At 51.3% G+C, this 60,633-nt stretch overlaps 2 protein-coding genes across 2 annotated transcripts; both read left to right on the top strand.

Annotated features, from left to right (window-relative positions):
• Positions 1 to 6,292: 6,292 nt before the first annotated feature.
• On the top strand, positions 6,293 to 44,702 carry LOC103529812 (striatin-interacting protein 2). Its single transcript, XM_030463213.1, has 21 exons — positions 6,293 to 6,460; positions 8,509 to 8,578; positions 9,534 to 9,608; positions 9,690 to 9,824; positions 10,013 to 10,133; positions 10,426 to 10,494; positions 10,596 to 10,702; positions 10,820 to 10,947; positions 11,799 to 11,993; positions 14,228 to 14,451; positions 15,668 to 15,733; positions 16,375 to 16,438; positions 17,850 to 17,921; positions 18,200 to 18,274; positions 19,731 to 19,828; positions 20,356 to 20,482; positions 25,789 to 25,889; positions 29,354 to 29,420; positions 37,183 to 37,287; positions 39,112 to 39,316; positions 44,180 to 44,702. Exons 1-21 carry the CDS (start codon positions 6,293 to 6,295, stop codon positions 44,428 to 44,430), a joined length of 2,523 nt encoding a protein of 840 aa, XP_030319073.1. The 3' UTR covers positions 44,431 to 44,702.
• An 8,373-nt stretch (positions 44,703 to 53,075) lies between these two features.
• SMKR1 (small lysine rich protein 1) lies at positions 53,076 to 58,065 on the top strand (the record flags this gene model as incomplete). The annotated part of the gene is given in 4 exon segments (XM_030463079.1): positions 53,076 to 53,137; positions 53,692 to 53,749; positions 57,867 to 57,999; positions 58,002 to 58,065. Coding segments are annotated over 3 exon segments (200 nt in total), but the record flags the coding sequence as incomplete, so codon positions are not given.
• Between the last annotated feature and the right edge of the window lie 2,568 nt (positions 58,066 to 60,633).

The following is a 60,633-nucleotide window of genomic DNA, read 5'->3' as shown; positions in this document are numbered from 1 at the left end:
CCGCTCCCTCCGTCGCGGCTCCGCGGTGTTTTTCCCGCCGCTCGCGTTAAGAGCGCCAACCTCCCGCGGTTCGAGCCAAGTCGTGTTCCCGGTGGGGCTCCAGAGCCGGTGGAAGAGCCCGGCAACCTCCCCGACCAACACTGCTCGCGTGTCGGGGAGCTCTTCCGAAGCCGAGCAGAGCTCGTCGGCCATCCCTGCCCGGGAGACCCCTTCGTCCGCGCAAGGTCTTTCCTCCAGCGGCGTTTCCTCCTCGGAAACCTGCCAGAGTCCCGGTTTCGAGTGCTAGTCGTGCGATAAAGAGCTGGCAATCCCTTCCGAGGGGGTGAGGCGTGCCGGGGTAATCCCCAGGGGGGAATCCGCGCAGGGGGAAGGGCTCAGCACCGCGAAAACCCCTCCTGGATCCTCGCGTCTCGACGCGCCGGAGCCAGAGGAGAACGAATTCGTCGTCGTTGCTTCTTTGAGCTCGGAAGGTCCCTCCTGAAGGCCGCGGACAGCGTGGGGTGCGCCCCGAGGTGACTTTCCTTGTGCCATCGGAGTCGCTTTTACGGTTCCCGCGGAGACCCGGGTGAAATGAAGCCGCCCGACCCCGGGAGAACGGAATCCTCGAGGGGCCCCGTGGCTGCCGCGTTGGTGCCCCGGTCCCTCAGCAGCTCCAGATTCTCGCTTTGCCCTCCCGGACTTCTTCGCCGCCGCCGTCGGAAAACTCTCCTGGGGCGGCTGCTTCGGGCGCAAGAAAGGGGGAAAAAGAAACACACCAAAACACCTGGAATCGCGGTCTCGGCGGCCGAGTCCTTCCCGGGGTCTGAAGTCCTCGCTGACCGCAAGGGACTGGGCTTTGGAGCGAGCAGCGAGATTCCTGATTCCTCCTCCTTCCGATTCCTCGAAAACCTGGAAGGAAGACCTTGGGAAGGCCTTAGGGCTGTGAGGAAGTCTTCGGGAGAGCGTGCTGGGGCTTTGAGGAGACCTTAGGGCCTTGAAGGAAATCTGGCGGGGAGCCCTCGGGGTTTGAAGGAGACTTTGAGGAGGCCGTGGGGCTTCGAAGAGACTTTGGGGAGACCTCGGAGCTTTGGGGAGGCTTTGAGAAGATTCTGGGAGCCCTCGGGGCTTTGGGGAGGCTTTGTTGAGACCTCTTTGGGGAGATTTTTGAGGGCTTTCAGGAGATTTTGCGGACCTTCGGGGCTCTGGGGAGATTTTTTTGGAGGAGACCCCTTAGGGCTTTGAGTGGACTTCGTCGTGGACCGATCGGCAGCCGCAGACTCGAGATGATCTCTGGTCGCTCACGAATTTTCCCCCGGATCCTGAGGTGTTTTTGTTTTGGTTTTTTTTTTCTGGGGGGGGAAGAGTTCCCCGAGTTACCTGGAGCCTCCCGTTGGGGTCTCTCCCCAGCATCACCCAGCAAACCTCCGAGTTTCTGCCGGGCTCTGATCCTGCTCTGGGTCGAGGTGAAACCAGGCTCACGTTGAGCAAAGCAGCTTTTTTTTTTTCTTTTTTCTTTCTTTTTTCGTTTTTCTTTTTTTTTTTTCTCTTTCTTTTGGGAAAAAAAAACCCAGAGGAGTCCCCGGCCGCCGCCGCAGCAGCCGCTTCTGCCCCCGGGGGGATATTCCCGATTCCCTCCCCGTCCCCGCAGCCGCTTCCCCTCCGCTGTCCGTGGCTTGTGGAGCCGGCGCTGTCCTCCTCGTCCGTGGCTTCCCTCCTGCCGAATTTTAAGCCCCTTTTCCGCGTAGATAGGAGAAAAAAAAATAAAATTAATAATAAAAAAAAAAAGAATCAGAATCGAATCCCATCCGACTTTTTTTTTTTTCCCTCACCTCGATTTTTCAAGCTCTTCTCCGCCTCGTTCTGCTTTTCCCGGAAGCTTTTTGGCTCGCTTGGCTTTTTTTTTTTTTTTCCTTCTTTCCCCCCTCCCCTAATCGATCTGGAATCGTACTCTACGATCGTCTCTAAATTAAACGTGTAAAGGGTTGTTTTGGGGTGTTGTTTTTTTTTTTTTTCCTTACGTAACGCGTTTTTAAAGAATTAGGAAGAAAAAAAAAAATAAACTAAAAGCTTTAGGTAACAGCAGCAACATAAAGTCTAAGGAAACGAACCCGGTTCTGAACTTCAGAGCTCATGAGGCAAAAAAAAATCCGTCATCCGCCCGCGGCGAGGAAACAAACAAAGAAAAAAAACTTGGCAAAATAACGTTTTCGAAAGGACGTCCTAAATATTCGTGTCTGAGTGATTGTATTAGATCAGCAATAAAGACTCTGTGATCAAAACGCAACTAAAATGTCGGAAAACTCAGCTGCGGCTCTGGCAGGAGCAGGGGGGGGGGAAGTTTTGGGGAGGGGGGGAATTTTTAGGGCCGAAATGGGGAATTCGGGGGGTCGGGAGGGGAGTTTTGGGGCCGGGAGGGAGGGTGATTCCCTTAGGAGGGGGAGGTCGATGCCGCTTCCCTGCGTGGTCACCCCCAAAACCAATCGTGTGTCGTCGTTCCCCCCCACCTCATTTTGGGGGAGAGCGGATCGGGGAGGGGGTTTCCAGCCCCCCCAGGATTTAAGCGGCTGATTTCGGCTTTGGAGAGAGAATTCCAAGGGCTCCCGGGAGCGTGGTGCTGCAGCCATTTAGTGGCGGAGGGTCCCCGGGGAGGGTCATCAATCAGCTGAGCAGGGGCAGCCCCCAGCCTTGGCCCCGAGGGATTTCAGGGAGGGCGGGGAGCGCGGCGAGCAGGAGCGGGCAAACAGGAAAGGAAAGGGATACGGCACAGGAACGGGACACGGCACAGGAAAGGGACACGGCAGAACAGGGACGGGACACGGCAGGACAGGAACGGGACACGGCACAGGAACGGGACACGGCACAGGAACGGGACAGGGCAGGACAGGAACGGGACACGGCACAGGAACGGGACACGGCAGAACAGGGACGGGACACGGCAGGACAGGAACGGGACACGGCACAGGAACGGGACACGGCACAGGAACGGGACGAGACAGGACAGGAACGGGACACGGCACAGGAACGGGACACGGCAGAACAGGGACGGGACACGGCAGGACAGGAACGGGACACGGCACAGGAACGGGACACGGCACAGGAACGGGACAGGGCAGGACAGGAACGGGACACGGCACAGGAACGGGACACGGCACAGGAAAGGGACAGGGCAGGACAGGAACGGGACAGGGCAGGACAGGGACGGAACACGGCAGAACAGGGACGGGACACGGCACAGGAACGGGACACGGCACAGGAACGGGACACGGCAGAACAGGGACGGGACACGGCAGAACAGGGACGGGACACGGCACAGGAACGGGACACGGCACAGGAACGGGACACGGCAGAACAGGGACGGGACATTGCAGCCTCAGTGGGGATGGGAGAGTTCTTGGGGGAAAGGGGGGAGGAACCTGGGATCAATTTTCCTGTAGATTTGTACAGATTTAGTCATTTTTCCTATTTATCGTTCCTGTTTCATTAAAGCTGTGTAGTTTAGTTCCCAACCCATCAGTCTCTCTCCCTTATTCTCTCGCCTTTCTTTATCAGGGAGGAGAGAGAGAGGAATAGGGAGCCTCTGGCACTCGGTTTAATTGCCGGGCCAGTGTTAAACCCTGACACGTGGAGACGCCGGCTGTGTCCGCCGCCCTCAGGGAAGCCCTGAAGAGGAGGAACCCCGAGATGCCCATAGCTCTCCAGGCCTCGGGCTGCACAGCGGCTTCAAGCCCGCTGGCGGCACCGGAGGACAGACAGCGTGGCCTCCGGGGGCGATGCCACTTGCCGGGGGTGAAGGACTCGCCGCGCCCGGGGGCAGAGAGCCGGGAGTAGCGATGGGGAGAGACCGACAAGGAGTAGCGACAGCCTGCTAGGAGACTGGCTGCTGGAGTCCCACCCTTTCGACAGAAAGCCAGAAGGAGCCGGGGAAGCCCTGCCCCTCCTGCCAGCAGGCACTTGGAGTAAGCCAGGGGGATGGCATGGCATGGGGGGGAATGGAAACACGGCCGGGGGACGCCCCGAAAACTCAGCCCCCTCATCTTTCCCCGAGCTCCTTCCAACAGCAGCCCCGCAGGACCCCACACTCCTCGGTGACAGGGACCCTCCCCCCCCACAACTCCCCTGCTGGCAGCTCTTGGGTCTCTGCAGACCCCCACTCCAGATGGAGAAACCCCCACCGTGGCAGGACCCCACAAACCCCCACGGCAGGGGTACACCCCTAAAACTGAACCCCTCCCCCCCCTCATCTTTCATCGAGCTCTTTCCAACAACAGCCCCACAGGAACCCACAAACCTCTGCGACAGAGACCCCCAACTTCTGATGCAGGGACCCACCCAAATCTCGGGTCAGGGAACCCCAAATCCCTGGTCAGGAACCCCCCCACAATACCCAGGGTGTGGACCTCCTGCTCCTGGGGCTGGGACCCTCCCGACTCCCGAGGCGGAGACCCCCCCGCCCCGGGGGAAAGAGAAAAAGATGCTGACAGGATTAACTCCTGGAAGGAGAGGAGATCGGGCTGAGCTGGTTGTGTGAATTCACTTTATGATAGAGAATGAAAACTCGGAAGAGATGGTAAATGACTTTGTATTCAGAACCAGTAGAATGCAGGGTTACGTGGAGAAACAAGTGACCAAAGCAGCGGAGACGTGTCCAGACCCTAACGGGATTCACTTCTGTCTCGGAGGTCGGCAGAAGACGAAGTCTCGGCAGGGCCAAGGCGAGCTGGGCCCTGGGGGGAGTGCAAACACCTGCACGGGGAGGACTGCAGGAGGAGGCTGCCAGAACCTCCAGAGAAGGGGAACGTTCTGGCGAGGCTCCAATGATGCTCTAGAACGAGAGGATGAAGTCATCGAAAGCAAGAAAGGTCCAAAGCTCGACCCCGACTTCGTGACTTCATCTGAAGGCCCCCAAAGACCCCGAGACATAGCCCCAAAAAGACGACTCTGCCCAGACTCGGCCTCTTATTACATGTTGCTATCTTCTTATCTTAAGATTAAGATGCTATCTTATTATCTTAAGATTACATGTTGCTATCTTATGAAGAGGTACGTAAGGAGGACGTAACCTCCCCTTTTAAGGTCTAAATACCCTCACCCTTGCCCTTAACCCTTGGAACTCTTCGTCCAGCGTGAGCTGGGAGCTCCCCGGATCCGAACATAAAGACCTTTGCTGTTTAAAGACTCAAAACTCAGTCTCTAAACAGTTTTGCTTGGCCTCTTTGGGGCTTCACCAGGGCAGGGACCCCACCCCCCAACTCCCAGGGCGCTGGGGCCCCCCGCCCCAGGGGAAGCCCCCATCTCCCGGGGCAGGGAGCCCCCAGTCCCCGGGGCAGAGACACCTCTCACCCCACCTCCCCCCCGCTCGACTCCCGTGCCAGGACCCCCCAGAAGCCCTCCTTAGGTCCCCCCACTCCCGAGACAGCTTCCCCCAAACCCCACCTGCGGCGTCCCCTACCCCCGAGCTCCAGAAGCAGCCCTCGGGAAGGGGAGGTGATGGAGCTGGGGGGTGGGATGGGGGTGATCTCAGAGCCCCCCGCCCTTACCCCCGACTCTTCCCGCTGGCTCCTAAAGAGCTCCCGGCTCTTGGGCTGCGCCGGGGGCGGGGGCTGTGCCGGACGAGCCCTGCCCGGGACGGGGGTCGGAGTCGGGGACGGGGTCGGAGTCGGGGACGGGGTCGGAGTCGGAGTCGGAGTCGGGGTCGGGGTCGGGGTCGGGGTCGGGATCGGGGTCGGAGTCGGAGTCGGAGTCGGGGTCGGAGTCGGAGTCGGGGTCGGGGTCGGGGTCGGAGTCGGAGTCGGAGTCGGAGTCGGGGACGGGGTCGGGGTCGGAGTCGGGGACGGGGTCGGGGATGGGGACGGGGTCTCTCCCGCCGCCGCCGCCGCCTCCATGCGCCGCGTTCCCTCTGCCGCCCCGGACACGCCCCCTCCGCTCCCATTGGTCGGTTCGCCCGGTAGGCGGAGACTCAGGACTCACCCCCTCTCTGCTATTGGCTGGGGGGCGGGGCTAGAAAGGCACCGAGGAAAGGGGGAGGGTGGGGGTTCCGGCGATGCGGAAGGGGGGAGGGGGGGCTCGGGGGGACCCTGGGGTGGGGGCTGTGACGGGATTCGGGGTGCCCCGAGGGTGACGGGGGGGGGGGAACTTGGGGGACACACACACAGGTTTTGGGGTGACGCGGTATCTCGGGGCGGGGGGGGGAATCGGGGGTGTCCTGAGTCTCCGCCTACCGGGCGATCCAACCAATGGGAGGGGAGGGGGCGTGTCCGGGGCGGGGCACGTGTCCGCTTCCCCACGTGCCGGCGCTGCAGAGGGGACGCGGCGCATGGAGGAGGCGGCGGCGGGAGAGACCCCGACCCCCACCCTGACCCCCCCCATCCCGACCCCCCCCACCCCGACCCCCGTCCCGGGCAGGGCTCGTCCGGCACAGCCCCCGCCCCCGGCGCAGCCCAAGAGCCGGGAGTTCTTTAGGAGCCAGCGGAAAGAGTCGGAGGTAAGGGTGGGGGGCTCTGAGATCACCCCCATCCCACCCCCCAGCTCCACCACCTCCCCTTCCCGGGGGCTGCTTCTGGAGCTCGGGGGTAGGGGACACCGCAGATGGGGTTTGGGGGAAGCTGTCTCGGGAGTGGGGGGACCTAAGGAGGGCTTTTGGGGGGGCCCTGGCACGGGGTTGGGGGGTACTTTCTGCTGGAGTCGAGGGGGGGGTTCTCTGTCCCGGGAACTGGGGGCTCCCTGCCCCGGGAGATGGGGGCTTCCCCTGGGGTGGGGGGCTCCAGCCCCAGGAGTTGGGGGTCCCCGCACTGGGAGTTGGGGATGGGGTCCCTGCTGTGGGAGAAGGGGGGGTTCCTGCCCCGGGATTTGGGGGTCCCTACCCCGGAGGGGGGGGTCCCTGCCCCGGGATTTGGGGGTCCCTACCCTGGGGTGGGGGGGTCTCTGCCCCGGGATTTGGGGGTCCGTGCCCTGGGGTGGGGGATCTCCGCCTCGGGAGCTGGAAGGGTCCCTACCCCAGGAGCAGGAGGTCCACACCCTGGGTGTTGTGGGGGGTTCCCTGACCCGGGATTTGGGGTTCCCTGACCCGGGATTTGGGGGTGTCCCTGCCTCAGAAGTTGGGGGTCTCTGTCGCAGAGGTTTGTGGGTTCCTGTGGGGCTGTTGTTGGAAAGAGCTCGATGAAAGATGAGGGGGGAGGGGTTCAGTTTTAGGGGTGTACCCCTGCCATGGGGGTTTGTGGGGTCCTGCCACGGTGGGGGTTTCTCCATCTGGAGTGGGGGTCTGCAGAGACCCAAGAGCTGCCAGCAGGGGAGTTGTGTGTGTGGGGGGGGGGGTCCCCAACACCCACCTGGCTACTCCTTAACCTCCTCCCCTTCACCAGGGTCTGGGGGCCACTCCTCACCCCTCCTGCCCACTAAACTGCTGTCCCCAGCCCCCCTAAAGCCACCCAAGGACCCCCCCTCTCCCTCTGAACAGAGGGGGAGGTTGAGAGCTGCAGGTTGAGACGCTCCCTGAGGAGCTGACCCAAAAATGTCCCTCTTGACTGGGACACGGTGTGTGTTGTGTGTGTCCCCCCCACCTCCCCCAATCCCTGCCCGTGCATTTTGGGGTCTGCCCGTGAATTTGGGGTCTGCATTTCATTCCCAGCAGCTCAGCCTCACCAAGCAGCTTAGCAGAGCACGCGTTTCACCCAATTCCTCATCAGCTTTAGCACCCACCCCATCCCCCCACCCTCGGCTTGACTGCCAAAAAATTGGGTGAAAATAATCAGCATTTAGGACCAAGTCAGGCTCAGCCCCGGAGCTTCTCAGCATCCTTTGGGATCATCGGTATTAATCGTGACAACGCGCATCGGTTCCATCACCGGCTGCCGAGGGAAGGGATGCGGGGATTCCGCATGAGGAATTATGTTAATTGGAGCTGATTTCTCCATTCATCTGGTTTTTTTTTCCTCTTTCTTTCCCCCCCCCCCCCCTGCCCCGGGGCAGCTCGGTGCCGGCACTGGGTCAATCTGGCTGCGGTTCCCTGCTCCTATCCCTCTGAAAATCCTCCGGGGAAGTTTCATGCTCCAGTTCCTCATCCACAGGGGAGGAGGAGAAAGGGAAATCCGCAACCCTGAGGGCTCGGGAAAAGCAAAACCCGGCTCGGAAACCTGAATCCGAGATGCCCGGGGGGGGAGGTGGTGTTGGATTTGCCATCCTTTGCTTCAAACCAGCCCCCAAGACTTTTGTTTTTAAGCTTATGCAGGGCTCTGAAATCCATCAAATGTACCCTGGTACTTTGGGTCCTGCCTCTGCTTTCCCTGGGATTTGAGAAATGTCATTTTTATATTTTATTTTATTTTTTTTAGCACTCACCTTCCAAATTTCCACCCTATTTTAAGCAGACATCCCCTCTCCAGCCCCTTGTCAAGACCATCCATGCAGAAGCTGCTGCTGGAGGAGCTTTTCATGGATTCATGGATGGGCTGAGGGTGCTTGGCAGCTGTCCTGCCTCCCAAAATATCCCTGTCCCCCTCCTCCAGCCTCCTGACCCCATCCTGCTCCCTGCAGGGCTCCTTGGATTGTCCCAACCTGGAGTTCGAGTACGGAGACACCGACAACCACGGCTCCGAGTTAGCAGGTGAAGCTCTGCTGCTGTTCAGAGAGAGGGAGGGGAAAAAACAACACCAAAAAAAATTAAATTAGACCTCAGGAAATAATGGGGCCAATGGGAGGGGGGATGGATACCGGGTGGGATCATCCCTGGGGCTGTAGGGGTTTATTAATAGAGAGCTGCTTGCTCCCCAGGGAGGTGTGAGGACACAGGGGTGACCCCGTGCTCTGAATTATCTGGGGTGTGATGACAGCAGTGGGAGGACAAATGTCATGCCCAGTGGCACAGCCTGGGCTGGGCAGTGTCACCTTTTAGTGGGTGTCACCATGGGGCCAGGCCTGGGCCCCGGCCTCTGGCTGCTTCTGCCCCGTGGACTTTGTTGTCCCCAGAGGATCTCAACCAGCAAAGGGCTTATTTTTAGCTCTGCGTGGCTCAGCTGCAGGAGCTGGCTGGGCTAAAGCATGTTTTTTTCTTCAAGTGATCCTTCCTGCTCCCTCACAGGGCCCTTTCAGTGCTGCTCAGCACTGCAGGACCTATAGGAATTGTATAGGGACAAGGAGGGGTTAGGTAGGAGCAGGCATGTGGTGTCCCTCTGGGTCCAGCCCCTGTTTGCAGGTCCCTAAACATCTGAGCTCTTGGGTGTGAAGTCAGTGAGGGTCTTGCCTGGGTGCTCCTGCCATCCCTCCCTCTGCAAACTGGTTTAACTGGGACAAAAAATTACCAAAGGTCCTGAAAAAAAAACTCCTCCCACCTCTTAAATTACAAATAGAGCTCCAGCACCGTGGATGTGGGAGCACAGGGATGAAAATGATGGATTTGGTGGCCCTGGGTGGCTCCAAGATGCCCTTGGGACCTCAGGGAGAAGTTGAGGTCTCTGCCCCACGGCTCCTCGGTTGTGTAGGGGAATTTTGGGGTCCCACAGGGAATCTGGCAACGAGGAGGAGGGTGGAACTGGGTCCCTGCTGACCCCTTTCTCCATCAGAGCTGTACAGCTACACCGAGGAGCCCGAGCTCAGCACCAACAGGAGATGCTTCGAGGAGGATTTTCACACTCAAGGTACCAGCTCTGGGCTCAGCACCCCTGGGTCAGGGTGGGACCCCTTTGAGGGAAGCATCTGTCTGGTTTTCATCTCTCCAGTGCAGGGCAGGAGGTGGCTGGAGCTGGCTGGGGCTCAGCAGAAAGCCTACATCATGCACCTGCTGGATGGGCTGGAGGTGGTCAACAGGGACAGGAGGCTCAAAGTAGCACGGGCCATCCTCTACCTGGCACAGGGTAAGGGCCACATCAACCCTGCCCGGGTGTGGGCATGGATCTGGGCCTGGCTTCAGCATGGGGGGCTGGGGAGAAACCTTCTGGTGCTGTGCCATGGAGTGAAGCTCCTTCCTGGGATGCTCCAGGATGTCCAGTGGGGTTGAAAGGCGATTCCTCCCTAACCAGCACCTCCCTCTGGGTCTGCCCAGGTGTCTTTGGGGACTGTGATAATGAAGGTGATGTCCTGTACTGGTCTCGACACAACAGCTTCCTCCTCTATCAGCTGGGAACCTTCACAGCCTTCCTGGAGCTCCTCAACATGGAGATTGAGTGAGAGGACCTCCACTGCCCTCCCCTTTTCCTTGTCCTCTTCTTCATCTCATTCTTTCTCCTTGCCTTCACCTTTTCCCCCTGTCCTCCTCACCCTCCTTCATCCCTCTCCTCATCCTTTTCACCCTCTCCTTTCTCCTCCCTCCTCCTACAGAGGACCAGGGAGGTGTCACAGCCACAGCATCTCCCCCACTCTGGTTTTTCCACCACCTGCTGATGGAGGTTGGAGGGTGGGGGTGAGGAGCATCCCCTGCCTGCTCTCTGGTGCTGAGTTTGTCCCCTTTGTCCCCAGCAACAGCCAGGCCTGCAGCAGTGCCCTGAGGAAGCCAGCCATCTCCCTGGCTGACAGCACAGAGCTCAGGTAGAGCCTCAGCTCCCCCCTGGCATCTTGGGTGGAGGCTTTTGGGGACAGAGTGGCCTCTGGCTGGCAGTGTCACCTGCCTGCCCCACTGTCTGCTGCAGGGTGCTGCTCAGTGTCATGTACCTGCTGGTGGAGAACATCCGTGTGGAGAGGGAAGCGGATCCCTCCGAGTGGAAAACGAGTCGGGAGACCTTCAGGATGGAGCTGAGTGAGCCACAGAGTTCCTTGTGCTCTGATGAGGTCTTTTTGTTGTGCTGTAGTGGTGAGGAGACCTCAGGGATGGGGGATCTGCTCTGAACCTGCTCCTGGTCTTTCTCTCCTCCAGGTTTCCCTGTGCACACTGAAGAACCCTTTGCTCTTCTGCTCTTTACCATGGTGACCAAGTTCTGCAGTGGCCATGCTCCACACTTCCCCATGAAGAAGGTTCTGCTCCTGCTCTGGAAGGTGCTTCTGGTGGGTGCAAACCCTTCCTTTTTCCATAAACTGATCATTTGAGGAATAGTGCTGACACACTTGAAGGTTCTGCTCTTGCTCCAGTGGGTGCAAACCCTTCCTTTTTCCATAAACTGATATCTGGGGGACAGTGCTGACACACTTGAAGGTTCTGCTCCTGCTCTGGAAGGTGCTTCTGGTGGGTGCAAACCCTTTCTTTTCCCATAAACTGATCATTTGAGGAATAGTGCTGACACACTTGAAGGTTCTGCTCTTGCTCCAGTGGGTGCAAACCCTTCCTTTTCCCATAAACTGATATCTGGGGAACAGTGCTGACATAGTTGAAGGTTCTGCTCCTGCTCTGGAAGGTGCTTCTGGTGGATGCAAACCCTTCCTTTTCCCATAAACTGATATCTGGGGAACAGTGCTGACACACTTGAAGGTTCTGCTCTTGCTCTGGTGGGTGCAAACCCTTCCTTTTTCCATAAACTTCCCCATGAAGAAGGTTCTACTCCTGCTCTGGAAGGTGCTTCTGGTGGGTGCAAACCCTTCCTTTTTCCATAAACTGATATCTGGGGAATAATGCAGCCTGGATGCTCCTCCCAGGTCAATCCAACCATAATGAGGTCACTTAGGATGTCTCAGGAAGCTGAAAAAATCCAGTTTCTTCTAGCATGGGGATGGGATGGGTTGAGCCACGCAGAGGCCATGGGGTGGGGAGAAGCCTGGAGAGCAAACCAGTGCCGTGGTGTCTTCATCCTCAAATCTTCCAGTTTGATGGCCCCAAAAACTGCTGCTCCCCCCAGGGAGAGCCTCGTGGTCCCACCAGGATTTCTGCTTCTCTCTTCCTCCCCTCTCTCCTTGGTCCCTAGTTCACACTGGGTGGATTTGAAGCCCTGCAGATGATGAAGGTGAGGAAGAGGGAGGAGCTGGGGCTGCCCCCCCTGCCAGAGGACAGCATCCAGGTGATGAGCAGCATGAGAGCTGCTTCGCCTCCCGCCTGCTCCCTGGAGCTCCTGGAGCAGCAGCAGCAGCAGCAGAAGCAGCGCGGGCACCGAAGCCGCAGGGTGAGAGCTGGGACCTCCTGGGGCTGGGGCAGGGCCCAGGGAGCTTCTCCACCATCAGCTTGAGGAGCAGCCTCTGCTCAGGAGGGTTTCCCCATGTCCCCAAGTGCTCCTCTGTTCTCTGCTTTCATAGAATCATGGAATGGGTTGGGTCGGAAGGGACCTCAAAGCTCATCCAGTGCCAATCCCCTGCATGGGCAGGGACACCTCCCACCAGCCCAGGGTGCTCCAAGCCCCATCCAACCTGACCTGAGACACTGCCAGGGATGGGGCAGCCACAACTTCTCTGGGCAATCTGTTCCTGCTCCCTAGCATTTGGTTTCAGAGCCTGAGGAGCAGAGGATCAGCTCTTGCCATGATGGCAAACTGTCAGGTGGCAATGGCATCCTCACTGGGTAAATGTTTGTTGATGCTGTTCTTGTACAAAACTGTGCCTAGAGGGAATTCCCACTGTGGGTTTGATAAGGAAACAAAGCCATTCCTCAGGGATCAGACTCATTAATCATAGAATCCCAGAAGGGTTTGGGTTGGAAGGGACCTCAAAGCTCATCCAGTCCCAACCCCCTGCATGGGCAGGGACACCTCCCACCAGCCCAGGGTGCTCCAAGCCCCATCCAACCTTCAACACCTCCAGGGATGGGGCAGCCACAGCTTCTGGGGGCAACCTGGGCCAGAAATGAAAGAATTTCTTCCTAATGTCTAACCTAAATCTCCCCTCTTCAAACTTGAAACCGTTTTTCTTAAATTAAGTGGATTAAGTTGGAAATGGGTTTAAATTAAAGCTCATCCAGTCCCAACCCCTGCCATGCTCAGGGACCCCTCCCCCAGCCCAGGGGGCTCCAAACCCACCCAAGGTGTCCATGAAAGCTTCCAGGGATGAGGGAACCCTAATTAATGCTCCTTGAGTATGGAATCCTGGAAGGGTTTGGGTTGGAGGGGACCTTAAAGCTCCTCCAGTCCCAAGGGGACAATCCAGGGACCCCTTCCCCAGCCCAGGGGGCTCCAAGCCCCATCCAACCTTCAAGACCTCCAGGGATGGGGCAGCCACAGCATCTGGGGGCAACCTGGGCACCCAGGGGCTCAGCACCCTCACCCCAAAGAATTTCTCCCTCCCTCCCTCCCCAAGAAATAGAATCCTGGAATGGGTTGGCTTGGAAGAGAACTGAAAGCTCAGCTCATTCCAACCCCCCTGCCATGGGCAGGGACACCTCCCTCCCAGATTGCTCCAAGCCCCATCCAACCTGGCTTTGAACACTGCCAGGGATGGGGCAGAGACTCTTTTCCTGGGCAACCTGGTTCTAAAGCTCAGCACCCTCACCCCAAACTATTTCTCCCTCCCTCCCTCCCTGCCTGCCCAAGATCTCCTCTCCATCTCCCCTCTCCCAGCTCCAAACCCTTCCCCCTCGCAGGGTCCCATCCCTCCAGGCCCTTGTCCCAAGTCCCTCCCCAGCTTTCCTGGAGCCCCTTCAGGCACTGGAAGGTGCTCTAAGGTCTCCCCATTGCAGCCTTCTCTTCTCCAGCCTCAACACCCCCAACTCTCTCAGCCTGGCTCCAGAGCAGAGCTGCTCCAGCCCTCCCAGCAGCTCCAGGGCCTCCTCTGCACTGGCTCCAACAGCTCCGTGTCCTTCTGCTGCTGGGGACCCCAGAGCTGGACACAGCTTTACCCCAGGGGGGGCTCCCCAGAGCGGAGCAGAGGGGGACAATCCCCTCCCTGGCCCTGATCACACTGCTGGGGATGCAGCCCAGGACATGGGGGTTTCTGGGCTGTGAGCACACATTGCTGGCTCAGTTTTTCATCCCCCAGTTTCAGTTCCAGCAGCTCAGCCCCATGATGTGTTTGACCTGGAGGAAGCAGGAGCACATCCTGATCCCATGGCAGAGGCCAGATAAGCACCAAGGAGCAAAGTGCTCCCAGCAAGCTCCTCTTGTGGAGTTGCTGTGCTGAGGTCCAAGGGTGATGATGCTTTTTTTTTTTTTTTGGTGTGGTAGAGGTGCTGTATGGCAGCACCAAAAGTGAAGTTGGGAGATGGGTGACACCTCCTGGAACAGCAAGGTCAGAGGTACAGAGAGGGCTGTTCCTTGTCCTGGCTTTGGTGGCAAGAGCTGGGAAGGAAATCCTCACCTGAGGGACATCTGGAAGCTTGGTCCTTCCAGGATGGAGAGGTCTGGTGCCAGCAGCTGGGTGGGAAGTAAAACCCAGGGCATCACTTGAATTCCTCTTTTCCCTCCTGCTGCAGCCCCTGGTGAAACAAGACAGTTTGGATATCTACAACGAGAGAGACCCCTTCAAGAATGATGAAGGAGGAGCTGATGAAGAGGAGAATGATGATGTGGACAGTGGGATTGAGGGGGAACTGGACCTGATGGAGAGGGACACAATGATCCCCATGATGCCTGCTCAGCACCCACCCATTGACAAGGTGTCCTTCCCCAAAGGGCTCCCCTGGGCCCCCAAAGTCAGGTAAAACCCTCTGGGGTCACTGCTCTGCTCCCCAGCCCTTCCCCTCCTGGGGTTCAGTGCAGGCTGTGGCAAGTTTGGTGGGGACTCCTTTTCTTTTTTTTTTCTTGGTTGGTCCTTTCTGGGCTTCTCTGAGCTCTTCCCCAGGTTTTACAAACCAAGTGTGGCCAAGTTTGATCAGTAACAGTCCCATCATGGACATCCCAGGCTGTGCTGGGAAGGAGCTGGAAGGTTGTGCTGGAGTGAGTGGGAGCTGGGGCAGCTTTCCCAGCTAGAACCAGTGGACCTCAGGCTTGGGAACTGGTTAAGGATGTTGCCTCTTGCTGGTTGAGTGGGACTTTTGTGTTGCTAGATGAAGCCTTGTTCAGAGACCTTTCTCTGAGATGAAAAGTTAGACAAAAACATCTCAGGATGAAGAAGTTGGGGCTTTCCCTTCCTAAGAGCAGTTCTGCTACACGTGAGATAAGGGAGTGTTAGGAAAAGAAGGTGGAAACTTCTGCCCCTTTCCCTCTGTAATCTATGTGAGGGTTTTTCTGTTGATCCAAATCATGGATTTAATCCATGGGCTTTAAAAACCCTGAGTAAATACATCTTTTTTTTTTGACATGGGAGCAGTGAGAGAGTTAAGTGTGTCCCTCCAGGCCCCTCCTTGAAGGGACACAGCAAGAACAGGTTTCCCCCCTGGGTCTCCACACAGACAGTGCCAGGGTGCTCCAAATGAGGGTTATTTTTCTTAGCTGATGCCTGAAAATCCCCCTGGATTTCTTCCTGCCAGTGAGAGCCCTGGCTCCTGGTTCATGTCCTTCTTCTAGGGCTGAGAGCCTGAGCAGTTCTCATGAAAGATGCCCAAGGTGGGACATGATGGAGCAGCTCCTGGAGCAGCATGTGCTCTGCCAGACTGCAGGGCCAACATTTGTTTGCTCAAAGTGAGCAGATGCTGCTGGAAGATGCAAGTGCTGGCAACACAGAAGGTGGAAAAAAAGGTTGCAGAGAACTCATCTCAGATTATTTGCATGCTCCCAGGAAGCTCCACAGCAAACAGAAATTATTTTGGTTCACAGTGAGAGCATTGGTGGCTCTAACCTGGTGCTGTTAAGACCTCTGGAAATCAGTCCTAGAAAGGTTCTTGCTGTCCTTTCTGAGCAGTGCAGGCTGTGATCTGGTGTCTCTCCCATTTTCCAACCTTCTCCTTGTTTTTCTTTCTCTGCTGCTCCATCAGACAGAAGGACATTGAGCATTTCCTGGAAGCCAGCAGGAACAAATTCATCGGATTCACACTGGGCCAGTGAGTGGTGTTACCTGTGCAGCTCCAACAAAATCTGTCCTGGAGCTGCTGAACTGCTGGGAGGTGTCCCCAGGGCTCAGTTTTTCTCTCCTCAACCAACCTGGGGCATCCTGAGGATGATGAGGACCCAGTGCTGGATTTCCCTGGGGCTGCAGCAGGGCTCTCAGTGTTATAAAAACACATCCTAGGAGATGCTGATCTCCAGGGACCTCTTTCTATTAAAAAATCAGACCTAGCTTGGAATAAGTGACCCCCAGCCCAAGCCAGAGGGGTCACTGTGGGAGGGAGTTGGGACAAGGTGGTACCCACAGAACATGACCCAGGTTGTGCCTAAATCAAGCTGTGGGTGCAGAGTCCCCCTGGCCTGGTTCCCTTGTTGGTTTTAGGGGCAGTGCTGAGCTGAAGCTGACACCATGCAGGGACCTGATTTCACCCCAAATCTTCACCCTGAGGTCACCCCTCTCAGGTGCAGCTTTTCTGGGTGCCAGGGCAGCTCCCACCAACTCCTCTCCCATTTCCTGACCCCTTTGGGGATGTGTTCAGTGGATTCATCAGGCTGCAGGTTCCCTTTTATGTGACCTTGCATGGCATGGAAGTGTTCAAGCCAGCTCTTCCTCCCAGCCCTCTCTCATCCCCCACAGAGACACCGAGACCCTGATAGGGCTGCCACGACCCATCCATGAAAGTGTGAAGACACTGAAGCAGGTAAGAGGGGGGCTCCATGCATGGCACCTGCATGAAGCAGCCCAGAAAACCTTGCTGAGCAGCAGTCAGACTTTCTGACCACATCCTGCCACTCCCTGGCACTCAGCAGATGCTCTGAGGTGGGATCAGACCCATGGGCATCTCATGGAAGGGAAAAAAAACCATAAATTGTTGGCCAAAACTTGTAGAGGGGTTGCAGGGCATCAAGTCTCACACCCATATTTGTGGGACAGGAGTTGGAAGGAGTTTGAGGCTCCTCAGTCAGGGTTTAACACTGCCCTGGCAATTAAACCAAATAACAGATTCTCACTATTAATCCCCCTCCCCTGCCTGATAAAGAAAGGAGAGAGAATAAGGGAGAGAGACTGATGGGTTGGGAACTAAACTACACAGCTTGAATGGAACAGGAATGAGAAATAGGAAAAATGACTCAATCTATACAAATCTACAGGAAAATTGATCCCAGGTTTCTTCCCCCTTTCCCCCAAGAACTCTCCCATCCCCACTGAGGCTGCAGGGCAGCCCTGGGAAAGTCCAGGCTGGAATCCTGGGCTCAGGAGCAGTTGGGAGCTGGAGGCAGGAACACACAGATTCAGGCTGGGATGGATCAGGAGCAGAGGCAGAGGAAGGGATGGAATCCTCCCAGGATGCTGAAGCAAAGAGGGAGAGGGGAAGAAGGGGAAGCAGGAAGGGGTTTGAGCCTGGGGATCCCTCCAGTTTCTCCTGAGGATGAGGTGTATGGGATGGAATCCTCTGTTTGGTCAATTCTGGTCATTTCTCTTGTCTGTTCCTCCCCACAGGAGGGTTTCAGGTGGGACCTCTTGACTCCTTTTCTCCTTTTGGAGGGCCAAATGTTGCTCAGAGCTGAGCAGTGTCCTTGGCTCTGCAGCCCATTCTCCAGCAGTAACTCTAACCATGGAGTGGGATCAGTCCCAGCAGCAGCCACTGCCTGAGAAACTTGCTGTGAATTTCAGCAAGTGCAGCTCCTGACAAGAGACTGAGCTGAAAGCAAAAGCACAAGCCAGAAAATCCCCTTTCTCCTGGCCCAAAGCATCAGTTCAGTTTTCTGCTCCTCTCCAGTTGGGCTCCAGCAGGCCTTGCAGTCAGAGCTCCTTCCCCCTCTCCCTTGGGAAGTTGGTTTGATGCATCCAGGGAAGGTCTGGAAAGCTTTGGAGGGGATGGATATCCCTGGTATGAGGTGTGGGAACTTTGTCCAACCTCTGGGTGAAACACAGAGATGGGTTGGAGCAAGGGGGTCCCTTCTTGTTAGGTGTCAGAGGAAAGGTTCTCCATGGATCTGCTGTGGTCTCTTCACCTAACTGAGATATTCCTGAAATGAGGAAATGTCATCACTGAGGGTTTCATCCTTCAGCTGTGATGTTGCTCTGCCTCTCTCTCTGTGTTTTCCCAGCACAAGTACATTTCCATCTCAGATGTGCAGATCAAGAATGAGGAGGAGCTGGAGAAGTGCCCCATGTCCTTGGTAAGGAGTTGCTGCTCCCCATCACTCCACAGATGGGTGGAAAGTTCCCAAGGTGTCACAGAAATCCACTTGGTCTTTGTAGCCCTTAGGACACACCTTAGATGCTCTTTTTTTGCTAGAATTTCATCTCTTGATCAAATGTAGCAGTGGAGAAAGGCCTGGGGCAGCTATGGCCATGGTTAAGTCCTCAAGCTGGGTTATATGGAGATGACCAACACAGCTCAAGAGGATGGACCTGAAATAATTTTTCCCTTGTTTCTGGTGTTTCTCTGTGCTAGGGGGAAGAGGAAGTCCAAGAAACCCCTTGTGAGGTCCTGTACAGAGCAATGTTGTACAACCTCCCCCAATACATGGTAAATCTCTGCTTCTTCAAAGTAAAAAAGAGTTTTTGAGTGGGGAATGGGGACAAAGTGGGAGCTGCAGAGCTGGGGGGGTGTTCAGGACTTGGATGGGGATATTTTGTTGGGAATCCAGAGCAGAGTTGGGTGGAAAGTACAGTGGAAGAGGAAGGATTCAGAGGATCAGGTGCAGACATTGATGCAAGATGGGTCAAGATGATGACAAGATGGGTCAGTGGTCAGAAAATAGGATCTGTGTGTGGGGGGGATATGGGCCAAGGGACAAATCCCTCTTCCTGGGAGCATCTGTCCATGCCTGGTCAGATTTGTGGGGGGGGGATATGGGCCAAGGAACAAATCCCTCTTCCTGGGAGCATCCTCCTTTATGCCTGGTCAGAAAATAAGATTTGGGGGGGGGATATGAGCCAAGAAACAAATCCCTCTTCCTGGGAGCATCCCTTCATGCCTGGTCAGAAAATAGGATTTGTGGGGGGGGGGGATATGGGCCAAGGAACAAATCCCTCTTCCTGGGCATCCCCCTTCATGTCTGGTCAGAAAATAGGATGTGTATGGGGGGGGATATGGGCCAAGGGACAAATCCCTCTTCCTGGGAGCATCCCCCTTCGTGCCTGGTCAGAAAATAGGATTTGGGGGGCCAAGGGACAAATCCCTCTTCCTGGGGATCCCCCTTTATGCCTGGTCAGAAAATAAGATTTGGGGGGGGAATATGGGCCAAGGAACAAATCCCTCTTCCTGGGGATCCCCCTCCATGCCTGGTCAGAAAATAGGATTTGAGGGGGGATATGAGCCAAGGAACAAATCCCTCTTCCTGGAGATCCCCACTCCAAGCCTGGTCAGAAAATAGGATTTGAGGGGGGATATGGGCCAAGGAACAAATCCCTCTTCCTGAGACCATCCCTTCATGCCTGGTCAGAAAATAGGATGTGTATGGGGGGGATATGGGCCAAGGAACAAATCCCTCTTCCTGGAGATCCCCCTCCATGCCTGGTCAGAAAATAGGATGTGGGGGGCCAAGGGACAAATCCCTCTTCCTGGGAGCATCCCCCTTTATGCCTGGTCAGAAAATAGGATGTGTGGGGGGGGGATATGGGCCAAGGAACAAATCCCTCTTCCTGGGAGCATCCCCCTTCATGCCTGGTCAGAAAATAGGATTTGGGGGGCCAAGGGACAAATCCCTCTTCCTGGGAGCATCCCTTAATGTCTGGTCAGAAAATAGGATTTGTGGGGAGGATATGGGCCAAGGAACAAATCCCTCTTCCTGGAGATCCCCACTCCAAGCCTGGTCAGAAAATAGGATTTGAGGGGGAACATGGGCCAAGGAACAAATCCCTCTTCCTGGGACCATCCCTTCATGTCTGGTCAGAAAATAGGATGTGTATGGGGGGGGATATGGGCCAAGGAACAAATCCCTCTTCCTGGGGATCCCCCTCCATGCCTGTTCTCCCTGCAGATAGCTTTACTGAAGATTCTCCTTGCTGCAGCTCCCACCTCCAAAGCCAAGACTGATTCCATCAACATCCTGGCTGATGTGCTGCCCGAGGAGATGCCGTGAGTCCCCAGGGCCACCAACCCTCTTGGCTTGGCCAGGAAGTCTTGGACTGGGCAGGAGAGTTGGGATTTGCCAATAGATTTATCCAGATGGGGGAGATCTCTTTGGAGAGGTGCAAGCTCCTCGTGGTGCTGGAGCAGAGCTGGTTTTTCAGGAGTGTGACGATTCCAGAGGAGTTGGTGGTCACTGATCTCTGCTGGCTTAGTGACACAAACCCTGGAATGATGCTCATGGATATAAATCATAAAGATCCCTGAAGGTATGGTAGGTGTCCCAGAACTGGGAGGTGTCCCACTCTCCCAGAATTGCTGGTGGAGAGCAATCAGCATTTTTTTTTTTTTCCCTTTTTTTACTGCACTTTGGTGTCACCAGACAGGAGGGGAGGGAAGTGAGAGCCCTGGAGGGAAGTGAAGATCTCAGTTTCTGTAGAGTTTCTGTAGTCTATATGAATAAAAACTCAACAGTTCCTTGGTCCTTGCCTCAGTACCCACCCTGCTGTTGGCTTTTTTTTTCCCCTCCAACCCAGCATCACTGTTCTTCAGAGCATGAAGCTGGGGATGGATGTGAACAGACACAAAGAGATCATTGTGAAGAGCATCTCAGCTTTGCTGCTCCTGCTCCTCAAGCACTTCAAGCTGAACCACATCTACCAGGTGAGCAGAGAGAAGGGGCTGAGCTGGAGCTGATGGTCCTGATAGATCCAATCCTAAAAGATCTTTCCTGGGAGGTTTTTCCCTGAGGAGCTGCAGGTCAGCAGCTCCAGGTGAGGATTTGTATAGGGATGCTCAGGCAGGGATAAACCTGGCTGCCATGCACCTCCTGCCTGTGTTCTGCTGTTTCCACTCACATGGAAAATCTTTCCAGACTTCTGGAAAAATTCATGCTGGAGCTGATCAGGTTCAAATTCAGGAGATTTGCCCCAGCAGAGATGGGAAGGGAGTAGGGGAAGCCCCTCTTTTGCTCTGTTTCATGTCTGGTGACCAGAAATAGTGCTGGGTAGGACCTCAGGAGCTCAACTGATCCAATCCTCTGTCCCTCAGCAGGATCAAGTTCTGGCAGTTCCAGTTTCAGCAGAACCTGGAGGTCTGGGTCCTGGCTGCAATGGGGTTTTTGTTTCATTTGCATGGCACCAATTGAACTTGGCCTTCATCAGGGCTTTCCTTGATTAAAAAAAAATACCAAATACTGATTTGAGCTGTAGCCTGGGCCCAGTTCTCCATCTGTTCTACAAATCAAACAATTAGGGCTTCCTATTTTTCTTTTCCTTTTAAAGCCTTCAGCATGGCACAAATCCACCTGTGTTATGAAGCCCACTGCTATTTATCTGACAATAAATACAAATCCATATGCAGGACAGGATAAATGAAACAAGCCCCCATGGTTTTGCAATCCTACATCTGTTTCCTCCATATCCCTTCACTCATTTTTCTTCTTTCAACCCCAAAACAGCTCCTCTCATCCCTCCCCCCGTGGCAGGGGGACCCTTGCAGTCTGCTGCTAAGTCTGGAGGCAGCTGTGTGGTTTCATTCTGCTTTTGTGTCTGATTTTTGGGTGAGCACTCATCATTTCCCTTGCTGCTGAAGCTGTTCTCACCCTAAAAACCTCTGTGAGGGCTGAGCTGGTGGTTGCAGCATCCATGGAGGGCAGGGGGGGATGTGACTGGTCCAGGCTCTGCTGGGGCTCTCTCTGTGCTCCTGGGATGCTGCATTGGAGGCAACAACTCCACAGACCTGCACAGCTCATGGTTGGGTTTATCTCTGAAAATAATTTGATGGTGACAGCCCTGAGGAGAAGGATTTGGGGGTGGGGGTGGCCCAGAAGCTCCAGGTGAGTCCTCAGTGTGTGCTTACAGCCCAGAAACCAAGCAGGTCCTGGGCTGCATCAAAAGCAGCAGAGACAGAAAGTCAAGGGAGGGGATTCTCCCCCTCTGCTCTGCTCTGCTGAGAGCCCACCTGGAGCTCTGTGTCCAGTTGTGGAGTCCCCAACATCAGAAGGACACAGAGCTCCTGGAAGGTGTCCAGAGCAGAGCCACTCAAATGCTCAGAGGGCTGAGCACCTCCCTGGGAAGCCAGGCTGAGGGCTTGGGGTTGTTCAGCCTGGAGAAGAGGAGGCTCCCAGGTGAGCTTAGAGCAACCTTCCAATATCTGAAGGGGCTCCAAGAAAGCTGGGGGAGGGCTTTGGACACGGGGGGGTAGGGAGAGGAGAAGGGAAATGGGTTAAAACTTGGAGAGAAAGGGGAGATTGAGGTTGGAGATGGGGAGGAACTTCTTGAATTTGAGGGTGGGGAGAGCCTGGCCCAGGTTGTCCAAGGAAGTTGTGGCTGCCCCATCCCTGGCAGTGTCTCAGGTCAGGTTGGATGGAGCTTGGAGCACCCTGGGCTGGTGGGAGGTGTCCCTGCCCATGCAGGGGGTTGGGACTGGATGAGCTTTGAGGTCCCTTCCAACCCAAACCATTCCATGATTCTATGACAATATGTTTTTGGAGTCTCTCTCCAACTGAGCTCTAAAAGCCCCAAGTGCTGTTCCAGGGAGTGTTTCAGAGCTGCACAAACCAGGGGCATTTGGATCTCCTTGCATCCAGTGTCCATCAGGATGCCCAAAGATGGGAGAACTTCAGTCCTTCCATCAGCTGATTTAAGTGACCCACTTGGGGGGTTCTGACCCTGCAGAAGGGGACAGGGCTGAAAGGACCCAGATGACAGAAACCTGACCCAAGCACAGCCCTCACAGAGATTATCCTGGGGATAAATTTCCCAGGATTGCTGTGGCTGCCCCATCCCTGGCAGTGTCTCAGGTCAGGTTGGATGGGGCTTGGAGCACCCTGGGCTGGTGGGAGGTGTCCCTGCCCATGCAGGGGGTTGGGACTGGATGAGCTTTGAGGTCCCTTCCAACCCAAACCATTCCATGATTCCACCCTTCAGATTTGGATCATTTGGAGTGAATACCAGGACAGTTTAATGGCTCAGTGCCTAAAATGCTTTGGAAACACAAAAAGTGAAGGCCTGGCTTGTGCAAACTCCCACCTTGGAGACCCAAGCTGCCAATGTCTTTTCCAACCCAAACCATTCCATGATTCTACAATTCTACTCATTTTCCTTGGTTCCATCCTTTGTAACCCCCTCATTGCTGTGTTTCCAAGCAGTTTCCAAGCAGCTTGGATCCCAGTTAGCAGGGCTGCTGGTTACTCATGCACTACTAACAGCTGGTAGTGATGGTGTAGTGAGAGTCACCAGCTTGTACCAGGCTGTCCCAAACAGCTTGTCCCAAACTTTCTGTGCTCTCACATGTGGGATGTTGATGGGAGGTTGGGATGAGGTGGGAGAGGGTGAGGTGGGATAAGATGTGGCTGCTCTTTGGGTCTCTTTCCTTAGAGGATTGGTTTGGGGTTATTACACAGCTGTGCATACCCAGAGTATTTCTGTTTAGAGGGGGAGGGAAATAAAAAGCATGTGTGAAGGAAAAGGTCCTTTTCTTCAGTCAAAATTTGAAAAGGGTTTAGAGGAGGAGAAGGATCTGGGGGTCCTGACAGACACAAAGTTATCCAGGAGCCAGCAGTGAGCCCTTCCTGCCAGGATACCAAGGGAATCCTGGGCTGTATAAAGAAGAGGGTGGCCAGAAGGTGGATGGAAGGAATTCTCCTCCTCTGCTCTGGTGAGGCCACAGCTGGAACCCTGCATCCAGTTTGGTGCTCCCCAGTTCAAGAGAGACTGGGATCTACTGGAGAGAGTCCAGAGGAGGGTCCCTTCCAACCTTAGCTATCCTATGGTTCTATGATATTGTTCTCAGAGTACTACCAGGCCATGAAAGGATGTCCCAGTGCTGAGAAATCTACCCTAACTATTTAAAATACAACCAAATTCAGTATTGAAAGTAATTATTCATCCAGAGACATCTCCAGCTATTCCCTAATTCACTAGGGAAGATGTTTTCTGAGCTCTCAAGTCTTGTACCTTCAATGCTCCTACCAAACATCAAGTCTCAAAGGAGGGAAGTTCAGAGCAACTTTTCTTTCTTTGCACAAAATCTGATATTGCCTTTTTTTAATTATTATTATTATTTTTGTTCTACAATGGATCAGCACCCATTGGTCTTGGCAGTGGCATGGTGCACCAAGTGCTTCTCAGGAGAGGATGATCTTTGCACTCATGTCTTGGGGTCAAGAGAGTGGTGCTGAACGGGGCTGCATCCAGTTGGCGGCCGGTCACTAGTGGTGTCCCCCAGGGATCAGTGTTGGGCCCAGTTCTGTTCAATATCTTCATTGATGATTTAGGTGAGGGGATTGAGTCCATCATCAGCAAATTCACAGATGACACCAAGCTGGGAGGAAGTGTGGATCAGCTGGAAGGCAGGAGGGCTCTGCAGAGGGACCTGGACAGACTGGAGAGTTGGGATGATTCCAACGGGATGAGGTTCAACATTCCAAGGGCCGGGTCCTGCACTTTGGCCACAACAACCCCATGGGGAGCTCCAGGCTGGGGACAGAGTGGTTGGAGAGCAGCCAGGCAGAAAGGGACCTGGGAGTCTGGATTGCCAGGAAGCTGAACATGAGCCAGCAGTGTGCCCAGGTGGCCAAGAAGGCCAATGGCATCCTGGGCTGTATCAGAAACAGCGTCACCAGCAGGTCCAGGGAAGGGATTCTTCCCCTGTGCTCAGTGCTGGTTAGGCCACACCTCGAGTCCTGTGTCCAGTTCTGGGCCCCTCAGTTTAAGAAGGATGTAGAGGTCCTGGAACAGGTCCAAAGGAGGCAACCAGGCTGGTGAAGGGACTCGAGCACAGGCCCTATGAGGAGAGGCTGAGAGAGCTGGGGCTGTTCAGCCTGAAGAAGAGGAGGCTCAGGGGAGACCTCATTACTGTCTACAACTACCTGAAAGGAGGCTGTAGCGAGGTGGGAACTGGACTCTTTTCACAGACGACCTTCAACAAGACAAGAGGACACAGTCTTAAGTTGTGCCAGGGGAGGTTTAGGTTAGATATTAGAAAGAATTTCTTCACGGAGAGGGTGATCAGGCTATGGAATGGACTGCCCGGTGAGGTGGTAGATTCTCCGTCCCTGGAGACATTTAAAAACAGACTGGATGTGGCACTCAGTGCCATGGTCTAGCAACTGCTCCGGTGGGTCAAGGGTTGGACTAGATGATCTCTGAGGTCCCTTCCAACCCGGCTAATTCTATGATTCTATGATTCTATGAAATACTGGAGTCCAGAGGAGGGTGAAAAAGATATTTGGGGGATTGGAGCATCTCTGTGATGAGGAAAGGCTGAGAGAGCTGGGACTCTTCAGCCTGGAGAAGAGAAGGCTGAGGGGAGCCCTTGTTCATGTCCCCAAGTACCTAAAGGGTGGGTGCAAGGAGGATGGAGCCAAACTCTTCTCAGGAGTTCCCAGGGACAGGATGAGGGGCACCAGGCACAAGCTGGGCCATGGGAAGTTCCTTTTAAACCTCCTTTGCTGGGAGGGTGCCCAGGCTGCCCAGGGAGGTTTTGGAGTCCCCTTTGCTGGAGATATTCAACCCCCCCTGGATGCAGGGCTGGGTGATGTGCCCTGGATGATGATGCTTGGACTGGGTGATCTCTGGAGGTCCCTTCCAGCTCTGATTCTGTGAATTATTGTATTTTCTCCTGTACTAGCTACACCTCCTTCTTCCCTCTTCCTTCTTTTGCCATAGATTTTTACCTTAAAGCTTCACTGCAGTGGTTATGTGCAGCTATTCCTAAATTACTGTAAAATAAATAAAGTAAATAAAGTTTTTGTGTCCCCACTCTATGGGAAATAATTTTCCAGTTGCTGGGAGTTGCTGGGTGGGATGCAAGCCCTGTACAGCAGAGTTCTGCAAGGGAAAGATGGGCTGCAAGGTGTCTAGAGCAAACCATGAAGACTGCTTTGCTTTCTGGCTGGGAATGGGTTTCCATTCCCAGGTGCTGCTCCCACCTCCCCCTGACCCCTTTTCCCTTCTCTTCCTCAGTTTGAATACGTGTCCCAACATTTGGTGTTTGCCAACTGCATCCCACTGATCCTGAAGTTCTTCAACCAGAACATCCTGTCTTATATCACTGCCAAAAACAGGTACAGCCACTTCTGGGCAAGAGAAAGATGATGGGGCAGGGAGGTTTTGTGCGTGGGGAACCTTTCCAGCTGCTGGGTTTCCATCTCTGCTCCCTGGCACAGGTTTGGGGGCACAGGAATCCTCAGGGGGGGAGCAAATCCCTTCTGCTTAATAAGGAGAACAGGTTTGGGGGTTCCCAGGGGTTCCTATTCACTACTAAAATACCCAGAGACATCTCCCATCTGACTGTAGAGTTTTTTCATCTTTATGTGGAGCACAGTCCAGAGCCAAAGCCTCAAAAAGCCTTGATGGAGCAGAGCCTTCTAGGGTTTTTTCCCCACTTTTTATGGCTGTAATTCAGCTTTCCTGACTTCTCTGGGTTTTGCAGAGTTGCCAGTGCTTTCACTTCTGATTTAAGAAAGAGGCACCGGCCCCATTTGGAGTTTGGGCAGGGGCTGGCTGGATCAGCACAAGGCGGTGGATGTGGTTTACCTGGATTTCAGCAAAGCCTTTGACACCGTCCCCCATAGCATTCTCCTGAAAAAGCTGTCAGCCCACAGCTTGGACAGGAGCACCCTTTGCTGGGTTAGGAACTGGCTGGAGGGCCGGGCCCAGAGAGTGGTGCTGAACGGGGCTGCATCCAGTTGGCGGCCGGTCACTAGTGGTGTCCCCCAGGGATCAGTATTGGGCCCGGTTCTGTTCAATATCTTCATTGATGATTTAGATGAGGGGATTGAGTCCATCATCAGCAAATTCACAGATGACACCAAGCTGGGAGGAGTGTGGATCAGCTGGAAGGCAGGAGGGCTCTGCAGAGGGACCTGGACAGACTGGAGAGTTGGGATGATCCCAAGGGGATGAGGTTCAACATTCCAAGGGCCGGGTCCTGCACTTTGGCCACAACAACCCCATGGGGAGCTCCAGGCTGGGCACAGAGTGGCAGAAAGGGACCTGGGAGTCTGGATTGCCAGGAAGCTGAAGAGGAGCCAGCAGTGTGCCCAGGTGGCCAAGAAGGCCAATGGCATCCTGGCCTGTATCAGAAACAGCGTCACCAGCAGGTCCAGGGAGGTGATTCTTCCCCTGTACTCAGCGCTGGTTAGGCCACACCTCGAGTACTGTGTCCAGTTCTGGGCCCCTCAGTTTAAGAAGGATGTAGAGGTCCTGGAACAGGTCCAAAGGAGGGCAACCAGGCTGGTGAAGGGACTCGAGCACAGGCCCTATGAGGAGAGGCTGAGAGAGCTGGGGCTGTTCAGCCTGAAGAAGAGGAGGCTCAGGGGAGACCTCATTGCTGTCTACAACTCCCTGAAAGGAGGCTGTAGCGAGGTGGGAACTGGACTCTTTTCACAGACGACCTTCAACAAGACAAGAGGACACAGTCTTAAGTTGTGCCAGGGGAGGTTTAGGTTAGATATTAGAAAGAATTTCTTCACGGAGAGGGTGATCAGGCATTGGAATGGACTGCCCGGTGAGGTGGTAGATTCTCCGTCCCTGGAGACATTTAAAAACAGACTGGATGTGGCACTCAGTGCCATGGTCTAGCAACTGCTCCGGTGGGTCAAGGGTTGGACTAGATGATCTCTGAGGTCCCTTCCAACCTGGCTAATTCTAAGAACTGAAATAGCACAGTTCTGGGCTGGGTAGGATTTCCTCATTTGGAGGAGAGGGACACAAAAGCTGCTGCTCTTGGAATGGTGCAAAAATCCTTTTCCTTGCTGTTTGATGCTCTTTTGGTTGCTTTTGAGCCATGTGTGTAGGCTGCTTTGTCTCCTGTATGTTATGGCTCTGTATGTGTGGGAAGGCACGGATGGAAAAATAGAAAATAATGTTTTAATGCTCTTGCTGATAAAGATTTATCCACTTTTGGTCCTGTGCTTTAAAGGCACCTAAGTAAGGAGGAAAGCTGAGCTCTCTCTGGAGCACTGAGCTCTCTCTTCTGCTTTCTGCTGGAGTTTCACAGGCAGGATAGAGACCTGTGAGAAGAGGTGAGGTTTGCAGCTGGATGCTCTGATCCTGCCCAGCCCAGAACAGCAGCAAAAAGTGTCAGGCACTGCCTTACAAAAAGATTGCAAGATTTGGTTAAGTTCAGGTTTATGGATCCCTATTCAGTGATGCCACAAGAGGGAGGATCAGAAGGATGGTGCTGCTGGTCCTGAGCTGGCTCCCTCTGAGCTCTCCTGCACTTCCAGTTTTGGGATTAAAATGGATGTGAGACAGTGAGAAGCATCTGTCCTTGGGGTCTGACAAGCCCTTCTTGGGCACACAGGTTAAACAAAACCTGTTCTAGGGGATCTGCCAACCTTGGGGTCTTCATCAAGGGGTCTTACCCCTGACTCAGGGATTGTCACAGCTCAGTGTTCAGTTGCTGGACTGAAAACCACAAAACAGCAAACAAAGACTCAGCTGTGTGGCAGTGCAAGGGCTTCACTTTACAGCTGGGCATGTCTCAGTGTGTCTGTATGTACACATACATTTTATCCATATTTTTTTCTATTTTCTTGCCTACTTTCATAAGGGCAATAACCCTGGAGGGCTTGGAATGACCTGACTGCCCTCATTGTGAATTTTCTTGCTGGTAATCAGATGTCTCCATTTTAACCTAAGATATATTTTATTGGGTTTTGTTTTTTTTTCCTTTTTTTTTTAATGTAACTAATCTGTCATGTCTAAATGCATCCAAATCCTTCGAGTCCTTTATTAATGCTCTCAGGATGTGCTTTGGAGCCAAGAGGAATGGATGCTGGGCTCCACTCAGATGAGAGGTGAGGCTGGGAGCCCATTTGGATCCCATCTCTGCAGTCAGGAAGGCAGGAGAGAGGCAAAGCCACTCAGTATCAGCTGCTGGAGCCAGGATTCCAACCCAGCCCAACTCCTTCTGCCTCTGCAGCTCAAGCCCCAGGCACAGGGGAGGAAGAGGTGGCAGAGTGCTGGGTGTTATCACAGAGATCATCTTAAAACTGCATCCAGTTTTGGGCCCTGCTGTACAAAAAGGATGTGGACAGGGTGGAGAGGGTCCAGAGAAGAGCCAGGAGGATGATCAGAGGACTGGAGCACCTGGAATATGAGGAGAGAGCTGGAAAACTGCATCTGTTGAGCCTGGAGAAGAGAAGGCTCAGGGCAGACCTAATTCTGGTGTCCCAGTACTCCAAGGGGGCTCCAAAGGAGATGGAGACTCCCTATGGACAAGGAACTCCATGGACAAGGGGCAATGGGCACAAGTTGCTCCTGGGGAGATTCCAATTGGACACAAAAAGGAAATTTTTCCCTCTGAGGACAGTCAGACACTGGAATGGTCTCCCAGGGTGGATTCCCCCACTTTGGGAAGTTTGAAGTCTCAGCTCAGTGGGTGCTGGGACATCTCAGCTCAATAAGATGAGAAGGGTTGGAGCAGCTGATCCTGGAGGTCCCTTCCCAGCTGGAATTCTGTGGTTCTGTGATTCATACTTACCTGGTTCTTACTGAGTCTCTTCTGTCCTTTCTTCCCCAGCATTTCCATCCTGGATTATCCCCATTGTACAGTCTGTGATTTGCCTGAGCTCACAGCAGAAAGCTTGGTAAGCAGCCCAGAAAGGGTCCTTGTAACCAGTAGTGCTGGATGCAAGAGGGTGAGAAAAGATATTTATTTTCTTTATAATTTTTTTTCTGTCTTCCTTTGTTGCACCTCTAAGCTTTCCAAAATTAGATTTATTTTTTTTTCCCCCCTCCAGACTTGAAAATTCCTCCTGTTTCTATTCTGACTGAGGTGTTGTGCATCCCATGACAATAACTGGGTTTGGAGGTGTCCCTTTCACCTTTCCAAATGAGAGAAGCTGCTTTTAAAAGGGATTTACCCAGAGCCCATTGCCTCCCAGGCTGGAATTGCTCTGAGCACTTGCATTTTGTAAGCTGGCAGTGGATAAAGGAATGAACCCAATTCCCTAGGGAAAGCAGAGAGCAGGAAGGGCTGTGGGAATATATGGAGTACAGAGGAGACATTCCTGCTGAAAAAACTACAGTAATTCAAATGCAGAGTTGGAGCTGGACAGGGTGCAGAACAAGGGGAAGCTTTGGGATTAAGAGAGAAAGGAGAAAAGAGGGAAGGGAGAGACCCTAAATGATGCTGGAATCATTAGGAAGGAGGCTGAGCAAGAGTAGTCAAGGCAAGGGTGTTGCTTGGCTGCTAAAATCTCAACTCTGTTTTGCTCTCTGTAGTTATGTAAAGGTTAAAACCATCAAAGTGAAGGATTTTCCATAGTTTCTACAAACCAAAGTTGCTCAGAAACCCCCCCAAGGCAGCAGTCAGCCAGGAAATCCAAACTGGTTTTATCTCATCTGTAGCATTTCTGATGTTCTGCTGGGCTGCAGATTCCTCCAGTCAGTTGATTAGTCCAGATGATCAAATTTATATAAAAACTTGCTGTGGGGGGTGGGATTTAACCCTGTGGGGGTCAGGGTTTAACACTGTCCTGGCAATTAATCCCAATAACAGATGCTGTCTATTAATGCCCCTCCCTGATGAGAGAGAATAAGGGAGAGAGACTGATGGGTTGGGAACTAAACTACACAGCTTTAATGGAACAGGAATGAGAAATAGGAAAAATGACTCAATCTATACAAATCTACAGGAAAATTGATCCCAGGTTCCTCCCCCCTTCCCCCCAAGAACTCTCCCATCCCCACTGAGGCTGCAGGGCAGCCCTGGGAAAGTCCAGGCTGGAATCCTGGGGTCAGGAGCAGTTGGGAGCTGGAGGCAGGAACACACAGATTCAGGCTGGGATGGATCAGGAGCAGAGGCAGAGGAAGGGATGGAATCCTCCCAGGATGCTGAAGCAAAGAGGGAGAGGGGAAGAAGGGGAAGCAGGAAGGGGTTTGAGCCTGGGGATCCCTCCAGTTTCTCCTGAGGATGAGGTGTATGGGATGGAATCCTCTGTTTGGTCAATTCTGGTCATTTCTCTTGTCTGTTCCTCCCCACAGGAGGGTTTCAGGTGGGACCTCTTGAGTCCTTTTCTCCTTTTGGAGGGCCAAATGTTGCTCAGAGCTGAGCAGTGTCCTTGGCTCTGCAGCCCATTCTCCAGCAGTAACTCTAACCATGGAGTGGGATCAGTCCCAGCAGCAGACACTGCCTGAGAAACTTGCTGTGAATTTCAGCAAGTGCAGCTCCTGACAAGAGACTGAGCTGAAAGCAAAAGCACAGGACAGAAAATCCCCTTTATCCTGGCCCGAAACAGGACAGATCGTCACACTTGGCCAGTGTGGAGGCTCAGTCCTCCACTGCTGCTTTTCTGCCAGGGATTTTTGGCTCCTTTTGGGAGCCTGCTCAGGGTGACAGCTCCTGGACATCACCTCCATCCTTACCAACAAGATCAATCCTTTTTTTTTTTTTTTTTGTGGGTCCATGAGCTCCTTGCCAAGGTCTCATGTCCTGGCCAGGCTCCCAGCATCTCCTGGCCCAATGGGGACATGGAGTGACAAATTGCTGAGGGCTCCTGCTAATCCTTAGGGTCATCTCAAGCTTTATGGGTTTAGAAGACAGAACGTCCAGGTCTGGAGTTCTCAGCACAGGAATGACCTGGACCTGTTGGAGGAGGCCTCAAACAGTGATCAGAGGATAATTTGCTGTGAGGATAAGCTGAGAGTTGGGGTTGTTCAGCCTGGAGAAGGCTCCAGGGAGACTGCACTGTGGCTTTTTGGTGTTTAAAGGTTTATAAAAAAGATGGGGTCAAACTTTTTGGCAGGGAATGTAGTGCCAGGACAAGGGGTGATGGCTTTAAACTAAAAGAGGGAAGATTTAAGTAGGTATAAGGAAGATACTTTTTATGATGAGGGTTGTGAGACCCTGGCCCTGCTGTGGCTGCCCCATCCCTGGAAGCATTCAGGGTCAGGTTGGATGGGGCTTGGAGCATCCTGGCTTAGTGGAAGGTGTCCTTGCTCACTGGAGGATAGATAATATTTAAGATTTCTTCCAAACCATTCTATGATTCTGTTATTCTAACTTTTTTTTGATGCCTCATCACTTCCCTCCAGTAGACACAGGTGTCAGCCTCACAGGAGACTGATTTAATTAGAGAATATGGAGAAATCAATCAGCATTTGACCATGAGCATTCATCTTTGGGAAGGTGCTTGGGAATGTAAGGATTTAAGAGGCATTAAAGATGCTCTGGTGTGGCAGAGACACGTTTGTGTGTGGCTTTGTGTTTCTTCAGCCACTATTCTGTCTCTTAGTTAGCTTTTAGTTTTTAATACTCCACTGCACTGATTTCATCATCCCAGCCATAAGATATTTCTCAGCAGATGTAGCAGATGTTCATGTTTTTGGTGGGTTAAACACAAGATTGGGTTTGGTTCACACCCCTGGTAAACCAGACCAGTTTCAGCAGTGCCATTCCCAGAGGAGGGACCTTCTGGCTGTGGGGTCCTGTCCTGGGAGCTGCTGGCCTCACGTGGTGTAAATCTGTCCTGTTGCACCCATCTTGTTGTTCCTCATCACTGGTCCTCATCCCCTCTCTCATCTCCTGGGGCTGTTGCTTCCCTCCAGTGCTCTGGGTTTGGGGAGGGGGCTGGAGAGGACCCTGCTGCACAGGTTGTGGTGCTGTGAGGAGGATGAAGGGGATAAAGGGGGGGGTAAAAGGCAAATGAAAGCCTGGTTATCCTCTTCCCTCCTTCCCCAACTCTGATGGAAAGGCTGTGACTTACCTGGAGTGACAGAGCCATCAGCAGCTTGGTGATAAAAACCAACCCAGCTGCTGGGAGGGATGGGGTTTGGCTCATTCTGCTCGGGGCTTTTGGGGATAAAAACACTTGGTGCAGGGAAAAACTTGGACAGAGCACTGGTAGGAAACTGTTCCTAGGGAAAGGGAACCTGGGTGACATCCCAGTGACCTCCCGGTGACATCTTGGTGACATCCTGTGCGCAGCAGCCTCCTGCTGGCACAAAGATGAATTTGCTCAGTTTGGGTTTTACCAAATTCCAGAATTAATAGATCTAAAATAAATAAAATAAATCTTCCTGGTTGGGGTGATGTGTGCTATAGCATTTTACCAGCTTATTACAACGATGGGTTTGGTGCTTGCTTTTAAGGCATTTTGCTGGTGGCATTTTTTGGGGTGAATCTGATTTGTAGCAGGAGGAGCCTTTCTTGCTCCTGAGGCTCCACGAGCTGCTGGCCTCTCCATTGCCTCCCACCAGAGTGAGCTGAGCTCCCTCTGTGGGTATGTGTCCCACCTTTATTACCCCCTGGTAATAGGGGCCCTGCCCTAACCAGGCACAGGTGGACTCTCACCCACTCTTTGGCAACCAAGGCACCTGGTTTAGCTTGGTTCTCTACATTTCCCCCCCCTTTTTTTTTTTTTTCTTACCCCAGTTTGCCCTAGCTTACAAACATTTTAACACTGATTACAGGATACAACCATTTTAACACTGATTATAGGATACACTTATAGCTTACGGGATTTAACCCTAGCTTCTCATACTGCTGCAGCCCAGGCAAACCCTTCAATGTCAGCCCAGGCACTTTTTCACAAAGTCTCTGCCTTTCCGACTTGAGTTGTTCTTCTCCCTCCTGTATCTGCTCTTCTCTTGGCTTTCCTCTGCTCAGGGGTTTCCAAAGAGCTTGCTGGTTCCTCATGGGTTTCTGCTTCCTCATGGGATTACAGGATTTAACCCTTCCTCATGGGATTCCATACCATGGGATTCCATCCTCCTGGCTTCCCTCTGCTCAGGGGTTTCCAAAGACCTTGCTGGTTCCTCATAGGATTACAGGTTTTAACCCTTCCTCATGGGATTCCATCCCCCTGGCTTCCCTCTGCTCAGGGGTTTCCAAAGAGAGAATCCTCATCTTTGGTTTCCAAAGAGCTTGCTGGTTCCTCATGGGTTTCTGGTTCCTCATGGGATTCCATACACGGGTTTTAACCCTTCCTCATGGGATTCCATCCTCCTGGCTTCCCTCTGCTCAGGGGTTTCCAAAGAGAGAATCCTTATCTTGGCTTCCCTCTGCTCAGGGGTTTCCAATCCAAAGAGCTTGCTGGTCATACCTTTCAGGGAGAGTGTTAGCCCAGGCACTTCTTCAAATCAGGGAGAATGTTCCTGTTGCCAGCTCCTCACACTGCTGCTTCTTTAGACATCTGTTTGTTGCCCACATTCTCCACCAAATGTAGCCAGGAGGAGCCTTTCTTGCTCCTGAGGCTCCACGAGCTGCTGGCCTCTCCATTGCCTCCCACCAGAGTGAGCTGAGCTCTGTGGGTGTGTGTCCCACCTCTATTGGCCCCCTGGTAATAGAGGGCTTGTCCTAACCAGGCACAGGTGGACTCTCACCCACTCTTTGGCAACCAAGGCACCTGGTTTATCTTGGTTCTCTACATTTCCCCCCCCCCCCTTTTTTTTTTTTCTTACCCCAGTTTGCCCTAGCTTACAAACATTTTAACACTGATTACAGGATACAACCATTTTAACACTGATTATAGGATACACTTATAGCTTACGGGATTTAACCCTAGCTTCTAAGACTGACACAAGACTGACACAACTTAAACATACAAACATACACTTACAGCTTACGGGATTTAACCCTAGCTTCTCACACTGCTGCAGCCCAGGCAAACCCTTCAATGTCAGCCCAGGCACTTTTCACAAAGTCTCTGCTTTTCCAACTTGAGTTGTTCTTCTCCCTCCTGTATCTGCTCTTCTCTTGGTTTCCCTCTGCTCAGGGGTTTCCAAAGAGCTTGCTGGTTCCTCATGGGTTTCTGCTTCCTCATGGGATTACAGAATTTAACCCTTCCTCATGGGATTCCATACCATGGGATTCCATCCTCCTGGCTTCCCTCTGCTCAGGGGTTTCCAAAGAGCTTGCTGGTTCCTCATGGGATTACGGGATTTAACCCTTCCTCATGGGATTCCATACACGGGTTTTAACCCTTCCTCATGAGATTCCATCCTCCTGGCTTCCCTCTGCTCAGGGGTTTCCCAAGAGAGAATCCTCATCTTTGGTTTCCAAAGAGCTTGCTGGTTCCTCATGGGTTTCTGGTTCCTCATGGGATTACAGGATTTAACCCTTCCTCATGGGATTCCATCCTCCTGGCTTCCCTCTGCTCAGGGTTTTCCAAAGAGCTTGCTGGATCCTCATGGGTTTCTGGTTCCTCATGGGATTATGGGTTTTAACCCTTCCTCATGGGATTCCACACACAGGTTTTAACCCTTCCTCATGGGATTCCATCCTCCTGGCTTCCCTCTGCTCAGGGGTTTCCAAAGAGAGAATCCTTCTCTTGGCTTCCCTCTGCTCAGGGGTTTCCAATCCAAAGAGCTTGCTGGTCACACCTTTCAGGGAGAGTGTTAGCCCAGGCACTTTTCCAAATCAGGGAGAATGTTCCTGTTGCCAGCTCCTCACACTGCTGCTTCTTTAGACATCTGTTTGTTGCCCACATTCTCCACCAAATGTAGCAGGAGGAGCCTTTCTTGCTCCTGAGGCTCCACGAGCTGCTGACCTCTCCATTGCCTCCCACCAGAGTGAGCTGAGCTCTATTGGCCCCCTGGGCTTGTCCTAACCAGGCACAGGTGGACTCTCACACACTCTTTGGCAACTCGAGGCACCTGGTTTATCTTGTTTCTCTACACTGATTTCCAAACTGGATTAAACATGGACAGGAAGGGCTCCCTGGAGTCATCCCCAAACCCTCCTCCTGAGGATGCCCAGCTCAGATTTTGCTGTTAAGGCTGAAGCTTTCCTTAAGTGCATTATTAAATGAACCAGCACTTGGTTTCCCTCTCAGCCCCCAAACAGGTTTTTTTGTGGGACAATTCTGCTGTGCTGAGCAAATCCCTGGAGTGGTGGAATTACTGCTCCAATGTGCCAGGGGGGAGATTTCTGCTCAGGGTGCTTACACTGAGCTCATACTTAAAATAATTTATTAGCTGCACTTAAGCTGGAGGGGATCTTTGTTAGAGAGGAGCCTTGTCCTCCTGCTATAAATGCTGCTGTGTATCAACCTGTGTGGGGGGGTGATTTCCTTTTATTTCCTATTATTGCCTTTTATTTGCCTGTGATCAGTCCTCTAAGCATTTAGGGTATTTTAAAAATTAATTTATATAATTAACAACCCTCTTGTTTTCTAAGCTGTGCTGATCACTGGGCTATAATTTGATCTCTGCCTGTGAACAACAAATAGAAATCTGCCACACTGGGTAATTCCCATGCTGGAAAGATGGGATTTATCTTTGTTCTTACTCTAAACTTAACTGCAAATTAAAACACTGTTTACATCTGAGTCTTTGAGGAGAGTTTTCCACCAAATCTGTTGGCTTGATGACAACCCAAGCGAGGAGGTGGCTCCACTGATCAATCTCCATGGGAAATCAGACTTGTGCAGACAGGGAAAATAAAGATTTTCTGCACAAAGAAACCTCAGGGAGGATGCTGCTGGATGCTGCAAATTTGCAGATGACTCTAAGCTGGGGGGGAGTGTGGATCAGCTGGAAGGCAGGAGGGCTCTGCAGAGGGACCTGGACAGACTGGAGAGTTGGGCTGATCCCAACGGGATGAGGTTCAACATTCCAAGGGCCGGGTCCTGCACTTTGGCCACAACAACCCCATGGGGAGCTCCAGGCTGGGCACAGAGTGGCAGAAAGGGACCTGGGAGTCTGGATTGCCAGGAAGCTGAAGAGGAGCCAGCAGTGTGCCCAGGTGGCCAAGAAGGCCAATGGCATCCTGGGCTGGCTCAGGAACAGTGTGGCCAGCAGGTCCAGGGAAGGGATTCTGCCCCTGTGCTCAGCTCTGGGGAGGCCACAGCTTGAGTCCTGTGTCCAGTTCTGGGCCCCTCAGCTCAGGAAGGAGATTGAGGTGCTGGAGCAGGTCCAAAGGAGGCAACTGGGCTGGTGAAGGGACTGGAGCACAGATCCTGTGAGGAGAGGCTGAGGGAGCTGGGGGTGTTGAGGCTGGAGAAGAGGAGGCTCAGGGGAGACCTCATCACTCTCTGCAACTCCCTGAAATGAGGTTGGAGCCAGGGGGGGGTTGGGCTCTTTTCCCAGGCAACTCTCAGCAAGACAAGAGGGCAGGGTCTCAAGTTGTGCCAGGGGAGGTTTAGGTTGGAGATTCGAAAGAATTTCTTTCTGGAGAGGGTGATCAGGCATTGGAATGGGCTGCCCAGGGAAGTAGTGGATTCTCCGTGTCTGGAGATCTTTCCAAAGAGCCTGGATGTGGCACTGAGTGCCATGGGCTGGGAACTGCAGTGGGAGTGGATCAAGGGTTGGACTTGATGATCTCTGAGGTCCCTTCCAACCCAGCCCATTCCATGATTCTATGATTCTGTGCTGTCGGGGTTAAGCTTTTCCTTCTCTGCTCTGCAGGAAGCTGGAGACACCAACCAATTCTGCTGGAGAAATTTGTTCTCCTGCATTAACTTGCTGAGGATCCTCAACAAGCTGACCAAGTGGAAACACTCCAGGACCATGGTAGGTGATGTCCCAGCTCTCTGAGATGTGCCATGGGCTGCCAAAGTTGTACCTGGAGTGTGTCCCTGGCTCTGTGCTGCAAGGTTTCAGCACAGCCTCCTGGCTGGGAGGTTTCTCTTGCTATGCTGCAGCTTCTGCTTCTTCATAATTTGGCATTTTTCTTTTGCAGATTGAGCCATAAGTGAAGGAATGCTTTTCCTTCTCCAAATAATACTTATTATTTGATAAATAATATTATAATATTATTACTTATATTAACTTATTATTTAATTAACTTAATATATACTTAAATAATATTACTTATTATAATTATATAGAATTATAATTCTATGACTTTCTAGCCCCCTGCAGCAAGTTTTGGTTATGTTCAACACTCTTGTTCTACCTTCTTGGGGTGTTTGACTTGAGCATCTGTGCTGGGAAGAAAGAGTGAGAGGCCTGGGGCTGTTGAGGCTGGAGAAGAGAAGGCTGAGAGGGGATGTGCTGAATGTCCATCAGTAGCTGAGGGGTGGGGGGCAAGAGGAAGGGGCCAATCTCTTTTTGGGGGTGGCCAGGGAGAGGCCAAGGAAGACTGGGTTGAAGGGAGAAGAGAGGAAGTTGCAGCTCAGGATGAGGAGAAAGTTGTTGAGGGTGAGGCTGAGGGAGCCCCAAATGGTTCCCCAGATGGTTGGAACAGCAGCAGCTGAAGGACCTGAAGACATTTAGTGCTGAAGGTCTGGGTTGGGATCTGGGATGTTGCTGCCCCACAGCCTGCAGGCTCCCAGTGATGTCCTCGTGGTGTAAACATGGTGGTGACCATAAAAATCACCATGAGAGGAGCTACAAACCACAGGGGTTGACACAGAATCATTAAGGTTGGGAAAGACCTCTTAAGGTCATCAACTCCCAACCCAACCCCACAACTAAACCATGTCCCAAGGTGCCACTTGGTTTTGCTGAGCCCTAACTGGGGGGTTTCCTTTGGCTTGAAGTGCTGCAAAAGCTCCAAGCCTTTTGCCTGCTGGGCCTTGTCCTTCTGATCCAAGGGACCAACTTCATGGGTGGATATCCTAAGGAAATCCTACAATCCACCAAAGTGCTTTCACATGGGGCCTGTCTCAGGGTGTGAAGTGTATCAGAATGTGGGGTGTATCAGAATGAGAAGGGGGGGTTTGTTACACTCCTGTTGCTCATTTGTAAATGAAGACCCAGCTGATGCTAATTAGATGATGTGTTCATTTTCTGCATGGTTGTTTAATGCTTTCTCAGTTCTATAAGTGCTACAAATACCTCCAGGGATGGGGATTTCAGGGAACCAAACAATGTGAAGGGTTGGAAGGGAGCTCTGGAGATGCCCCAGTCCAACAGGATGTGTTCCCTGAGGGATCCAGCTGGGAAATACCTCCAGGGATGGGGATTTCATGGAACCAAACAATGTGAAGGGTTGGAAGGGAGCTCTGGAGATCCCCCAGTCCAACAGGATGTGTTCCCTGGGGGATCCAGCTGGGAAATACCTCCAGGGATGGGGATTTCATGAAACCAAAGAATGTGAAGGGTTGGAAGGGAGCTCTGGAGATCCCCCAGTCCAACAGGATGTGTTCCCTGGGGGATCCAGCTGGGAAATACCTCCAGGGATGGGGATTTCAGGGAAGGAAAAAAATGTGAAGGGTTGGAAGGGAGCTCTGGAGATCCCCCAGTCCAACAGGATGTGTTCCCTGGGGGATCCAGCTGGGGCAAGGAGGTTGGAGTGGATGGTTCCCAGGTGTTGGTGCCCAAAGCTGCTCAGACAGCACCCCTGGGGTGTTCTTGCCCAGGCTGAGTTGATTGGTGTTGGTTTCCTGGCAGATGTTGGTGGTCTTTAAGTCAGCCCCGATACTGAAACGAGCTCTGAAGGTGAAGCAGGCCATGATGCAGCTCTATGTCCTCAAACTGCTGAAAATCCAGACCAAGTACCTGGGGCGGCAGTGGAGGAAAAGCAACATGAAAACCATGTCTGCCATTTACCAGAAGGTTCGGCACCGCATGAACGACGACTGGGCCTATGGGAATGGTGAGTACTGGGAATGTCACCTGGGAAGGGACCTCCAGGATCAGCTGCTCCAACCCTTCTCATCTTATTGTTGAGCTGAGATGTCCCAGCACCCACTGAGCTGAGACTTCAAACTTCCCAAAGTGGGGGAATCCACCCTGGGAGACCATTCCAGTGTCTGACTGTCCTCAGAGGGAGAATTTTTATTTTTGTGTCCAATTGGAATCTCCCCAGGAGCAACTTGTGCCCATTGCCCCTTGTCCATGGGATTCCTTGTCCATAGGGAGTCTCCATCTCCTTTGCAGCCCCCTTAACATCATCATTAGGTCTCCCCTAAGTGCTGCTCCTCATTCAGAGTTGATATTGGTACAGAGGGACTTTGGCATTTGGTCTGTAATCTGTGAGAAAGAAATTAACTTGTTTGGGTCAGAATTAGGGATTTTTTTCATAACTTTTATTGCTCTGCTCAGCACCATCAAGAGTGAGCAACTTAATTACATGAGGAAAGGTGGGAACAACAGATAAGGATGGGACATGAGCAGCTTGGGTCTCCAAGGTGAGAGTTTGCACAAGCCAGGCCTTCACTTTTTGTGTTTCCAAAGCATTTTAGGCACTGAGCCATTAAACTGTCCTGGTATTCACTCCAAATGATCCAAATCTGAAGGGTGGAATCATGGAATGGTTTGGGTTGGAAGGGACCTCAAAGCTCATCCAGTTCCAACCCCCTGCATGGGCAGGGACACCTCCCACCAGCCCAGGGTGCTCCAAGCCCCATCCAACCTGACCTGAGACACTGCCAGGGATGGGGCAGCCACAACTTCCTTGGACAACCTGGGCCAGGCTCTCCCCACCCTCAAATTCAAGAATTTCCTCCCCATCTCCAACCTCAATCTCCCTTTCTCTCAAGTTTTAACCCATTTCCCTTCTCCTCTCCCTACCCCCCCGTGTCCAAAGCCCTCCCCCAGCTTTCTTGGAGCCCCTTCAGATATTGGAAGGTTGCTCTGAGCTCACCTGGTGTCAGGGTTTAACACTGCCCTGGCAATTAAACCAAATAACAGGTTCTCACTATTAATCCCCCATCTCCTCCCTTATGAAGAAAGGAGAGAGAATAAGGGAGAGAGACTGATGGGTTGGGAACTAAACTACACAGCTTGAATGGAACAGGAATGAGAAATAGGAAAAATGACTCAATCTGTACAAATCTACAGGAAAATTGATCCCAGGTTCCTCCCCCCTTTCCCCCAAGAACTCTCCCATCCCCACTGAGGCTGCAGGGCAGCCCTGGGAAAGTCCAGGCTGGAATCCTGGGGTCAGCAGCAGTTGGGAGCTGGAGGCAGGAACACACAGATTCAGGCTGGGATGGATCAGGAGCACAAGCAGAGGAAGGGATGGAATCCTCCCAGGATGCTGAAGCAAAGAGGGAGAGGGGAAGAAGGGGAAGCAGGAAGGGGTTTGAGCCTGGGGATCCCTCCAATTTCTCCTGAGGATGAGGTGTATGGGATGGAATCCTCTGTTTGGTCAATTCTGGTCATTTCTCTTGTCTGTTCCTCCCCACAGGAGGGTTTCAGGTGTGACCTCTTGACTCCTTTTCTCCTTTTGGAGGGCCAAATGTTGCTCAGAGCTGAGCAGTGTCCTTGGCTCTGCAGCCCATTCTCCAGCAGTAACTCTAACCATGGAGTGGGATCAGTCCCAGCAGCAGCCACTGCCTGAGAAACTTGCTGTGAATTTCAGCAAGTGCAGCTCCTGACAAGAGACTGAGCTGAAAGCAAAAGCACAAGACAGAAAATCCCTTTTATCCTGACCCAAACCAGGACACCTGGGAGCCTCCTCTTCTCCAGGCAGCTCACACCTGAGAAACAGCAGCAGTTTCACCCCAGAGGATACCCTGAATCCTTAAGCTGAAGCACAAACCAGATGTGCTGCTCTGTTTAAACAGTTTGAGGTCAAAATGTGTCTTTTTTTTTTTGAGGGATGTCATGAAGTTTCTGATGTTCCTCATGTATTATCCTCTGGGATACATCAGACTCAGATTCCCTTGTAAGTACATCCCCTGGCTGCAACAACTGAAGGTTAAGACAAGAGAAAGTCTTTAAAGATCTTGTTGCCTTAATAACATGATCCTAAACTTTTACTCTGTGTGTTATTTTTTCTTCTAATTAAGGATTAAGTAGAGAAATGAGGTAGCATTCCTGTTTAATTAAGGAAAGAGGTAAAAGCCTGACATCTTTTTAATGAGAAAGACATAACAGTGGTGATAAGGTGTTTAATTTCACACAAATAAGATTTAATCTATTTTTTTAAGACTTTTTGTGCTTTTGATAGTCATGCTGCACTACAACCCTAATTCAGAAGAACCACATTTTACTGAAATAAAATTAATTTAAGGCAAATGGAGTTCCCCAAATGCTCAAAGACTGGGGACTTCCTTTCTTTTACAGGGATTTCTATCCTCTTGCTGCCTTTTTCCACGTGCTGACTGTTCCCTGAAGGACTGAAAACAGCACAGGGGTTTTTTTTTTTTTTGGGATACAGCTAGGGGATACTCCAAGCCTTGGGTGTCTTAAATAGCTCCAGCTCTACATGCTTAAAAATAGCAGGAGGGAGCAGGCAGCCACCTGTCCTACAGCAAGGTTTTGCCATAACAACTGAATTTAGGTGGCAGGATTAAAACCAGTGAATTTTAAGGTGTCTTGCTTCCCCCCAAATCAGCAACATCATGCAAGACTTGATTGCACAGTTTTTCTGCTCTGATCTTGAGCTGGACAGTTTGCCAAGGAAGCACTTGGCTCTCTGAGACATGATCTGGAAGGTTTGGTTTGTTGTTTTTTTTTTCCTGGAGTGTTTATTTTTTGCCAAGGAAGCACTTGGCTCTCTGAGACATGATCTGGAAGGTTTGGTTTGGTTTTTTTTTTTTTTCCTGGAGTGTTTATTTTTTGCCAAGGAAGCACTTGGCTCCCTGAGACATGATCTGGAAGGTTTGGTTTGGTTTTTTTTTTTTTCCTGGAGTGTTTATTTTTTGCCAAGGAAGCACTTGGCTCTCTGAGACATGATCTGGAAGGTTTGGTTTGTTTGTTTTTTTTTTCCTGGAGTGTTTATTTTTATCTTCATATATCTGGGTTAATACTCAGCTCAGACCTTTCTCCCTCCCCTGAACACTGCTGAGCTCTGCCAGTGAATTTACTGAACCTCTAGGGAGGAAATGACCATTTTCTACAGGCTCAGAGCTCATAAAGATCAACTTTCAAAATACTTTTTTTTTTTTCCTGTTTCCTATTTACTCATATCATAGAATCATAGAATTAGCCGGGTTGGAAGGGACCTCAGAGATCATCTAGTCCAACCCTTGACCCACCGGAGCAGTTGCTAGACCATGGCACTGAGTGCCACATCCAGTCTGTTTTTAAATGTCTCCAGGGACGGAGAATCTACCACCTCACCGGGCAGTCCATTCCATAGCCTGATCACCCTCTCCGTGAAGAAATTCTTTCTAATATCTAACCTAAACCTCCCCTGGCACAACTTAAGACTGTGTCCTCTTGTCTTGTTGAAGGTCGTCTGTGAAAAGAGTCCAGTTCCCACCTCGCTACAGCCTCCTTTCAGGTAGTTGTAGACAGCAATGAGGTCTCCCCTGAGCCTCCTCTTCTTCAGGCTGAACAGCCCCAGCTCTCTCAGCCTCTCCTCATAGGGCCTGTGCTCCAGTCCCTTCACCAGCCTGGTTGCCCTCCTTTGGACCTGTTCCAGGACCTCTACATCCTTCTTAAACTGAGGGGCCCAGAACTGGACACAGGACTCGAGGTGTGGCCTAACCAGCGCTGAGTACAGGGGCAGAATCCCTTCCCTGGACCTGCTGGTGACGCTGTTTCTGATACAGGCCAGGATGCCATTGGCCTTCTTGGCCACCTGGGCACACTGCTGGCTCATGTTCAGTTTCTTGTCGATGCAGACTCCCAGGTCCCTTTCTGCCACTCTGTGCCCAGCCTGGAGCTCCCCATGGGGTTGTTGTGGCCAAAGTGCAGGACCCGGCACTTGGAATGTTGAACCTCATCCCGTTGGAATCAGCCCAACTCTCCAGTCTGTCCAGGTCCCTCTGCAGAGCCCTCCTGCCTTCAAGTTGGTCCACACTTCCTCCCAGCTTGGTGTCATCTGCGAATTTGCTGATGATGGACTCAATCCCTTCGTCTAGGTCGTCGATAAAGATATTAAACAGAACTGGGCCCATCACTGATCCCTGGGGGACACCACTGGTGACCGGCTGCCAACTGGATGCAGCCCCGTTCAGCACCACTCTCTGGGCCCGGCCCTCCAGCCAGTTCCTAACCCAGCACAGGGTGCTCCTGTCCAAGCTGTGGGCTGACAGCTTTTTCAGGAGAATGCTATGGGGGATATTATCTGTTTGGAGTATCCTGGTTATTGCAGCCAGTTATGAGCTTTTCAACATAATTTGTAGTTAAATTTGTCCAAATTTTAGGAAACTTTGGGTGAGCTCATAATGAGCTCCCCAGGTTTTAGCCATATACATTTAATCTTGATCTCTGCTTTACACATTTGTGGAGATTTTCAGTCCTGCTTTCAGTAAGAAGAAGGAGCTTGGTAATTATAGAGAGTCCTTAAATCATCCTACAGAAATAACTGCATTTCCACAGGAGGCTTTTTAACTCTGCTTAATTACAAGTGATTTTAACATCTTCCATATAACCCAAAATGCATCCAAAATGGGGAAAATAATCAGTAATAACTGACTGGCTTATACTCTGGGCAACTCAGACATGTGATTGCTGTAAAAACCTTCACTGTTTCTTTTCCTTCTCAGCGTTTTGTTGTGGGTTTATTTTTAATTTTTTCTTTTTTCTACAACTCTTTGGTCTTGTTTCTTCTTCCATGTAGATATTGATGCCAGACCTTGGGATTTCCAAGCTGAAGAATGCACCCTAAGAGCCAACATCGAAGCTTTCAACAGCCGGAGGTACGACAAACCTCAGGACTGGGAGTTTGCCCCCGTGGACAACTGCCTGCAGAGTGTGCTGGGGCAGCGCCTGGAGCTCCCGGAGGATTTCCATTATTCCTACGAGCTCTGGCTGGAGCGGGAAGTGTTTTCCCAGTCCATTCGCTGGGAGGAGCTGCTGCACCACCAGTGAGAGCAACATCTTCCCCGCTCCCACCTCAAAGAAAAAAGAATTCAAGGTGCTACAAAGCTGAGGAAGGTGATTTGGGGCTCGGGTGTTCTTACTCTGCATGCCCTAGAGCCTCCTGGTGGTAAAGAACCTAAAGATGACAGAAACACAAATCAATTAACAAACCCCAGCTAAAGGTGGCAGACACGTGGAGGTCTGTTAAGTATTTTAGTGTCAGTGCTGCTGTCAGTGTGTACCTGGCTCCAGAGCCCAGGACCAGCAGTAAAGTCCAGGATTTTCTCTGTGATAATTTAATATTTTCCTGCCTGATGTGCAATTTACTCCTCCAGCCCTGGGAATTCTGCTGTTCCTCTGCATGCTGCCACATACCTTGACACAAGGGACACCTCTCCAGTTGGGGTTGGTTCCTTTTTTCCTTCCTGCACATGGTAAAAAATCTGCAGTGGCTTTTTGGTTTTGGTTTTTTTCTTCATGGAAGCATGGTGCTGTCTCTCGGGATCCCAGAACTTGGAGAGCTCATTTCTTCATCTGAATTTTAGATTCTAAAATATATAAAATATAAAAACATAGCACCTAGTGTTCCTCTGTGTCCCCTAGAGCCTCCTGGTGGTAAAGAAACTCAAGATGACAGAAACACAAATCAATTAACAAACCCCAGCTAAAGGTGGCAGACACGTGGAGGTCTGTTAAGTATTTTAGTGTCAGTGCTGCTGTCAGTGTGTACCTGGCTCCAGAGCCCAGGACCAGCAGTAAAGTCCAGGATTTTCTCTGTGAAAATTAATTTAATATTTTCCTACCTAATGTGCAATTTACTCCTCCAGCCCTGGGAATTCTGCTGTTCCTCTGCATGCTGCCACATACCCTGACACAAGGGACACCTCTCCAGTTGGGGTTGGTTCCTTTTTTCCTTCCTGCACATGGTGAAACATCTGGAGTGGCTTTTTGGTTTTGGTTTTTTTCTTCATGGAAGCATGGTGCTGTCTCTAGGGATCCCAGGACTTGCAGAACTCACTTCAGCATCTCTACTTTAGATTCTAAAATATATAAAATATAAAAATACAGCACCTGTTGTTCCTCTGCATCTCCTAGAGCCTCCTGGTGGTAAAGAAACTAAAGATGACAGAAACACAAATCAATTAACAAACCCCAGCTAAAGGTGGCAGACACGTGGAGGTCTGTTAAGTATTTTAGTGTCAGTGCTGCTGTCAGTGTGTACCTGGCTCCAGAGCCCAGGACCAGCAGTAAAGTCCAGAATTTTCTCTGTGATAATTTAATATTTTCCTACCTAATGTGCAATTTACTCCTCCAGCTCTGGGAATGTTGCTGTTCCTCTGCATGCTGCCACATACCTTGACACAAGGGACACCTCTCCAGTTGGGGTTGGTTCCTTTTTTCCTTCCTGCACATGGTAAAAAATCTGGAGTGGTTTTTGATTTGTTTTTTTTTCTGGTTAACCATATTTTACCCCTTGCTTTGTGATCCCTCTGGTGTTCTCTTTTAGAGTGATTTTTTAAAACAGTTTAATTACCCAGCAACTAGGTGTGAATGTAAAGGAAGTCCTATCAATGTATCCAGATCCTTTTAATAAACTAAGGTCATGAAGGTGTTTCTTCAAGGGAAAAAGGAATTAATTATTTAGGTTGGATATTAGGAACAATTTCTTTATGGAAGGAGTGGTCAGGCATTGGAACTGGCTGCCCAGGGCAGTGGTGGAGTCCCCATCCCTAGAGGGGTTCAAAGGACACATGGATGTGGCACTTGGGGACATGGGCTGATGGTTGGACTTGGTCTTTTCCAACCTTGATGATTAAAGATGATTAAAAAATCAGAAATATGGGAAAGCCTTTGGTATTTGGCTCAAAACACTTTGCCCCCCTCCAGGTGTCTCTTTCCCACAATATTTATGTTGAAAAAAAAAAAAAATAACCAGTGTGCAGGCAATGTGTATTTTCTCCATTTGATATTTAAGTTGTGCTTCATGCAAGGTTTCCATGGCTTGTCAGAGGCTTCTGTTTTTCCTGAGGTAAAAGCAGAATGTTTGTGTGGTAGAGAATGGGATGAACTCTTGTCTTTAAATACTATTTAATTCCACCACCAAAAGCTTTGCTTTTTAGAGTCAGACCTCTACAGAAACCCTGAGCCCCTGTGTAAAGAAGTCACCAGGGCAAGGTGCAACCTTTGACTTCAGCATTTGTGTGGCACCACCTCTTTGTCACAAGGACTGCACTTCTGGTGAGATGTGCCATTTTAGGGAGGTTTTTCTTCTGGAAAGCTGGAAAATGGGGGGTTCTGTTCAGGCTGATAAGAATTGCTGGCCTCACACAGACTCTCTGCAGAGCAGCTGTGGGGCTGAAATGCCAGTTTGGCAGGAACAGAGGGACCCTGGATTTTAATAAGTTTATTCCACTTCCAGATGCAGGGAATTCAAAGAACATGATGCTTTAAAGCCTTCCCTGCAAGGTGTTTGAACATTGTGTTAGCTGAGGCTTCTCTAGAAAACTCCCTTACCCCAACTTTGGGAGTTCTCAGCTGCTGCTTCTTCAGCAGTTCCAGGAAAGCCTCCATCCTGCTATTGCTCTTCTCAAACTGCACACAGTAGCTGTTTAAAACCTCTTTGCTTCACAGTGAGTGGATTTTTCCTCCTTAAAAAGCAAAAAAAAAAAGAAAAAAAAAAACATAAAATCAGAAGAGCTAGGAGGCAGCACTTACAGAGTAATAATTTTGATGTATAGAAAGGAAGTTTCATTTTGGGTGGTTTCTCTTCAGCGGAAGGAACCACATCTGTTATCTTGCTCCAGACATGACTGTGGGTTCCAGGAAACCTCCTGTTTCTCAGCTTCTGTTTTAAATTCTAGATACAGAGCTTCTTTTATTTCAGCCTCCAGGTGGCTGCTGAAGGTTTTGCTGTTGGGAAGTCATTTTCTTCAGTACCTCAGCCCAGATTCTGCTGGTTTTAGCCTTGTTCCCTAAGGACAGAAGGCACATAGTTTCTCAGTCCTCTATAAGCAACTTGCACACTGGTAATTCCATGCAAATTTCAGCTAAAGGCCTCAAAAATACTCATTTATCCTAAAATTAATGGTATTAAGATGTCCTGCCACGACAGCTGCCAAAGCTCAAGCACTTTTCATTCATCCACTTGTAACTACAGCAGTGACTTTGACACCAGGTTTATTATACTCTTAGTTTGCAGAAACTTCCCTTAATTATTTATCAGAAGTTTTGCATGTGTAAACTGTAATTTGTTTTGTAGCCAGGTCCAAGCATCTTTACCAAATGTAACAGTTGAGTGCACAGGCTGATTTTTATCTCCTTTATCTATTTATTATTTCAGACTTTCAGCCTGAATAGTGAGTATGATGTGGTCCCATGGCAGTTGGTTTTGCTAAGAGTAGATAAAGAGTGTGATTCTGATTGCTTCTCATATGTCATGTGGCTTGTTAATAAAAATTACAAAATAATTTTTCCTTAAACACAGTAAAAATAATTCTTTTTCTTGTTATTTCTTTCACTATCCACACCCTAAGACTCACTCAAAGGGGTTTAATTAGAAAAAATCTGCAGACCTCCTTCTTGAGCCAAGCTTCTCCCAGTCTTCTCCTGGTTCTTTTCCTTTATTCACTGGCATTTTGGGTAACAGGATTCCTGAGATTTTTCCTCAGCAGCAAACCTTCTTCTGGCAGGGCTGTTTTCATCTGCAAATGAAAGGAAGTTGCCCATGGCTTGCTAGAGAGAGGAAAGGGAGAGAAACAAGCAGCATGGGAGCTGCTTTAGTAAACTGAGCCACTGAAAACAAAGCCTGAAACCACAGATCTGCCCAGAACAACCCAAACTGTGGCCCTGTGGCAAGGGAAACCTCTTCACAGTTCGTTTTCTACACTGCCCGAAGAGGCTTGGGCTATGAGACAGGGTAAGAGTATCCCTCTTTCCTTCACTGCTAAATACAAAGCTGCTCCATCATTAATTTGAGGAGAAGAGAGATACCTGCTCATTAGCCTCATTAGCTGATAACCCCCACTGATCAGAAAGCAATTCCCTCTGAATAGCACATTCTCCTAGATGCCACTTGTGGCAAAAGGATGCAAAAAAGGATGGCATTTTTCTAGAGGGAAAAAACCCTAACATAGGAAGTAAAAGAATCTGAGGTGGATGTTTTCTTCTCAATGTCTTTCGTATCTTGTTCTGGAAAATGTTGTAACACCTCCAGATTTCAACAGAAAAGGTTTTTTTCCACTGGATTGAGAGAGATCTGGCATGGTATAAACAGCAGTCAGCTGGCCAGCACTCAGACACGTTGCTTTAGAAAGATAAAATGGTGTTTTCCCTTAATTCAATCCCTTTCTCAAGGCAAACAGGTCTAATGATTCCAAACTGGTGCTTTCAAACTTACCTTTCAGAACATCCTCCTCAGCTTTCTCACTCTCTGCCAACACCCATGCTCAGCCACTGTCCTGGTTTGGGCCACCACTGGGTACATTTTGCTGTTGCACTCACTCCTGTCACTCACCTTTCTTAGAATCATAGAATGGGCTGGTTGGAAGGGACCTCAGAGATCATCAAGTCCAACCCATTGATCCACTCCCACTGCAGTTCCCAGCCCATGGCACTCAGTGCCACATCCAGGCTCTTTGGAAAGATCTCCAGACACGGAGAATTCCACTACTTCCCTGGGCAGCCCATTCCAATGCCTGATCACCCTCTCCAGAAGAATTCTTTCGAATCTCCAACCTAAACCTCCCTGGCACAACTTGAGACCTTTTGTGCCCTCTTGTCTTGCTGAGAGTTGCCTGAGAAAAGAGGACCAACCCCCCCCTGGCTCCAACCTCCTTTCAGGGAGTTGCAGAGAGTGATGAGGGTCTCCCCTGAGCCTCCTCTTCTCCAGCCTCACACCTCCAGCTCCCTCAGCCTCTCCTCAGAGGATCTGTGCTCCAGTCCCTTCACGCAGCCCAGTTGCCTCCTTTGGGACCCTGCTCCAGCACCTCAATCTCCTGCCTGAGCTGAGGGGCCCCAGAACTGGACACAGGACTCAAGCTGTGGCCTCCCCAGAGCTGAGCACAGGGCAGAATCCCTTCCCTGGACCCTGCTGGCCACGCTGATTCCTGAGCCAGCCCAGGGAATGCCATTGGCCTTCTTGGCCACCTGGGCACACTGCTGGCTCCTCTCAGCTTCCTGGCAATCCAGACTCCCAGGTCCCTTTCTGCCACTCTGTGCCCAGCCTGGAGCTCCCCATGGGGTTGTTGTGGCCAAAGGGCAGGACCGGCCCTTGGAATGTTGAACTTCATCCCATTGGGATCAGCCCAACTCTCCGTTGTTCCAGGTCCCTCTGCAGAGCCCTCCCTGCCTTCCAGCTGATCCACAATCCCCAGCTTAGTGTCATCTGTGATTTGCTGATGATGGACTCAATCCCTCATCTAAATCATCACTAAAGATATTGAACAGCACTGGGCCCACAACTGATCCCTGGGATGGACCACCACAGCCGCCATTTTGACCCCTGCCCACTACCCCCCCCCGTTCAGCACCATCCACTCTCTGGGCCCGTTCCAGCAGTTCCTGACCCAGCACAGGGTGCTCCTGGCTGATCCAATGGGCTGACAGCTTCCTTTCAGGAGGATGCTGTGGGAGACGGTGTCTTTTGATATTTAATCTACATGCAGTGATAATGATTTCCTTCAAATGTTTTCACCCTCCTTCCCCTTCTTTCATGACACCTTTACTCCTCTTCATGTTTTATTGGGTCTTTTCAATTTCTTTTATTTCATTTCTGGTTGTTCTTCTGATCACTCTTGTTAAACTGCATTTACTCAGTCACTGCTCTGGCATTCCTTCTCGTATCCTCTTCTATTTTGTGCTGAAATACTGCCCTGCATCATTGTATGCCATTAGGTTGCCCTGTCCCCTTCGTATTTGTATCTCCCTTAGCTAAATCTGTTCACTTTTCTATCAGAAGTAAAAAAATTCTTTACAGAGCCTTGCATCCCTTTCTCCCCACTGCATCACTTACATGGAACCGGGCAGCAAAGTGAGTGCTTGTTAATCATATTATTCCTGTGAGATGGGAATTTGTTTTTTGTATAAAACAATAAAATGTGTAGTTCCCAGGAAAAGAGCAGGGAAAATGGGTGTATTTTATTTATATTATTTATTTTTTGTGGGTCAGATTTGCAATCCCCTACTACAGTCCCTTCCAAAATTTATTTAAAGTGTCTGTACATAGCAGGTTGTAATATGTACAACTTCATAACCAGCAAAGACTCTCATATCTAAAAGAAAATTTATAAACAGGCATCTCTACTCCTAAAAGTGCTTTTTTCAAAAGAGGAATTACAATGCTGGTCTCCAGTACTTACTGTTGTATTAAGTGATGAACTTTTCTCATATCTGAAACTTATTTTATAGCCTCCAGCTCCCAAAAATTGTTGTGACAGTGCAAAGACCTGTTTCCTTAGGAAATGTTCACTAAAATTAAAAAAAAAAACCTCCAGCCTTTTCATAGAATCATAGAATCATAGAAATTAGCCGGGTTGAAGGGACCTCAGAGATCATCTAGTCCAACCCTCGTGACCCACCGGAGCAGTTGCTAGACCATGGCACTGAGTGCCACATCCAGTCTTTTTTAAATGTCTCCAGGGACGGAGAATCTACCACCTCACCGGGCAGTCCATTCCATAGCCTGATCACCCTCTCTGAAGAAATTCTTTCTAATATCTAACCTAAACCTCCCTGGCACAACTTAAGACTGTGTCCTCTTGTCTTGTTGAAGGTCGTCTGTGAAAGAGTCCAGTTCCCACCTTGCTACAGCCTCCTTTCAGGTAGTTGTAGACAGCAATGAGGTCTCCCCTGAGCCTCCTCTTCTTCAGGCTGAACAGCCCCAGCTCTCTCAGCCTTCCTCATAGGGCCTGTGCTCGAGTCCCTTCACCAGCCTGGTTGCCCTCTTTGGACCTGTTCCAGGACCTCTACATCCTTCTTAAACTGAGGGGCCCAGAACTGGACACAGTACTCGAGGTGTGGCCTAACCAGTGCATGAGCACAGGGAAGAATCCCTTCCCTGGACCTGCTGGTGACGCTGTTCCTGAGCCAGCCCAGGATGCATTGGCCTTCTTGGCCACCTGGGCACACTGCTGGTCCTCTTCAGCTTCCTGGCAATATCAGACTCCCAGGTCCTTTCTGCCACTCTGTGCCCAGCCTGGAGCTCCCCATGGGGGTTGGTTGTGGCCAAAGTGCAGGACCCCGGCCCTTGGAATGTTGAACCTCCATCCCGTTGGGATCATCCAACTCTCCAGTCTGTCCAGGTCCCTCTGCCAGAGCCTCCTGCCTTCCAGCTGATCCACACTTCCTCCCAGCTTTTATGTCAAAAGAAGAGCTTTAAAAATATAAGTGCTTACATATCAGAAGCTGATGGACGTAAGTGTCTAATATTGAGATCAAAATAAACTATGATCTAGGCAGACTTATTTAGTTTAGCAATTATGAGGTTTTTTTTTTTTTCCCCCTGTGAGGTGATGGAGATGCTGCTGATTATTTCTCACTTGTGCTTTTTGATTCTTAATAAAAAAAATTAAATCAAAATTCTTAAAAATTAGATTTTTAAGATTTTTAGCACTTGGCAAGTGAAAGGTTGGTGCTGAGGGATACAGACCCCTGCCCACCATCCTCTCTCCAAAGCTTTGGAAAAACATCATTACAGCTCTGAAACAAATGCCACCTCTAATAAAAGGCACTGAAATAAGAACTTTCAAGCTCCTTGCTCCTCTGAGCCCTCCACCTCTTTCCTTGGGTCTCAGATTTTGGCTTAATTTTAACCACTCTATGGGGATTTCTTGAAAACGGCGAAACTGCGGCTGTCGGAGGAGGCAAAAGCAAAGGGCTGAGGGTTTTTTTTTTTCAGATATTTCTGAGGTGAAGGACACTGGTTTCTTGAAAACAGCAAAACCGCGGGTGTTGGAGGAGGCAAAAGCAAAGGGCTGAGAGGTTTTTTTTTCAGATATTTCTGAGGTGAAGGACACTGGTTTCTTGAAAACGGCGAAACTGCGGCTGTCAGAGGAGGCAAAAGCAAAGGGCTGAGGGGGTTTTTTTCAGATGTTTCTGAGGTGAAGGACACTGGTTTCTTGAAAACGGCGAAACTGCGGCTGTCGGAGGAGGCAAAAGCAAAGGGTTGGGGTTTTTTTCAGATATTTCTGAGGTGAAGACCACTGGGTCAGCTGGTGAACCCCAGACACCCTCCTCACCATTTCCACAGCGCAGCAGCAGAGGGTGAAGGTGCCAGGCGGCAGAAGCCTAACACCTCCCAACCACCGGCTTTTTTTCGCCTATTTTTGTGAAAATTAACTTCAGAGCCTACCAAACGCCACTCTTTCCCACAGCCTCTTACAAACACAACTTCTTTCCCCCCCTTCTCCCCCTCACAGCTCTCCACACGTTGCGGGAAGGCTGCGGGGCGGCCTCTCCCCTCAGCGCCGCTTTTCCCGCCCTTTTTCCTCAGGCGGCCGTTGGCAGCGGCGGCGCCGCCCCTCACTGCGCATGCCTGGGGCGGGTGTTACCATGGCAACGCGGGCGTCGGGGAAAGGGGGGGGGCGGGCTGGGGTTGGGGAAAGGTTGAGATCGGGATCGGTACCGGGATTGGGATCAGAACCGGGATCGGGATCAGTACCGGGATCCCCAGCCCGGTTTAGTGATCGGAGCACGCCGCCAAGGCAGCGCGGAGGCTCCGGTGAGCTTCGGTGCAACGCGTTGTGTCGGGATGAGGTGTCCGTCAGGCGGGCTGAGGGAAAGTTGTGGGGAAATGGTGGCGAGGGGGTGTGAGGAAAAGGCTCCACAGCTTCGGTTTTATTCAGGCAGTGTTAGGAAAGGTCCTTGGCTGTGCTTCGCGGGGTGTCCTGCCAGCAGGGTTGGGGTGCGGTGAGCCTGGAGCTGGGGGCAGCTTGGATATTGTTCATTGAATTCATTTTTCAGGTTTCTGGTACCGAGCTGAGGTTCGGGTTTTCCTTCCCCTCCCTTTCCCTCATCTCAGTGTTGTATTGATAAAGGGAAACCTGCAGAAAATCTCAGAATCCTGGCAGAATTAGGAGATAACTTCACAGGTTCTTAGGCATGGCACACCTCGACCTGTTTGTGCATAGATCTGACTCATAAGGTTTTTGTAATAAAATATATATATTTATATAACTCATAACTTGTTTTTTTATTCGTTAGCTGTAAAGTTTAGGGGCAGTTACACTCATTTCTTGTGCAGTGTGTAACCCACTGCTTGATTCTGTATTGCAGGGTCCATCCTCAAGCCTTGATGTGGAATCCCTCCCAGCAGTGAAAGGACATAACCATGGTGAGACAGGTTTTGATGCTTTTGAAGTCCATTCCCAGCACTTCTTCAAGAAAAAAAGGAGTGAATATCCAACAGGTTTCTTCCTAGGCTTGCAGGACATCAGCTGGGCTGCCCAAATTCATGCTGTGAGGATTTGTCTCAGTACAGGGTAAACATGGAGCTGCAAGTCACAAAAAAGAGCATAAGGCTGGAACAGCTCTGTTCTCTCAGGCTGAGAGATTTGGGATTGTTCAGCCTGGAGAAGAGAAAGCTCCAGGGAGGCTTTATTGCTGTCTTTCAATATTTAAAAATATTTCCAATGCATGGAAGGAAGAAGAAGGGGGGGAAAAACCTTTTAGCAGAGCCTGTAGCTGTATTACAAGGGGTGATGTTTTTAGACTCAAACAGGGTAGATGCAGATTTGATTTAAGGAAGAAATTGTGTGCTAGGAGAGTGGTGAGACACTGGCACAGGTTGCTCAGAGAGTTAGTGGATGCTTCATCCCTGGAAACATTCAAGATCAGGCTGGATGGGGCTCTGAACAACCTGGTCTAGTTGGAGGTGTCCCTGCTCCTTGAAAGGTTCCTCCCAACCCACACTGTTTGTGATTTTATGTGTGCAAGTATGCAAATCTTTCTGGTTTTTAGCTTTGCTTGCTGTTTTAGGCTGCAAAATTTTGCACACATCTTCATAAATCTGGAAGCTGAAGAGGAGCCAGCAGTGTGCCCAGGTGGCCAAGAAGGCCAATGGCATCCTGGGCTGGCTCAGGAAGAGCGTGGCCAGCAGGTCCAGGGAAGGGATTCTGCCCCTGTGCTCAGCTCTGGGGAGGCCACAGCTTGAGTCCTGTGTCCAGTTCTGGGCCCCTCAGCCCTCAGGAAGGAGCTTGAGGTGCTGGAGCAGGTCCAAAGGAGGCAACTGGGCTGGGGAAGGGACTGGAGCACAGATCCTCTGAGGAGAGGCTGAGGGAGCTGGGGGTGTTGAGGCTGGAGAAGAGGAGGCTCAGGGGAGACCTCATCACTCTCTCCAACTCCCTGAAAGGAGGTTGTAACCGGGTGGACGTTGGTCTCTTTTGCCAGACGACTTTCAACAAGACAAGAGGGCAGGGTCTCAAGTTGTGCCAGGGGAGGTTTAGGTTGGAGATGAGAAAGAATTTCTTTCTGGAGAGGGTGATCAGGCATTGGAATGGGCTGCCCAGGGAAGTAGTGGATTCTCTGTGTCTGGAGCTATTTCCAAAGAGCCTGGATGTGGCACTGAGTGCCATGGGCTGGGAACTGCAGTGGGAGTGGATCAAGGGTTGGACTTGATGATCTCTGAGGTCCCTTCCAACCCAGCCATTCTGTGATTCTATGATTCTATGAAATCCTCAGTCCTTACTGCTTGTGGGTAAATGCAAATTCTGCTCAAACGTGGATTTCCCAGGACTTTCAGAGAGCATTCAGATGTCACACTGGGTTTTGTAGGTTAAAAACTCACAAGAGATGGTGGTGGGAAGCCTGATCTGTGCAAGTCCTCTCTCTACATGCTGGAAAGGATGCTCTGCTCAGCATCAGATGCCACTTTTCAGGAGAGGTGGGAGCCAGAAGACAAGACAGCTGCTGACAGTGATTGAGAACATTTAAAACCTGGAGGGGAGAGGTTTTGTGCTGCAGAGGGGCAGCAGAGGCAGCTCCAGATAAAAGCCATTCCCTGGTTCTCACCACAGACTTCTGACAACATTTTGCCCTTACCTGTAAGCACCTTTTTTATTTTGACAGGTGAGCTGCAGGCTAAATTCTGACCAGGAGCCTAATTTAGCTCAGAAAATCCAGCAGTGACCCTGCTGGGAGTGTGCTTCAGGTGACTGGCTGAAAAATCTGACACAAACATCTCCTCTGTGAAGTGTGCACATTCCAGCACATCAAGTATTGAACAAATTCTGTCCAATTAAGGTCAGCAAACAAGGTTTGTTGCCTTCTTAACATCTCTCTGAGCTCAAGCACTTTGCAGTCTGCATAACTGAAGTTTAGGAAAAGAATCTGCTCTCAGGTGCAGCTCAACCTTTTGTATTTTCTCTGTTCCTTTTGTGGGTAGTGGTTCTGTGTGGTTTGTGTAGAACTCTTGACTTTATTTTTTCCTTTATGCACACATATTCCTTCACATTGTGATCTCAGCTGGTACTGAAGATTGTTCCCCTGACCTCATCTCAGAGCACAACTCTTCATCACTTACCAGTACTCTTCAGAAAACATGCTACCTGTACTGCCTTCCCCTGTTTTATGACACATAGAATCACAGAATCACAGAATGGCTGGGTTGGAAGGGACCTCAGAGCTCATCAAGTCCAACCCTTGATCCACTCCCACTGCAGTTCCCAGCCCATGGCACTCAGTGCCACATCCAGGCTCTTTGGAAATCTCCAGACACGGAGAATCCACTACTTCCCTGGGCAGCCCATTCCAATGCCTGATCACCCTCTCCAGAAAGAAATTCTTTCTCATCTCCAACCTAAACCTCCCCTGGCACAACTTGAGACCCTGCCCTCTTGTCTTGCTGAGAGTTGCCTGGGAAAAGAGCCAACCCCCCCTGGCTCCAACCTCCTTTCAGGGAGTTGCAGAGAGTGATGAGGTCTCCCCTGAGCCTCCTCTTCTCCAGCCTCAACACCCCAGCTCCCTCAGCCTCTCCTCAGAGGATCTGTGCTCCAGTCCCTTCCCCAGCCCAGTTGCCTCCTTTGGACCTGCTCCAGCACCTCAATCTCCTTCCTGAGGGGCTGAGGGGCCCAGAACTGGACACAGGACTCAAGCTGTGGCCTCCCAGGCTGAGCACAGGGGCAGAATCCCTTCCCCTGGACCCTGCTGGGCCCACGCTGTTCCTGAGCCAGCCCAGGATGCCATTGCCTTCTTGGCGCACCTGGGCACACTGCTGGCTCCTCTTCAGCTTCCCTGGCAATCCAGACTCCCAGGTCCCTTTCTGGCACCTGTCCCAGCCTGGAGCTCCCCATGGGTTGTTGTGGCCAAAGTGCAGGACCCGGCCCTTGGAATGTTGAACCTCATCCCGTTGGGATCAGCCCAACTCTCCAGTCTGTCCAGGTCCCTCTGCAGAGCCCTCCTGCCTTCCAGCTGATCCACACTCCCCCCAGCTTGTGTCATCTGTGAATTTGCTGATGATGGACTCAATCCCCTCATCTAAATCATCATGTGGCCTTTCTGGCTGTATCTGTGCTATTTTTTTTTCTAATGAGGCTGCTTGGGTCTTTTAATTACTCTGTTCAAAACTAAACAACAGCAATAGATGGGCAGGTGCCTAAAGCACCTTGGTGTGTGCTGCAAGTGCTCTGTGCACCAAACCAGAGACTAAATGCCTCATCACTCATGATGTGTAAATACTCCTGTTCAGCCTTTTTCTCTGGAATTAGCTCTCTGTCCTTGGTGGCCTTGGGACACTGCCCATCTTCTGCCTCTCTCTTGCCATCACCATTTTCCTACCTGCACAAAGGTCCCTGCTGCTCCTTCAGGTTTCTGCTGCTCAGTCCTTTGGAGGCAGCACCTTCCACTCAGACCTTCTCTGGAGTGGCCAGGATGGGTGAGAATACAATCCAGGGAGTGAATCAGACTCCAACAAATCCCTCTTGAATCAGCTGGAGGTAACCAAAGTATTTTCTTGGCCTGCTCTTGGGTTTGGGTGAGTCCTGGCAACACCTCCTTCCACCACAACACAAGAGCAGAGCTGCTGCTTAGATTTGTCTGCTCATGGCAGAGAAGCAGCCACAACCCAGCACCTGGAAAAGGCCACAGGGGTGGAAGGAAAAGCTGCAAATGTCAGCAGGCTGAGTGGGTCAAGGCACAACATGAAGCTTAGTTCACTTTTGTAATGCATTAATTTAAAAAAAAGGTTTAAAAAAAGATTTCTGTTGGGCACAAACCTTTTTGGATCAGACAGAAGCACAGGGCACCATTAATCAGCTCCATCTGATGGTTTTTAAAGATTCTTACAGCCTGCAGAGCAAAATATGGATTTGGTGAAAGTGTCTTAAGGCTCCAAAATTACCACAAAGTAGAGGAGTCTGTGATCAGGGACCTCTGGGCTGATGTCTTGGGATCCTCTACCCAGAAGTGAGCTGATAAAGTGACTGAGTGGGTTTGTGGTTGTTTTCTCTCTGCAGGCAGGGAAGAGTAGCAAACCCAAGGGTCGCAAAGGCAAAGGCTCCAAGAAGAAACAAAAGAAGGAGGAGAAGGAAGTAGATCTCCTCAGCCCAGCTGCAATGCTCAATGCTTACTACATCTGTCACAATGCCCCTGCCTTCTCCAGCTCCGGGGCTTTCCCTGGCCTGGTGCCCCCAAAAAGAAGGGGAAGAGAGGAAAGTAACCACCTGGCTGGAAAGCAAAGGATTTTGTGAACATCAAGCTCCCCAGTGAAGAAGAGACTTTTTTTCTGGATGAGACTCCTAGTGACCTCTCCAGTGGTTAGCTCCACACAAAGCCACTCTTATTATAGCTCAAGCACGGGGTGACAAGTGGTGAGTGACACTGTGCCATTGTCATTTCAGCTCTGGCTCTCCACTCTCCAGCTCTTTGTGGATTAAAGCACTGTGCCTCAGCAGTCTGAAGGGTTTGGAGTGGGCTTTGCTTTTGTTTTCAGCTCTTCTCTTACAGCTGGGTCCCTCTGCCTGGTTCAACCAGTGCTGGTGGAAACTTGAGCTCAGAAAGTGCAAGATTGGCAGCATTGGGTATGATTTCTGTAACAGCAGCTTAGCTGAGTCACCCCAATGCTGCAGAGTCAACAATCAATGCTCTCTGGGGCAACAGAACCCCAAGATGCCATCTGTGTATCTGAATCTATTAACCAGGTTCTAAAGGCAATGCCTACATCTGGTCAGATGAACAGGACTTGAATCATAGAGTGGTTTAGGTAGGAAGGGACCTTAAAGCTCCAGTTCCAATCCACCTGTATGAGAAGGGACACCTCCCACAGCCCAGGGTGCTCCAAGCCCCATCCAACCTGACCTGAGACACTGCCAGGGATGGGGCAGCCCCAGATTTTCCTTTTCTCATCAGAAGATCCCATCTGCTGGCAGCTGATCCTCCAGAGACTCCAGCACCACCACCACAAACCTCAGGTTCTTCTGAAGGGCCATTTGGGGGCTCAGCTCAGCTCCTCCATACAGCCCTGAGAAGGCTCAGGACAGAGTTGGGGAATGCTTTGGGTTCAAAGGACCTTAAAGATCATTTAATTCCACCCCACTGCCATGCTCCCATCCAAGGTGTCCATGAAAGCTTCCAGGGATGAGGGAACCCTAATTAATGCTCCTTGACTTAATGAGCATGGAATCCTGGAAGGGTTTGGGTTGGAAGGGACCTTAAAGCTCCCAGTCCCAAGGGGACAACCCAGGGACCCCTCCCCCAGCCCAGGGGGCTCCAAGCCCCATCCAACCTGACCTGAGACACTGTCAGGGATGGGGCAGCTCCTCTGAGCAACCTGTTCCAGGGTCTCACCACCCTGGCATGAGAGGTTTTCTTTCTAATAGCTCATTTAAGTCTTTCCTCTTTCAGCTTAAATCTATTCCCCCTCATCCTGTCACTCCTTGCCCTTGTAAAAAGTCCCTCTTTAGGTACTAGAAGGTGCTCTGAGGTCTCCCTGGAGCCTTCTTTTCTCCAGGGTGAAAACCCCTGAAGCTCCAATGAATTTCCAGCTCTCATTTGGCTGCAGTTAAAATCTGGAGAAATCAGTTTAGGTGTTACCAGTGGTGCTGTTCCACCCAGAGGTGATCATCCACCTCTGCCCCAGGTCTCTTCCTCCTGGTTAGTGACCCCAAGCTTTGTGTCACAGCTCACTTGTTCTGCTCTGGCTCCTCCACATGGATTTAACACAGACAGGGAGCAGCACAGGAGAAGCTGCACATGGCTCCCACATTCTTACACCAACTGGAAGGATGGATGCAGTAGAGTGAGAATGTGTCTGGAACTGATGGAGGCTTTGGAGAGTTGGGAAGGAATAGAGAAAGGCTGGGATTTTGGAGAAGGCTGGAAAAAGAGAATCAGCAATGGGCTGGAGCTACTGTGAGGGGAGATGTCACAGAATGATAGAATGGTTCAGGTTGGAAGGGAGCTCAGAGCTCATCTCCTCCAAGCTCCATGCCAGGGACACCTCTCATCCAGCCCAGGTTGCTCCAAGCCTCATCCAGCCTGGCCTTGAACACAGGAAGGGACAATGGGACACCTGAGGGGAGGCAGAGAACATCTCTCAGTCCCCAAATCCTCCAAGACCTTCACTGCCAGGCAGACAGGACCATGAGGATGTCCCCAAGCTGGGTGTTGGTTTGAGCTGCAGGAGTTTAAATTACATCAAGACAAGAGGGCAGGGTCTCAAGTTGTGCCAGGGGAGGTTTAAGTTGGAGATTAGAAAGAATTTCTTTCTGGAGAGGGTGATCAGGCATTGGAATGGGCTGCCCAGGGAAGTAGTGGATTCTCCGTGTCTGGAGATCTTTCCAAAGAGCCTGGATGTGGCACTGAGTGCCATGGGCTGGGAACTGCAGTGGGAGTGGATCAAGGGTTGGACTTGATGATCCCTGAGGTCCCTTCCAACCCAGCCCATTCTATGATTCTGTGGTCCTTCTGCTCAAGTGTCACAACACTGAAGAATTGGGAGTTTGTCCACACTAAATTAGGGAATCTGCAACTCATCCAGCCCAGGTTGCTCCAAGCCTCATCCAACCTGGCCTTGAACACCTCCAGGGAGGGGGCAGCCACAACTTCTCTGTTGTGGCAATCTGTTCCAGAGTCTCAGCACCCTCCTCCTGAAGAACTTCTTCCTCAGATCCAGGCTGAACCTCTTCTCCTGCACTTTCAAACCATTTCCCCTTCTCCTAGCACCCCTTCCTGCTTCCCCTTCTTCCCCTCTCCCTCTTTGCTTCAGCATCCTGGGAGGATTCC

The sequence above is a fragment of the Calypte anna genome, chromosome 1 (genome assembly GCF_003957555.1).
Source record: "Calypte anna isolate BGI_N300 chromosome 1, bCalAnn1_v1.p, whole genome shotgun sequence".
Taxonomy (NCBI): Eukaryota; Metazoa; Chordata; class Aves; order Apodiformes; family Trochilidae; genus Calypte; species Calypte anna.
Note: the sequence above shows the minus strand (reverse complement) of the source record. Positions and strands in the feature narration are given on the sequence as shown.

Excerpts from the sequence above, each read along its gene's own strand:
- LOC103529812 (XM_030463213.1), top strand. The coding sequence starts at position 6,293 with ATGGAGGAGGCGGCGGCGGGAGAGACCCCGACCCCCACCCTGACCCCC. Across the intron at positions 9,609-9,689 it reads GGAGGATTTTCACACTCAAG|TGCAGGGCAGGAGGTGGCTG; the intron begins GTACCAGCTCTG and ends TCATCTCTCCAG. Across the intron at positions 10,703-10,819 it reads GACCTTCAGGATGGAGCTGA|GTTTCCCTGTGCACACTGAA; the intron begins GTGAGCCACAGA and ends TCTCTCCTCCAG.